Genomic DNA, 72,089 nt, shown 5'->3' on the forward strand with positions numbered 1-72,089 from the left:
TGCAAGGGCTTTGCTGCAACTGCGTGGCAGAGGAGCAGCCGCGTGTTGGGCACTGGGAACCGACGCTGGAGGGGAGGGACTGGGGTCCCTTGCAGTCAACACCAGCCATCAGCTCCAGCCTGGGGCTTTTGGGAGATTGGAGGGAACACGAGCAAAGGTGTGCTATTAGAAGAGAGAAAGTTTCATGTGTCTGGGACCCTACAGAGAGCTGGGGTGTCTTCAGCAGCTTGGCCTTAGGACCAGCTTTGCCTGATTCATGCCCAGCAGCAAAAGTATCAAGGCCAGGAGAGGACCTCTACAAGGCAGCAGGGACTTGCAGTAAGGTGGGGAGAAGAGAAGCTGGTGTTGAGGCAGAAGTTATTTGCCAGAAGCCAGTGCTAAATGGGAGCTAATGAGGGTTTACAAAATAAAATGCTTATCTCAAGTTAGTAAAATATGTATGTATGTAAGCTCTAATGCAGCCCCCTCAAACTGGGACTGGCAATCAGACACTTGCTTTGCTTTCCCCGCAAGCCCCCTCAGCTGCTGCTGCTGCAATTATCACTCGTGCGTGCTCGGGGCCAACGGCAGCGCAGCCGAGCAGAGCTGACAGCACGGGCTGCGGCGAGAGATAAAGCAGCGAGGCCCGAGATGGGGGGAGCATGTGCTGCGAATGCTGAAATCTCCCCCACCATGAAGCTGGTGCGCGCATACTCTCCAGCTCAGCCAGCGTGGGGTAATTCGTCCTTCATAACAAAAAAAGGAAGAGGAGGCTTGGAAAGGGGGGAGGTGACAGCTTCTTTCTTTTCAGGGAGTGTTTTTCCCCCACACGTGGCAGCCCGGAGCCGAACAGTTTTTGCTGTCAGGGACCTTCAGGCACATGTTGATCCTGTGCAGGGCCCTCAGCTTTGCAGAAGCTCTGGGAGATCAGAGCAGCGCCGGGAGCAAAGAAACACCCAAGGCCAGTAGGCACCCAACACAGCTCAAATTTAAGTTTTAAGAGATGTCAGGTCCTTGAACAAGGCATCTGTCTGCCAGCAGGCTGCGGGACTTGACTTCCCCCTTTCACTGCCCCAACACGTACAAGCAGATAATTACTGAAGTTGAGGCCTAGTGGCATTTTTCAAAGGTTTGGTCCACGTGCTCAACTCCAGACTCTCGGGCATCTTATTATCTGGAGGACCCTACTTTGATTTCAGTGAAAACTGGCTGCTTTCAGCCCCACAAGCCTCTCTGACGTGTTCCTGGTAGCACAAGATAGCCATCCTGGAGCGAGGACCTAAGGTGTCATTTGCCAAATTCTCGTGTCAAATCCTCACCCAGCCCAACACCGTCCTTATGCCCACACGCGGATTCCAGACGCGGCACACTGCAATTGTTAATGAGTGGATGGCGACTACGGGAAAGGGAATGGGCTTTAATTGTAACCTGAAGCATGTGGGTTGCAAAAGGCTGCTCTTGATTAGGAAACGTTGGTTTTCCTGAAGCCCTATTAAACTTGTGTTGTCCAACCCTGAATGGATGAGAAAGAAGCGAGCAAGAAGTTCTACCCGACAAGTCTGAACTAGAAACAGGCAGAGCCATGGCAAGAAACAACAACCCCCAAATCCACAGCATTACCTTTTTTTAACCACTTTATTTGTGTGTGTTTTTCTATAAACATTTTAACTACTGGACATTTCCTAAACCGTAAAAACAAACCTTCCTCCCCCCAAAATGCAATCAATCCATCTTGTTGGTCAGACAACAGTGACACTGCCAGGGCAGGTAGGTGGTATCCCTAGATAACCTCCCGCTGGGCGCGAGCCAGCAAGGACCTGACTGCGTCAGATCCTGAGCATCTGAGCGATGGAGAGGAGACAAGTTTAAAGACCTGGTTGCTCTCCTCCTCCAGCAATGCAACAGGAGAGAAAAGTGGGGCAAATAAAGAATTTCCCTTGATGGAAAGTCATAGTCCGACAGAGAGGTTGTGACATCCACTTACAGGATTGGATGCGGTGACCTCGGCAGGCTTTGGAGCGGCCTCATGGGCTATGTTGTGCTAGGGCCAGAAACCGATCAAAATGCTCATTCATGGCCCAAATGCTCCTTAACGCCTTGTTTGCCGTGTGCAGGCACGAGCAGCGGGTGCTGCTTGAAACCAGCTTGCTCACTGGTGAGGGCACAAGTCTGTGGGTGCTGATTCCTCGGGGCGGGCGAGCCCAGCTGTAAGGCACGATGGGGAGGACAGATGGGGCGTCGGGGGTGGCAGGGGAGGTCCAATCCAGCCGGGTGACCCGGCGCTCATCGCCAAGTACCCTGTTGTCCCAGAGGAAAGCACCGTGTCGCACGAGTGATGCAGAGCAGCTCATGATCTCTCAGTTCCCCAAGTTCATGTCTGTGCCGTGGACAAGCCAAACCAGGCGGAAACAGATGGCCAGGAATCCAGTGCCCAGGAGATCCCCCAGGGCAGTGAGGTAGGGGATGGAGAAATTATCCGGATCCAGCGCCTTCCTCCACATCAGGCGCACAATTAGGTCAGCCACATAGAGCAGGATTCCCACCTGGGGAGAGGCAAGACAGGCCCCGCTGTGAGGCAGAAAAAAGGTAATGCACAGCCTCCCTCAGTACCAGAGCTAACAGGGACGGCGGAGAATTAACGCCTTTCCCAGAGAACTGCCACTTCTCTCCGGGATGGAGCTGTGCTGGGATGGGTGTACTTGGCTCATATCCTTGGGCACTGCATCGCTTGGCATCGCCCTGGTGCCGCAGCCCCATGCTGCCAGCCACAAGTGTGGGGACCACGCCTGAACGGCTCACCAGCATCGCGTGCCCCAAAAGGGAGTCTGGCCACACCAAAAGCGTCTCCTAAAGGGACAGTTCCCACTTCCCATGCCATGAATGGGAGTGCTCCCATCCACTCCGCCAGAAACAGCACTGCTGCAAATATGCAGGCAGCCCCAAAGGATACAGTCGTAGTCAGATTTTTTCTCTTCATCCTTCTTTTTCCCATTAGAAATTCAGATCGCGTTCTACTTTGTTTTTCCTAAAAGTCTCAGTGGACAACTGGAGTTTGAGGCAGTTTTTACATCAAAGTTATCCCAAGCAGCACTGACATGTTAAAAAAAGAAAATAATTTCTTTTTTTCATCTCAACAGTTTTAAAATCTTTGTTGTGATTGCTTTTAATTCCTATTTCATTCCTGATTCTGATAAACAGATGGAGGAAAAAAATACTTCGGTTAAAGATTAAAGACTGCCTAGTTAATTGAATTAAGAAGGGAGAGAGAGTTTGCACCCCGCATCTGTGGTCCCTCCATGGGAGACCGCCGCACAACAGGAACCAAAGCCAGAGGCGGCATTTCTAAAGGTGAAAACTGCAAGCTGGATGGGGGGAGAGGGAGGAGGAGAGATGGGGGAAGCAAATTAAATAACAGGACCATGGAAACTCAAGAGTTTTATATAGACCACTCCTCTGCCTCAATATAAGATCAAAAATGCCCACATTTTTCCTGACGGTCGTTTGTTTAACCTATGCTAAACGACCCTCAAAGATGGAGATGCCACACACTAAGCAATCAGTCCCATGGCTTTTTTTTTTTTTTCTGTTCTTGTTTTTCCCAAGGTCTAACATAAATCTGCCTTTTTCCATCTGACACCCATGATTTCATGTTTCATTCCTAGTGACCACAGAGAAAATGTTCTTCTGTCCCTCCCTACAGAAACTTGGTAGTTTAAAGGCTGTTAGCAGATTTTTCTCAAGCCTCTCTTCTTTGGACTAGCTAACCCCAGTCCATTCAGTCGTTCCTCTGAGGTCATATTTTCTAGGCCTCTGATCTTTCTCTTTGGGCTTCCTCCAGCTGACCCAAACTTCCCCCTCTCTTTCTTTCTGACTTTCTTTATAAAGTATAATGGAGGGGAAGAGAGAACCAGGCTGAGCGTATTCTCCTCCACTGGCCTCCATGGGAATCTTTCAGGGTCAGTGGCGTTGCTGGGATTCTGGTCCTTACGCTGTCATTTATTCTGCTCATTTTCACGCTTGGCTCTGGTTGAGGAGCTACCTCGATGCATAAAGAGAAGAATAAATATTTTGCTTTACAACTATGGGTGTGCGGCTGGGCTTAGGGTTGTGCAAAGGTCAAGAAAAACTGATTGTTTACACACGCAAGGAATTAACCCACAGACACGAGGCTGCTTGTAAGGCAAAGCAAGAAGTCAGCTACCTCACCCTGCAAATTAATGAATCACTGATTTAAAAGGGCAAGTGAAGTCAGAGCCTCTGTGAGTTTAAGCAACAGCCGCGTGCATTTCTGAGTGAGATGACAAAGTTTACAGCGCAGGCAAAACAGCGAAAGTGAACAGGCAGAACACATTGGATGAACTGCCCATCGCCTACCCAGAATTTTTACTTTTAAAGACTAACTTCTCAGGCCTGGCTTTTCCCTTTGCTTTTGATCCATATGGCCCTGCTCAGAAGGATCCCTAGGTCTTCACCAGGATACGTGAAACTAGTTTCCAAAAGGAGTGGGGAAACCTGCTGGCTGGGGTTCACAGCCTCTCACTTGCCCCTCACTGGGCTGACCAGTGGCAGTCTAGAAATACTCGGGGCTTAGAGACTCAAGGAGTGAACGTGATAAAATAAGGTACCACCTACAGCAAGAGGTACCTCCTTGCTAAGCGTGTCTCTGCACACTTACTGCAGCTCAGCAGATGATGATAACTTGTTCCTCATCTCATGTCTGACCCCTCACTCAGCCTTAAGGGCAGTTGTGCTCATGTGGGAAAGCAGACCTGGCAATTTGGGTGAAGTATTACTGGATCCACATAAGATACATGACGCTCAGTAGGGAGCACACCTGAAATGATTGGAAATGTGGGCTGCTGCTGCAAGTTTTACTGTGACTCCTGTTTAGCCTGGAGACTGTTTTGTTTTCACAGTATCTGAGAGGTTCCTTTTGGATGAGAGGTTGGGGTTTACCTGCAGCAAAGCAGCAGTCAGATAGAACATCACAAAGGTGAAGGACAGAGACGTGTGGCCTCCCTGCAGCAGATGGATTGTGTACAGGAACACAAGGTGCCCTGGGATAACCAGGAGGAACAGGACTCGGGCTGACTTGGAATTCACCTCTGCAGAGGACAGAGACAAAAACAGTGATGACGGTGCTGCAGACGGTGGGGGAAGGACAGGACGCAGCGGCGTATTTAAATACTGGTACATAGACTTGGGGCTGTCTCCTCCCACCAACCACATTGCTAACGCCTTTTCTAGATCACACAGCAATCCGGAGCATCTGCAGTATCAGCCCGGCAGCTTTGTCTCGCACTGAAACTGTGTGCCAAAGATATGCTCCATGCTGATCCACTCCACTTCTTCTGAACACTCCTCTCAGCTGCTCTCTGCCTCCCACTGCTTCTGCTCTGCCTTGCTGCATCCACTTTCCCAGTTTTTAGTTTGCTTTAGCAGTAACTCCCAACCTAGCAGGGAAAATTAAGAAGAACCTGCAATCTAAAAAGGCAACAGACCCAAATCGAGTTTTGCTGATGCTTAGGTTTATCCATTGCTGAAGATGGAGGAATTGCTGATTTTCAGCAAGGTTATGCTCTATTCACCCCTCTGTCCACAGGTGATGGCTCTAGGCTGGCTATGGTTAAAATGACTTTCCATTAGATCAAATCTGAGATTCTTTTTCAATTACTTTCTTTAGTGCTCCCTGAAGGCCAGTTTCTTTGCATGCCAGTGAGCAAGTATACAAGCTTGTTTTCAAGCTGCCCACCGCAAAGATGCTTCCTCTGCAATCTGAGTATCTTCCCTGTAAGGGAGAAAGGGGTTTCTGCCTTTGAAACCCACCTAGTCCTTCGCCAACCAGGCTTGATAAACAAGCTATCTGTGATCACAGGCCTTGAGACATGGACACCTAGGGTTCAAGGTCTACCTGATGAGAAGAATGTGGTACATGGGTTGGGCCAATTCTGCCTCATCTTGTATGGCAAAACTCCAGGCATGCTCCAGAAGTGCAGGAATGTGGAAATACGGCTGGCCTGGATGGCAACCAGATTCCCTCCGACACCTACAAGGACAAAACACAATAAACCTGTAAACCACCCTCACTGCAGCAGGAAACATCAGTCTAAAACCCGGCCCAAGGTGAGTAGATCCACATTCACTTACAAGCCCACTGAGAGCAAAAGAAAACCTGATCCCACATGTCATGTCGATGCTGGTTTTCACTTGGCAGGAACGGCTCTTAAAAATCAGGAAGGTTCCAGTGATCATCTCCTTCTGACTGCTTTATGGGAAACATTTTCCCTTGCTTCCCAGCACCGGCTGTAAATGCCATGTGGCCTCTGAAGATGATGTAATTGCACCTGGTTTGACGCAGGTTTGCTGGGGAAAGCAGCGCAGGCAACGGCAGATGCTGCTCACGGACACTTCTTGGATTTACTCATCCACAGAGCCATTATCGTTTAAAAAACAACAAACATCACAGAGAGTGATTATATGTCTGTCTGAAGGCATCTAACACACTTGTTAAATGAGAAAGAATCTTACGAGAATGAATCAGAGCCCAAATATGTTAGGTAATTAAAAGGCAATTAATTCCTTCCAGACTGATTAATTCTAGCAAACATGAGAAAGCAGCCAGCAGAAAACAGAGGGATGATGATCTATGGAGCAAACCTCCACCACCCTGAGTATCTGCAGGGTAGAAATGCCACAGAAAAGATAACGGTGAGCCAGATCCTATAGGCTTCTCATGTTTTCCCTTCCTTGAAGAAGGAAACGCTCCATCATTAAATATGAGATTTGCCAGAGCAAAATCAAAGTGAAAATACTAAGACTAGCTCAACACAGCTCAAGATGGGAGCTTTCTGAATCGTGCGCTGCTACACTTTACAGGACTCCCCCGCACACGCCATAAAGAGCTACCTGCATAAAGACAGGGAGCACTGCGTAACTCTGCCACCAGCTCTGCCAAACAGGTTGCCCGCCCCCACGGAGCAACGTCTGGGTCAATCATTGTTCAACTAAATTGCTGTTGACGTACTTTCCTAATCAGGCTCTTCGGCTAACCATGCTGGAAAGAGTTTGTCAGCAAGGTGGCTGCCTTTACGCAGATCCATTAAGATGACAGCTGGGTGACACCCTCTGACACTGCAAGAGGAAACCATCTTTGAGGGTGGCATGAGGCCAAGCCTGCCCTAGGAACGTGGGTTTCCCCTGGAATGGGTCTGGTCTGCAAGAACATCACAATAGCAGAAAAATAACCCAGCAGATCCTCAGCGATGCCAGGATCCCCAGAAGTTTGTACTGGTCTCTGTGTGTATGAAAGTACTGTGAGGCTTCGAACAAATATAACTATATGCACAAAAGATGTTTGGGGAGATATATAAAAATCCCTACATATAATCCATATATATAATCTTTTTATACATATACGCACACATATGTAATCTTAATATATTAATCTTTAGCAACAATCTGTATAGAGGATGATTGCACAGCTCAAATTGCTGAGTGGAGAAAGACAGGGAAAATGGATTTATTGTGACATCCTCAGTAGGATGTTATCAAAGTAAAGGTGTCAACGTAGCTCTCGTAGACAACTATCACATGCTGTTAACCTTTCCCACAGCTCTGCCAGTATTTTTCAGCCCTGCCTGCTATTTTGCTCCAGAGGTGCTTCAAGATATGAGTAAGCAGGGATGTAACGGGGACCAGTAGTTTCACTTCCACTCATGAGAGGGGCAGGGACTTGAACACAGACCTCTGTGTAAACAGTGGATATCATAATCCTTGGGGAGGAGGGGGAGGTATAAAGAAAAGCATGCATATAACCCCCCCTGACCAACCTACCATTAATCACAGGTGTGAAAACTGCCATGCCTTCAAAGTTTGGGTCAGTTACAGTTTTGTCCAAGATGAGCCCACCAATGCTGTTAAAAAAGGACAGGCAGTGAGGGTGGAACAATCTCTCTTCCCAGGGCAATTCCTATGCTGTGAAAATAGCACACTGAGATGAGTTACTGCTTCTTCCCCATTGCCAGGGCTGGACTATTCCCTATTTACTCCCTTTACAGCTCAGTTTTCATGAACAGACAGCCTGACAGTTTTTGTTAACAGCATAATGAGATCAGGAAGACCTCCCTACCCCCTGTAGAGCAAAACTCATAGTAGCCAGGAAAGCTTTTGCTTTCCAGAAGTTTTGCTACACTTCTATACTCGTCTTACCAGTTTTTTTAAGTTCTGTCCCAGGTGAAGTCTGACTATTTGTGATGGTCATCATCTCACTTTTCGGTTTCCTGGCTTGCACCCACCTGGTGCATGGATGCACGAGTGAGACTTCAAATGATGACTTGCTTTTTCGAGTAATTTGGGGGCTCCTTACCTGCTATCTCACAGCCTGTTGGAGGGCCACCAATGGTGAAGCCCTGGAAAAATACCTTTCTCCTGTCCCTTCCAGTTTCACTTCTGATGGCTTTCTAAATGAGCATGGGGTCTCTCTGCAGCGTGCATATGTGTGTGTGTGGGCTTGGAGCAGTTCCTCAGTTTACCTGCTGATGCTCATTGCAACAATGACCGGCTGCCATCCAGACTTCAGGACTTCGGCAAGGGAAGGACTTTGCTTGGCAATAGCAACCCAAAGAGGAATCATAACAATGAAGACAGCACAAATCAGAGGAGAAAGGTACTTCATATCTGGCAAGGAAAAGAAATCTTGAATTAAATGCCCCTGGCTTCACAGGCTTCCAAAATGATATTGCACAAAGTCTGGAAGAAAGGCAGCAGGCCTCTCAGTCAGACTCAGTTATGTTAGCCGAAAAATCACATGAACCATGATATTCCCCACACAACCACCTCACTCTACCATAGAAATCCTTAATTAACCCCTGAAACTCACTGCTAGAGGATGTTATTTGAAAATCAGCAGGATTCAAAGCAAGTTATATTTGAAGATGAGCAAGTCTCCAATTCCATCTCCAACTAAGCAAGACAAAAAGTTACAAAATTTCTGGCTTCAGGGTACAAATCAAACAGCAGGGCAAGGGGGAAACTCCTGTGTGCAAGCTGTATGACAGACACTTCACGCCTTCACCTAAAACAAGAGGTAATAGGTACTTTAGTGACAAGCCAGCAGAACTGCTGAGCAGCTGGTCTGCTCTACAGGAAGAAATGCTCTCCTGCATGTATAAGCCAGTTAAGATCCAGGGTTTCTTTTTTGCAAGCTTACATGTGTTTCCATTAGGTGCTTTTTCCATTCGGTAGGGGTATAACCTTGAAGTGACCTTTAGAAGCAAAGGAATTAAAAAATAAGTAGATGTGCAGCACTAAAAGAAAATAAACATGACTCAGAAGCATGAGAAACACCTTCAAGCAATGGGGACGATGCCAATCCTTTTGATATAAAAATGCTTCTTCAACAAAGCCCTCCATCTGGTCTCTGTGTTGGGGCCAAAGCCAGCGGGTTATAATGCAGATTTTGCAGGTAATCTGGGAGACAAAGCAGGCTCAAAGTGTGCATTTTTCAAAATGACATTGCCAGGGCCTTGGGCTACCTGGATGAGACAGCACTGATGTGATGATATCTTCCATGAATCAAGGGCTCTTGCACAAAGAGGTGCACCCTTTATGTGGGGCTTTAGTCGGCACTGAAATGCAATCGCTTCTGGGGTGTAAAGAGCTGCAGTTTTGTCAGTCCACTTTACCACCTGGAGTCACTTAGGACAGATGGGTTGTACGGCAGACTTAGCTGCTCTCCTGGATCTCCTACCTCCGAGTCCTCATGGTTTCAGGCAATTAGTTCCTTCTTAAATAATGCAGACATAGAGCACTGGAGTCTATCAAACTTTATCAAAGCCCACAGAAAGAATCCTGGTAGGATGAATGGACTTCAGCCTCCACGTTCCAGTTCTGCAACATTCTCTCACATACAGACCATAAGGAAGCTGCAATCCTTTGGCATAAAGTACCTCCATAACGAAGGACTGGGAAAGACCAGAGTTGATTTCTAAAAAATTGAAAATCTTAATTGTCAAAACAGTGTTCTGCAGAAGGGGATGGTGCTGCATCAAATGGCACATAGTACTCCAAACTTTACAGACTCACTGGTATTTTTGAAGGATACATTTTGGTAGGACGCAGTTGTCATCACAGCACGACCTGTCCCTTACTACACACTGGGGAGGGAAATGAATTTATTCAACCACCATCAACAGTGCCTTCCTCCTCCCTGCTTCACTTCATGCTCCCAATAACTAGGTGTCTGCGTGCTGAGTATTTTCCATCTCAAGAGGCTATTTAAACAACTCTGAAAACATCACAAATGCGCTCTGGTCATAGGGGTTATCATTTTGTTCTGCCATCTGCTCCCTGGGAGATATTATCAGAGGTGTGGCAACTGAAAGACAAACTAGCTTTACAGCAGCAGGTGTGATGGCGTCACGGAAAAAGCCTATTCAAAAAAAATGCACCTCTGAAGCTCAAGGAGGACTGGATGGAAGCAATTCATGGGCCTCTCCCTGCAACGTGTGTTCCTTCGCTCCTCACTTGCTGGCATATGGAACGAGTTATGCAAACTGAGAACAGCTGCCTTGCTGCTTTTGCTCGCAGTCTGAAGCAACAGTTTGGGTTTCAAATGGTATTGAGTTTACTGGATCTTTTTATTTTCCTGTTTCTGTTCTAGGTTAGGCTCACGGTAAATAGGCTAGCATTTTACTAGCAACAGTCAGGCATGTATCACCAAGTCACAACATGTTTTGAGCTTTTCAGTGTCAACAGGTGCCCGTCTTTGCCAACCAGCAGCACAGCTAACCCCACAGCCACAACTCCTACTCAGAGTCCCATGAGCATGAAACAATGCTGCGCTGCCTCCCTCCCTCCCAGATGATAATATCTTGTTCATCCACGACTCTCCACATGAGAAGACACAAGAATATTTTACAAATGCCAAAACCCTGAAATAGCTTTGTGAGGAAGAACCTGCTGTTACCCACGCACAGAAAGTAGTTTTGCTTGGCTAACGACAGATGCAGGAACAGAGTCAGTGTCACATATGTTAACCTTCTGTTCCAAGACTATGCAATATACGTTGGTCATTTCTTTGACAAATCCCAGTTGTTTCTTAGGCTCTGCCTTCCAGTTTGCTACTAAAAGAGAAGCTGGAAAACACCTCTTTGGTCATTTTTCTACCACAGTGGCACGACAGCCTCCATTCTGAAATCCCAGAAATGGGTAAGCGCCCTGCAATAATTTCGCAAGGATTTATCCCTCCCTTGCTGAGCTGCAAATCCCTGCTAAACACTGTACCTATATATTTGAAGAGTGTACTGCTGATTCCCGCCAGCAGGGAAAGGGTTATCAAGTCTCCAAGGCTTGCTGCTATGGGTGTGGCGACATTGTCTGGATTGATCCCAACTTTCCTTGCTCCGATGATCACACCAATCATCACCAGACCTAGAGAAGACACAGAGCAGGCATCAGAGAACGTATCCTGCTGCGTTTCACCCCAGAGCTGCTGTTCTGGTTCCCAGAGGGACGCGGGGTCTAGGAAAAGCAAGAAGCAGATTGCCTGTAGCGGTACCGCACAGCTGGAGATTGGACATCCCCAGGAATTTGTCCTCTTGCTTTCACCAACCCAAAGGGCATGACTCTGCCCAAAGGCCCACAGGCACACAAGCGAATTCCAGGGATCAAAGGAGATACCAGCAGGCAGCCCAAATGCAGAAGCTTCCCTCCTGAGCAGCTTAATCTTTGCTGCCTTGAAGCAGGACCATGCACGAAGCACACTGATAGATAAGCACACAGCAGGCATGCGGCAGCCTCCTGGTGCCGTCCCCTGCTCTGGATTCCACAGCACAAAGATATTTTCCATATTAGACCAAAATTTCTCTGAGTTTGAACCACCAAGGAGCGAAGAGCTTCCTTACAGTAGCCTGAATGAGCCTTTCAGCCCACTCATCAGATTGACCCCTTGTGTCCCAGAATCTTTGGGGCTCCTTTAATTTGAACTGGGTGGATGCTGATGCTGTGAGCAGCTCCCAAGTCAAGAGGCCCACATCACTTCTCTTCCCCTGTCCTCTCAGCTGCACCTGGAAAATTCAGCTGCTTTTCAGCATTGTTGGAGAGGACGGAAGTTTTGCTTGCCCGGGTAAATTAATGAGCACAAACCACAAACCCTGATGAACTTGTGGGAATCCCTCAGCCATCAGATCTCTCACAGGCCTGTGGGAAAGCCACCTGGAATAAACCCGGCCTGGCCAGCCTCCACTGCTGTATGACTAGCAAGAGCAGCCTTGAGACAAGACACATTTCATCTCTGCAAAGTCCTTCTGTGGCTGACAGGACACGCCAAAGGAAGCCTGAGAAATGGTGGTTCCCTCCAGCTCACAGCCTCTCTGTGCGTGTTTGCACAAGCCCACCAAAGCTGAATGTATACAGGAGCATCGGCTCTCCCTTAGGAAATGCCACATGTCCACCTTCTCTGATACAACATGCCTTATACAGAAAACACATCCTCACACAACATGGCATTCTCCACAAAAGCCCTCCCAGACACCCACACTCCCCTCCCCACAGCACAGTTCATGCTGCTTGCCTCCCTGGTCACAAAAATAGCAGCTTCCCGTCGTGCGCAGCCACGCGCAGGCCGCCTGTGACCATGTCCAGGGAAGAAACTAATGCTAGCTGAAAGCCTGCGATGGTACAGCAGCAAAGCCTCTCTGTATCACACCAAGCAGGGAGATTGAGGGGAAGAGTTTAATGAAAGCTGGGCTGCTGTTTTTCTCTTTTAACAACTGCCTCATCCCAAGTTTTTCATCAAAGGCATCTACAATCACCCTTTGACTCCAGCTTCAGGATATGCACTTGCTCTAACTTGTCCCTTTCATTTAGAAAACTTGCTGTATCCAACTCTGCCAGCTCCTGCTATTCAGGGTATCATGCTGCCCTCGTATGGCAGACCTACAAACTGATCATCTTCAGGCGACACAGAGCAGCTCCTGCCTGTCCACCCCGTCACGTTTCCCTTGCAAGGGGAATAGCCAGGAGAGTGGACTGTCTGGCTTGGAGCTCAAAGCGGGAAAGCCACAGGGCTGGCCACAATCCCCTGCACGGTATTGGGTGACTCAAGTCCATCTTGAGTGTCGTCTGGAGTTGACTGCTAACAGACTCTCAGTACCCTGCTTTGTGCAAAGCATAAGTTCCTTCTCCCCTAGGAAAGGGCCAGTGTAGATGGCTAACACGTCACCCCAGACATATGGAGAAAGTGTGTGCACCTGTGTGTCCACCCACACATAGCATGTGGCATTTTTTGTGTGTCAGGTGAAGTGGGACATTTTTACTGCTGCTCTGGGCACCAAGAGCCGAGCAAACAACAGATCCTGGGAGAAGAGAAGCAAAGGCAGGATGCAGAGGGGGTGAAAGCAGCAGACATAGGACTAATGCTCCCTGCATCCTCCCCCCTGTGCCAGACCAAAGGGATGTCAGCTGGGCCTCCCTGGCAGAAGGGACAGTTTTTTCCCCCACACCTGAGTGCTGCATATTTGATCCAAGGAACCAAAACAACTCACCGAGAGAAAGTGCAGCTATGAAGGCCGTGGTCACGCTGCTGGCACACAGCACGGCAGCCTGGCTCAGCTCCACAGAGCCCTTGGAGATGGCTCCCAGGATCACAGCAGCAACAGCAGCCAGAAGTCCCACCACGGTGGCCTGGACCTGGAGGCCAGAAGACAGCTGGTGACAAATCATCCGCATCTGCTCCCGGGCAGTCCTGGCTCCACACGACCACAGCATTTCCATGCAGCTAAGCCTTGCAGAGATGCTGATTGCTTATGTATTTACGCAGCATCCCCGTAAGGCTCCACTACATTAAAAAAAAAATCCTGACAAAGTTTGGAGAAAAACTCTGGATGCCTGCAAAGGGCAGATAACATTTCAGCAAAGGGCAATGAGTCCATCAGCAAAGGAATAGCCTTGGTCAACACAAAAATGGGCTCCCCATCAACACAGCTCTCCTAGCAAGCTGAAAAGCTGTGGAAGGAGATAAGGGAAAGCACACAGACACATGTTGCAAGCCCTGTGGCCTTGCCATGTGCAACCTCTAGGCTGGTTGCTGGATTTTAGCAAGCAGAAAGAGCTACAAGAGTCACATTTCTCCCATCCCTCCCCTACTGCCCAAGGCTGATTCCCAAACACTGCCAGTAAATGACAGGCTTTATCTAGGGCCTGTTGTGAAACAGGGATTGTGCCGCAGCTCCCCCTGCAAAAGGAGGGGTTTTTTTTCATTATTTCCGTTTGTCCACAAAGGCAATGAATGTCTGGATGTGTTTTGCAGCTAAACTACAAGCTCTGGGGCCACACAGAGCTTTACTGGAGGTCAAGTCCTGGGCGCTGCTTAGCTCTGTTGAGAATACCTGCCCCAAATCAACAGCACCAGACCCAGCACTGCTGGGAACAGATGCTGCTGGGCTGCAGCACACCAAGAGAAAAGGGCCTTTTTCCTCTCCCAGCTGAAGTGACTCACCTGGATAAGGGCTAAATTGCAGGTGGCCATTTTCCATTGCTTCTGGGCATCATCCATCTGTCCAGTGTTAGCCTAGGAGCCAAGAGAGACATCCTGAAAACCTGTTTCTGTGGCACAGGTGGCTGCTGAAGGCAGTTTCACCTGGTTCCTGTTGGAAAGGGGCTGCTAAAGCCAGAGAGAGGCACGCGCAGGTCGGCATCTCCTAGCCTTCCCTGCACTTCTTGACACATCTCCATCATGCTCCAGCCCAGTGTCCCAGGGGTATGAGAAGCTCACACGGAGATACAGAGGCATTACAGAACACCCAGCTAAAGGTGGAGTGGGCACATCCACCACATTCCACACACATCAAAAGCTGAACAAACTAGACCATTTTTCCTCTTTTGTTCCCCCTAAACTGCTCTGTTAAGCACCAATTTCTCTCAAGACATACAATACAAACAGACCAAAGTATACAGAACTGCTTAACGAGATAGGAGAGATCAAATCCAGAGTAGGAAAAGCTACTGCAGGTCCCAAAAGGCCTCAGCCTGCTCCCCACAAGGCAGGATTTCTGGGAAGCCCTGGGTCTCTCAAGGGTCAATACCCACAGAAATGCAATCCAATACTGAAGCTGACAGCTGTGGAGCCCTGGCTTTGTCTCCTTCATGTATCATAGGGCCCCAAATATCAGCAACTGGCCACCCAGGGATTAATTCACCTTCAAAGTACAGATGGAAATTCTCTGTTCCAGTTACAAAATGAGGGCAAACACACTATTTTAACACTCACACACCACTAGTTTCTACTTAGCAGAAAAGGGCACGTCTCATACACACACAACGCGGTTATATAAAAGCAGAATCTCCTGCTGTCTCCTGCTATTTCCATCCCCCCATCCCCACACACACACCACCACCACCACCTTGTTAACACTCACAGCAGTAGAGAGCCTGGACGCCAGCGTCATCTCAAGATTACCCTTCAGGCCAACCAAGGCAGGAACCAGGATAAAAACTTCCGTGATTGTCCGAAACACATCCCAGTGCTGGAAGAAAACAAAGGCAACAACCTTAGTTTGTGATGCTGACTAGTCCAACGCTGTTGCTTCAAAGGGGAGTGGGTTCCCATCTCGCCACCTGCTCTACAGGTATCTGCTATGCACATGGAGGCAGATGGTGCCCTGGGCTGGTTGCCTTTTGGGAGCAAAGAAAGGAATTTTTAGCTTGCAATATTCTTTCTGATCTCATGGACAGCAAAGCACAGGGAAGGAACTTTCTTCCTGAGGGCAGCAGAAGATTTTGGAAAGCCACAAATTAAAATGTGCCTGTAGCATTAGCCAAGAACAACATGAAAAATAATTAGGGTTCACAAGCCAAATGAAATCCAGTGTGCTCTCCATCCTTTGTACTGACACTAGATACAGGAATGCCTATTGCTATCCAGAGTCATAAGAACAAACACAAAGATCTGGAAACGATCTAACAACAAAAAGTTTTGTCTGTCTTTTTTTACCGAACTTCTAACTAGGCATCTAAGACTGGTGGTGGGCGGGAAGGAGATTTTTGTCGCTCTTCTCCACAGGCGGTTCCTAAATCTTCCTGTTACCAAGCACAGTCCCAGCAGAGCTGGAAAAAGGATTTTGAATTAAGATATCTAATAAGCCCGAACTGCTGGGCCAATATCTTGATTATCGTTGCTCCTCTGAAGCTGAGCTGTACAAAGCTACTGAATCAGCTGCAACACTAGAAATGATCCGAAACCTTAAGAAATGTTGTCGATCAACATGTCTTCTCTAATTTATCTACCATACAGTGCCTTGGAACATAATTCATTCACCCCCTGTGCATTCAAGGATGTTGGCAAAGTCCCACAGTAGCCAGGGAGGCTCCCATCGGGATGAAATCACAGAACGGAGCAGCTCCCCCTGAAGTAAAACCAACTAGTCTGACATCTAAGAGCAGAATACATGAAAAAAACAGCAGCTTCAATGAGTCAGACCAAAGGTCCATCTAACCTATCCTTATCTCCACCAGCAGTCAAATTCAGATCTATAAAACAAGAACCTACAAATATGACAAGTAGACAGAGTAATTCTCCGGTGTATTTTCCAGCCTACGAGTACCTGCTACAGGGTAGTGAACTGGGGTAGGGAGGGGTTTCTGCACACTTACCAGTGTTCAAAGGATTTCTCTTTCAGGTACTCATCCAATCTCCCCCCTCCAACCCACGTACCATCCTGTGGCAAAATTTTCCATAGTTTAGCTACACATCATGTAAAGGATCAATCTGTTCATTAATTCTAATTTGTCACTGGCTAGTATCATATAATTGTCCCCAATTCTGCCACTAGAGGACAAAACGAGTAACAGATCCTCGCCCACCTTCTTCACATCCATTGGGACTCTATAAACCTGTAAATCCAGGAGGTTGGACAGACTCGGTAAACGTCAACATGTTCAGCTGTCAGCCTGTTGGGAAATATGTACAGGGTGTAACAGCTCGGTGTTTTGCTCTGGTTGTGCCATGGGAAGCTGTGGGAAGTCAGTGGTGTGGCTGTCTGGTGGGGAGAGCCCACAGCTTCCTCCTGAGTCAGGATGAATGAAAGTGGGGCTGAGCCAGCCCTGAGCACATGGTACAAGACACTCCTTAGAGGAGCAGATAACAGGCAAAACATTATTATCAAAATAAAAAGGCACATTTCCTGGCAGTGGTGACCTGGAAACGGGCACGTTTCAAAATGTTAGAAGTAAGTTACTCTTAAGTAAATAATAGACAACACGAGAATAGTCACCTTATTTGACACACTATAATTTTGTTTGAATTTGTTAACATGGAACTTAAAAATCTGAGAAAAGCTAGGGGCGGACATCTCTCTTAAAGATTCAAATCCTCCTCTCTCTTTAATTAAGAATAAAGATCCAAACACATCTTTGACACCTTCAAAAGAAAGAGGAGAAAAAACAGACTTCATAGTCACAATGTAAAAAACCCCAGTCATTTAAAACACACAGGCGTGCAGACATTCATATTTAAGACCTTGCATATTTTGCACATAAAAAGACATATAAATAAAAAGCAACAGAAAAACTTAACTATGTGTATTTTTCTGTTCAGTCACCTTTGGCAAAGATGACTTGGTCACATCAACGTAAGCTCCAATCTTTGTATTTATGATGAATTTTTCAGGTCTCAAGCCATCATAACAGAAGTTTCAGGATGCAAAGTATGATTTTTTGGGACTCTGCCTTACACATAATTACACTGAAAGGCTTTGAGCAATTAATAAAGAATCACACAACTGTACTAATAAAAAAACGACTTAATTGCCTCCATTTGAGTCTCATTAGTGACTCACCAAGAGCCTGAGGACATAATGATTTATACTACAGTAGCCAGGACTCCATTGTGTTAGAGACTGCAGAAATACAGAATAAACAGATGATCCCTGTGCATCGCCTTGCAGGACTGTCAGCTGGAGGAGCAGGTGAATGTGGCAGGTTAGGGCTGTGCAGGCAAAGGAGCTGCCTGAATGAAGACAGATGGATTAAGTCTAGGAAGCATCTCTGTCCAAGATGAAAACTGGCCTAGAAGGAACAGAAACATTCCCTGCAGCACTGCAGGGACACTGAGCCAGGACCCACACAGGGACACTGAGCCAGAAAGAGACTCTTTCCCATCCCCATAACTGAGTTACAGCCCTAAAGCTCAGCTCTGAAGAAACTTGGTTACCCCATGATCCACTGCAGCCGGTCCCCACGCCAGCGGGATCTGCTCATGGGGTCCCATAGAGGAAGAGAGGCTATGATGTACTGAGACAGTCTCCCCAGCTGCAGTCTAGCCCTCCTGTCCCTCCTTATACTGTCTTCACAGTCCCAACCACGTCCTGTTACCTCTCCAGGGCACGCATCCTCCCATGGCAGCAGCTAAGAAACCTCAGAGGTTTTCTACTGCCCTGAGCAAGTCAACAGAAAGATCAAAAGCTCCCACACTATAAAATGCCAGCCAATTCAAAATCCTTTTCAATGCTAATCATCTCATGGGCTTTTATCAACAAAGGACAAGGATATCTTATGTCTGTGACTTTCATTTGGACTGTGTCCCACTGTGGTGGTGTGGAAAGGGAGAATGAAAGGGAAGTTTTCCTACTGAATTCTCTAGTTTGAAATGTGATTGTCCAGCTTCAATCTGATTCTTCACCTTCCTGTAAAAGAGTTGGCCAAACACTGGCAGGGCCCTGCAAGGTCTCCAGCAATGCCAGCCAGCCTGGCATCTGGATCGACCAGCTGGCCAAGGATCACTGGAGCAGAGGCGGAAGCGTCCAGCAAGAAAAGACCCATACCATGCTACTGACCCGGCACAGAGACTGCATCATCTGCACAACCAAGAAGAGAGATGGCTATTTCTTCGGGCATCTTTGTATTACAGTATGAGAGTGCCAGGTTTGAGCCTTGGAGTCAACTGGGCTTAACAAATTTCTCTTGTTGATTTTTTTTTTTTTTTACCAGTAACGTGAACAGTTCTTGGTTTCATCCCAGGACAGATCAGAAACTGCTAAAATCCTGAAAAGTTTGATATGAGACAAACAAGCAATTTCCACTTTGTTCTCCTCTTTACAAAAAAATCAGCCCTACAAACAAGAGAGCCAGCTGGACCTGCAGCACAGAACCACATTATTTCAAGAAACTTCTTATGTAAAAAACCAGGGGCAGCGCCATTAAACTCATACGTATGCTCTAGATACCATCCATGAGCTTGCCCATATATCTGCCTGTCAAAGGCAGACATGGAGTTTCCTAAGAATGTTTTGCAAATAGGGCAAAGCATTCCTCAGCCAGACCATCCCCTGAAAAATGGTCAAATCACAGACTCCTGGACGAGCAAAACCTGTACTTTCAGTAGTGTGAGCCCTCATTATTACCAATTTGAGTCTTATGGTACCTGGCCTCAAGCAAACAAACTTAGTCTCAGGTTTTAGCTGGACAGCACAGCGAGTTTCTCTCTCTCACACTTGCAGGAAGAAAAGCTGAAAATAAGCAGCTCAAAGACAAAAAAGGCACCGAAGAATAATCCAAACCTTTAAAGGCTAAGATCTCTGGATTTTCCCAGCTACTGGTTTTGTTTTTAAATATGGGGTTGTTGATACCATGGCAGCTTACCTCACTGACATCTCTCCTATGCCAGTCGTGACTCTCAATGCACTAGCTCCCTCCTCTGGGAGCCAAACCCACTGACTGAAGGCTTCCATTTCAACACAGTTGGAAACACCTTCACCAAAAAAATACGCTTCCTATTATTGTGCTTCATGCATGACCCCACTTCTAAGAGTCTAGTGAGCAAATACACAAAGTAGACTGCACTCTGGTGTTTAAAGGACATGCGCAATGTAGGTATACATGGTTTATATTTTCTATTAATTTGGATACAGTTACATTTTTGAACAGAACCCAATTCTTAGCAAGTGTGTTTGATTTCTTTTAGACAAAGACCTATTCACCTGCCAAGGGTATGAAGTGGGTATGTACTATGTCTTTATCCTTCTATGAGATAACTGCTAACTGTTAACATAACATCTTGGGTAGTTTGAGAACTTCTGTAATGCTGCAAGACAGGTCTGTGCCTAAGCACAGCACAAGGTGGAGACGACAAACACAGCATAGCAACAGTGTGTGCCACTCCAGTTAACCCTTCTTTGATATTCCTCACATTCCCTTTAGTTCAACTTCTCTGACTTCTTTGTTTCTTCCAACGCAAGAAAAAACAGCAACGTATTGTCTTCCCAAACACTCAAGTATCCATATTTAGCTCCTGCTGTGGTACTAATGCCAGAGAATCCAATGTACTCCAGTGTGCTCAGAGTGTAGGATATATCCTTGGGAAACTCTGCCAGCCTTTTGATTTGTAAATCCACTGGCATGCGATGCCCAAACTAGATCAAATTTTGCATTTCTATTTGTGCCACTGGTACAAAGGAAAGACAGATGGGATAAATTCTGGTTATGGGCACAACAGTGTAAATCCAGCAGCACTCCTTGGAAGTCAATGTAAGTTACCCTAAATTTACACCCACCTCAGAATCTGGCCAAGAAGCGCTCCATTTGTAGGCGATGCTAATCTTTTTGTGCTGGCATGCCTCTCATCACAGTATCTAAATGCCTTCTAGACCAAAGATTACATTAGGTTGTTTGCAAAGAACTGAAAGCATAAACTTGCCTCTAAGTGAGTGAGACAGGTAGCTAGTAACAACCCCGACCTAGATCTCCTTATCAGCAATTTTTGAAGGAAAGAAATAATACCATGCAATAGGGAAATATGCCGCAGTTTTATCCCAGTTGCTTCATAGCAGTCTTCACTGAAGTGTTTAGCTAGATCCAGTAAAGGGAGCACCCAGTCTAACGCACTGAGGGCAGCGTCAGGCAGCCTGTCTGCAAGCCTCTACCCGACTTTGCAAGGAGCCCATGTACTGATCTAAAGAAGATGGATAGCGTCTCTCTAGCACAGGAAAAGCCTACAGCCATCCTGCTGACTGGCTGCCAGGACTACACACATTAAATACAAAAACGCACAAATACTCAAGGTCAGCGAATTAGCCCACCCTCTCACTACACAGTTGCCTGACCACATGTACCTACTTGAACAACATCCATCAAGAGGCCAGCAGCTACCATGCCCAAGCCAGCCAGAAGGAACGGCACGAAAATCTGGGAGGCAATGGAGAATGAAGTCTCTGGGAGAAATCCACTGGCTGACCTGGTCAACTTGCAGGTGAAACCTCTCAGCTTCTTGCCATGGAAGCACAGTTCCAGTTGTAACTGGGTGACCACCATGGTCAAACACCGTTACCCCATGCTCAGCAAGGCAAATGGGGGGAGATCAGGACATCACAGAGATCCTCCTGGTAGCTCTTTCTGAAGTCGAAAGAAATGTTTTTCCTCAAACAACAGCAACGATGCCAAATTGCTTTAGCTTCTTCTTCTCCTCGTAGGAGCACGTCCAGAGGGTTGCAGCAAGGGAATCCTCCAAAATCGATTCAGCCGGGTTGAGCCCAGGTGGCAGCCAACTTGACAGACACTATTTCTCCAATTTATATCCAGAGGGGAATTAAAAAAGAGAAAAGAAGATTGCGGAGATGTCTGTGGACGAATAGAAATGAGCCCACACCCCATTCAGCTCCCACCACCTCGGTAAAAACCAGTAAGACCTGCTCAGGCTACAGCACTGAAAGAGTGACAGGTCATGCAAGAATCCCTTAGCGTGCTCAAACGCACTAGTGTCCTTTCTGCTCAGGTTACATTTCTTGTCAGACTGCAGCTCGCCTTTGATACGATGGTTTAATATGTAAGCCTGCTGTGAACCGGCCCCAGTTCCCTCACTCCCACCATAAGCAACGTTGAACTTTTCTCACTGTCCCAAAGCTGAGGAGGTGGGGAGTTAACAACCGGGATCCGTTTTGCTCTTCTTCAAGGTGAAGAAAGGTCAAGGAAAACATGAGTCCGCATTTGTCACAGCTGATGATATTACGCAGGTCTCATCCCCAGGCAAGCCACACAGCTAAGCCGGCTGGTGAGAGAAGATCTGCCCTTCTAGACCCCAGCCCCTCTTGTCCCCTCCATGGTCTCCGCGGGATGTAACGATCGGTCTATGCCAGCTATACCTCTGAATGACTGGCTTTCAGGGGAAAAAAAAAATACAGAGAACCAGCCAATAAGCTTCAAAAGCGAACAACCTTATCTGCTGTCATCACTTCAACTTTCTGCTAGTTTGCAAAGGCCAAGATAAGAGGCATAGCCAGGGCTTATTTAAGGTAGCTCCGTAATCTCACTACACCGCAGGCAAGGGAGAGAAAGGCTGAAACGTTTCCATGGCATGCTGTGAGCTCGTCTCCCTTCCTGTCCTAAAGTGAAACACACTGCTGCCGCACGCTCCCAGGAAGATACTGTCTTTGAGAGAGGGGGATCCTACCCCCAGAGTCTCCATGGTCAAACAGCTGACACAAGGTCAAGAACCAGAGCTGCATTATGGCCACAAACGACCAAAGACTTTCTATCCTGCTCAGTAAAGACTTCAGCTCAAAGTCATGCATGCGGAAAAGGGAGTCAGGGTTATTTTGATGGGGCTTCTTTCTAACAATTAATTTAGGCAAGCCAATTGGATCAGAGGGTCCAAAAGCTTTAAAAGCACGATTTAGGATGGAAGGCTATAGGATTGATTTAGTACATGGGCAAGGGAGCTTTTTCAATATTCAACCACAGGTTCAAATCCAGCCATGCCCCTGTGAAGGCAAACAAGTGAAAGCAAGTATTCAAGTAGGCACGAAAGACAGAAGTTTCTGAGTGCAGTTCAAATTAAATGTTTAAATTGCATTGCCTTACTTTTTGTACTAATCAGCCCTTTCTCTGACACTCTGCAGAGAGACGTAAAGATTAATGGCTTGTGGACTCTGTCCTTGTGACAGGGTCCCCAGCTTGGAGCTACATGCATTGGCAGGGTTGGACAGAACAAGACATGCTTTTGCCTTGCAGATAAATAGGGAAGAGAGGAAGCTCTCAGCCATTTGGACGGTGTGTTTCTTTTGGTCTGAACTCACGCAAACCAAAGCACAGAGCCTAATGGGCTGGGCTGAGATGGCACGGCAGATCTCTCCGCAAGCATGGCAGGGTAGGAAACAAGCCCTAGCTACAGATGGGAGATTCTGGCCTTCGCTGCTTTCTAGGTTGGTATTTTGGTATAGCCCCCGAAACCTTCTCCACTCCCAGCTGGCTCAGTGTGTACGTGTGTCTCTTCCACCTAACAATGGCCTGGTTAGCTGAAAGCTAACAAGGGAGTACGTTTCAGCTAATCTAACTGGAAAAAAGGCCCACAATAGCTGGAAGAAGGAGGTTAATAAAAATCCTGTAATAACCATACACGACCCAATCTCTTTATACCAGCCAGGAACCGAGAAGCGACAGCATGAAGGCCCAGTTCTGGTTAGAAACTCACAGCAGCTTAGAGGAAATAAAGGACAATTTCTGGACAACTACCACAGGTTTTCAAAGGTCTGATAATGTGCATATCTAGTCCCATAAGCCACTGTATCTGCCAACTGGATTGCTGACAGGCAGAAACATTAATGTAAAGGAAATATTAATGAGCCCGAATGACTCAAATGCCATTAAAAAACACAGCAGCAACACATCCTGTACTGAAGCGTCAGCCTGGCAGGGTTTCTGAGTTTATCACGCTTCGGCTCGCTCTGTTTCTAAGCAAGCACCATAAAAAGCCTTCAACCGATGAATCAGTATGTAGAGAAGGTAATTGGTTCAGGTGACCTGCATGTGTACACTGGGTCATTTTATTAAGCACTTAAGGAGCCTCTGATAAAGATGCGCACCAGAGATTTGTCAGCAAAGAGATGTATCGTATTTTCCTGGCAGAGAGATATACCATATTTGTCTACAAAGAGATGCATCAGGTTTGAGAAGAGAGAGCGAGCTCCTGAACAAGAGGAAAGAGATTATAACTAGTTGAGGAAAAAAACCGAACATCTCATGGCTGCCATCACTCATCATGGCAAAAGTCAGGGAGGGACACTGCTACACAAATACGCTGTATCCCTACACTTGCAAACTAGCCAACAGGTAGCATTGCCCTGGAGGAGCCAAAGCAGAAACAGCCTCTTTGGTGGACTCTGATCTAGGGCCTCCATCCACTGCCACGGTACAAAAAAAGAACAGAAAAATGACAAGTGCCAAAGAGCACAGTTTCAGACGTACCTTATCATCCCTGCAAAGAAGGGAGAGGGATACCAGTGAGTGCGCGTACAACATGGCAGTGTTAGCAACAGACAGTGCTATTCTGACACCTCAGACTCACAGGGGGACAATGCTTTCCAGGGACCATACATCCCAGTTGTTGGAGTACTATCACTCCTGCCTCTGCCACACTTTGTGTCAGATCAGGCTGTGTATTTTTGTTTCTTACCTTGCTCCTCTCTTCCCCGCTTTAGGAAAGGGCAGAGAAGAGAGCTTATGTGGAGAGACTGAGAGCAAGCAGATGGAGAGTGCCTGGGGCCCAGAGCCTCGCAGCATCTCCTGCTGCCCCACAGAAACAGCAGCAGCAGAGGGCAGGACTGCCTTAGAAAGGGCAGGCAGTTCCTAGCAGCAGTGAGTCCACGATGAGAGTCCACAAGTAGTCTGTGATCATGCACGAAAAGTCACTGCGCTAACTGCCAAAGGCCTGCTTGTCCTATGAGATGTTGCATGGGTTGATTTCCCAGGCTCTAAGCACTAACATGAAAGCTCTTTCTGAAAGCTTTTTCTGCATAAAACAGAAACCAGACTTTTGCGGTTTCAGAGGACTATGAGACTTCACATTCTGTTCCTAAAAGGAAAAAAAAAAAAAAAAAAAAAAGTACTCTAAGGGAAGAACATTGAAAGAAAAACACTTCTTCACCATCATAAAGCCATCTGCAACCTATTTCATGCTTTAATACCTCACAACAGGAGGTAATGTGCATTTAATGTCAGAGATCCAGAGGAAGGGGCAGATCTGAACAGTCTGAAAAATAAAAATGAAAGTGGCTGCTCAAGGCTCAAGACTCTCAGAATGATGTCTTAGGAGACAAAAAGTAGCTTGCCACTGGGTTCTGGACTTGCCTTGGTATTTTCTAATCTGACTAGATATTCTGCTGGGTATTGAGTACCTGCTAAGGTCAATTAAGGATACTGTGTCACTCTTACGCCTTTATAGCTCTTATAGCTTAGGGAGATCAGCCCAGGACTAATAGCAAAAGAACACAGCTCCAGATTTGTGAAAGCTGTCAATGCAGACACAGTAGTTTCAGTGTCACTGTATCAGATAGGTCAGGGCAGTCTGACACAACAGCTAGCTAGTTAAATAACAAGGGTTAACAAAAAGGCACGCAGCAGTGAGAGTCACCTAGAATGCAAAGGCATAGCAATCTATAATCTGGAAATTCACTGCAGTTTTAAACTGACTAAAATTAGGAGCTCACCCCTACCTTAAAGCTCTGTATTGCTACACCATAGGAGGAAAGGTCTGGTTTGTCTCAGAATCAGAAATCGGACTGGAAGAAGACTCAAGGGTTTGAGTCATCTGCTACAAGGCCTTAGAAAAGGACGAGGCGCACGGGCTGGGCTGGGCTGCTGCATGAAGCATTAACAGTGCTGGGCTGGCTGGCTCCTTGCACAGTGAAGTGGGGGATGCAGGACTACCCAGAGCTACATCCAGGAGTGATACAGCTGTACCTAGTGCAGGAAAGTGCCAGCCCACCACAGCTCAGCCACCCTCTTTCCAGGACCAAGCTGAGATCTTTGCGCAGGACTGAATCTTCCTACAGAGATGCCTCAGATTCTTCACATGCTCTCTAGTACCCTCTTGTCTTTTACCTCCAAAGGAGAAAAAGGGGCAGAAAAACACCACATACTGTCTCCTGAGAGCTATACGTAATAGCCGACTTTGAAGGACATGTTGGCATGTGAAACTGCTGCAAATCCTCCTTTACGTTGCCATCTGCAGAGCAAATCCCCTGCCCCTGAAGAAAAGTTCCCCACCTATCCCATGCCAGGTACATCGTATCAGTTTCTTTCCCTTACCTGAACATAATCCAAAACCATGCCTGCCAAGACCATGCCAAGCCCAGCTAGGAGGTACGGCAAGAGCACTTGCAGGCAAATTGCGATGGCTGACTCTTCCTGCGACTTTGCCATGGCCACTTTCTCCTCAGACAACAGCTTCTGCTGTGCATGCAGAGAGACATCCTCTGCCTCCTGGCTGCCAAGTCGGCTCTCTCTGTGTTTACCCTTGCTCTTTGCTTTGTGCCTGGATCGCTCTCCATTCCTAGTCCTGCCCTCTTTTCTCCTCTGACGAACTTCCTCACCTTTCATGGTGGCTTTCTTGAATCGCAGAGTTTTTCTGAAAAACAAAGTCAGAAACAATGAGATAAGAAAAAAAGGCATCAGATGGGTCAGAGACAGCAAACCCTTTGGTATTTTGTCCACTCCACTAACCTGAAGGCAAACTGGCACCTACTCCCAAAACCCTAGATGCTCTGCTAACCCAAATACTAGCATTTAGTTTACTTTCAACTTTGTATAGTCTAAAATCAATCTCCCTTTCTGTAATTCCATCTCTTTCTAGGTCTGTGTTCGTGCTGGAGTGCTTGCTATGTATCCTGGCTCTCACCCTGAGAACATCTAGAAGGATGCAGAAGATGCTGCACACAGCCTGAATTCTGGACCCTCCAGCTCTCATTCTGGGAGTCATGAGAACTGAGGAGCCCAGCAGAATCCAACCCTTTCTGTGGTCTAACCCTTAGCCGTTAAATGGGAGCAGTTCACATCCTAGCATCCTACAGTCCAGCAAAGGACTGGCATAGCACAGGTATGTACTATGTATAATACCTGGCACCAGGCATGGTACAGCTAACTGTCCGCCGCTCCTCGTTAACAAGATAACTCTTTAATCTTCTTTCTAATCTCAGTACTTTTTCTTCCCTTTACGCCTTAGTTGACACGCATGCACTATATGACTCATCTGTCTACAGAGAAGCTGCCATGACCCCACAGCATCTTATAAGAAAAAACAAACATGCAAAATTGTTACTAGTCACTGTTTTCCTGCCATCGCGTCTCATTTCTCTATATAACTGTCATTCATCCTGCCTGCCCCACTGCTGGCCCAGGCAGTGCCCCAGATCTTTACCCATCGCCTCCTGCCTGCACTCATCCGGCGTAACCGCTGGCAGATGTTCTCTGATGCTCTCATTTTCAGGATGGGCCCCTAACGCCCTAAACCCCTGCACTACCCCCGGCAGCATCAATCCTCTTCTTGACCAACATCTGGGGAGCAGAGGAAACAGCTAGGAGGCCCCAGTCACAGCTTGGAGGGGGAGGGAGGAGGGATAGACAAAACAAAGTGCCCCTCTGCGGGGAAAGGAAACCCGGCCCCCGATCCTCCCCAGCGCTTACCGGCTCCTTGCCCTGCCCGTGGCTCTGCCCTGCGCGGGGCTCTGCCCGCAGGGCCTCGGGCGCGGCCGGGACGATGCGAAGGCGGGAAGGCGCCCGCCACATCTGGGGCGCGGCGGCGCGGCTGGGAGCCCGCCCTGCGCGGCGGCCGCGGGTTCGAGCCCGGCCCCCGGCCGCAGCGCGGCGGCGGAGGCGGCGCGGCGCCGTGAGTGGCAGCCGCCGGGCCGGCCCCGGCGCCGTGCAGGCAGCGGGGAGCACGGCCCGGCCGCTCTCTGCAGTCCGGCAGCTGCTGCAGCCCCGCTATCATCATCATCATTATTATTATGTCCCTTCCTAACCCAGAGCAGCCAGAGGAGATCTCTCGGAAGGTGGGGGGGAGGGCTGTCACTAAGGACGGCTCCTGCTCGGGCAGTAGCCCCCCTGGAAGGATGCGCTCGGGGTAGCCGGGTGCCAGGAGCGCCATCCTGTTGCCCCCCAGGACGTGCCCAATCCTCTGTGGCTCCTGCCACCCCGAGAGCCCGTGGGGGATGCTGTCGGAAACGGTGACAACTTTCAGCGCAGGCAGAGAGAACAGGAGGCTGCAATTAAGAGCTGAGGAAAGACGTTTCCTCCACGTCGGGGTTGGGTGGTTTGTTTTTTTTCTTACTTTGGCATTTGCAAGAGCTCTTGTTGCACGCTTCCTGTGCAAAAGCCTGCCTCCACCACAATCACTGCAAAACTCTTGATCTGGTTTTTTTCCCCCTCCCATATTGAATCACCACGTTAGAAATGCGATTACAACATCCACCACATCTAAGCACATAAACCCCACTAAGCATCGAAGTAACCGTAGTCATGCAAGTCTCCTGAATCATGCAGCTCAAATTTCCAGAACAATTGAGGATATTAAATCGTACCTCAGTACCAGAGCACTCTTATATCCTGCTGAAGTCTCTCAGATGTCATGCTACGCTAAAGGGCTCTTACTGATAAAATGGTGTCTCTGGGCCTGCGGGCTCTGGCTCAAAGCAGGGCACACCAAAGGGAGTTGAAGGTTTTTGTAAGTGACAGTAACGAAACCCTGCAGCTGCTGCGTGTCGAGGGTGCGCGTTAACTGTTGAATGTCACTGCTGTAACGGCAAGGCTTAAATTTCAGCTCACTTGGCGTAATTTTACGTCTTCGCTCTGCAACTGATGCTTCCCTCAGAGCGGTCAGAAGACAGGTTTTCCTGTGAGAAATAAGAGGGGAAGGGATGTGGATTAAAAAAATAGCAACCCTGCCAAGACATTTTTAGACCTGTTAAATGTATTCTAGTATCACTTTACCACTGAGCTTCAAAGAAAAACATCTACAGAGCAAGCGGAAAGTCTCCTGGGGAACTTGACTGACAAGGGCATTCTGATAATGGTTCCAGACCAGGAACTGTTTTACAAGGGATCTCCCACCTGGGTCCAACCATCAGCTACAACAGGAGCTCCAGCACCCTGCCAGATCTCATTCTGCGTGCAGGAGGAGACATAACTGTCTGGTTTGTGTACCGTGATCTCATGTCCCAGTCTAAAACCCCTGGTGTGTCACCAGTGGGTACATATTTGAGAAGGCTGACTTTCAGCAGCACACAAAGCTGCACTTTCTCGGAAGTGCAGGAGCAGTGTTTCGATAGATTCTGGCTTTGACGTAAAGGAAGGGTGGCTGGACCTTGATTGCAAACAGAGCTCCTGTGACTCTTTCGATAGGACAGCTCAGCTGCTCGCTGCAGCCTGGGAAGTGCTTGTCGGCACGAAGCTGAGCAACTTCATGCTAAAATGTTTTATTCCCGCACCGAGCCAGAATGCACGTGTGCTGCTTTTCTCTGCTCTCCCACAGATGTGCAGGTAGTACCTGCAGTTACAAGGGCATTTGAGGGCTCGTTGCACTCGTTCCTGCTTCTCTCCACAGTGCTTTTAAAGATTGTTTCCTCCAGTAGGAAAATAAGAATAAGTCTGTTATTTCCTTCCTCTCCTCCATGTTACTTTGCTCCTGGACTTTCTCTCCAACAACTATTCCTTCAGCCAAGCAGAGAGGAATGTTACAGCTTTTTCCAGTATTCTGTCCAGAGATACAACTTTTTTTTCTTCCCACAGTTTCCTGTTAAATGGCATTTCTTTGATGAATAGGGAGTACTGAAGATATTTCTCAAATATAAAGCTCGATTTATGACTTCATAATCAAGTGAGAGACTTATTTTGACTGCTGGGCCATGCGAGCTCCCATGTCACCACTGGGGCTGTATTAAGGCTGCTGGGGGCTGCTCCCTGGCTCACTGGGCTGCAATCCTACCACAGGACACGTCTCTCAACACTCAACGGCTGCAACGCAGGGGTGCATAAAGAAATATGCCATCTCTAACTTTTCTCCTCTGTGAGACAGCGTTAGCTAGTGTGGCTTAGAAGTATTATTTGGAGGTCTCTGTGTAGACGGAAACAGGCAGTGCAAGACTGACACATGATGAATACTTACTGCCTTATAAATCTGGGGTTTTAGAGACAGAAAATACAGCAAGAACTTCCTAGAGCTGGGCAAGGGGGAGAAGATGACATCTCTCCTTCTCCTTTGCTTTTTTCCTTTATGTATTATTTGAAGGAAATTTAGTTTTACTGCCTGTTAGCCTTCGGACCCAATAATTTCCATATAGTTAATTTTGTGCTAGTCTGCACCTCCTTCTCTTTCTGTACCAAAGTTCTTCGAAGTACAGATGTTTGTGTGCACCAGTGGTACTCCGAGAAATTAAAAGTGCCATCTCCTGCCTGCTTTCTCTCGTCACCTCCTCTTGCCACAGGCACTCACCACTCAAGCTACTGTTTCCCTTGGGACAGTTGTTAAGCCAGGTTACAATCGTAGACTTTCACTCAGGTTTCATATATGGAAATAACCCAGCACAGAACAGCAAAGGCAGATTTTTGTACTGGGACACATCTTATTTGACTTGCAGCACAACAGGCCTTTGTCAAGCTGCTCTGTTGAGGAATAAAGCCAGCCTAAATCACCATGTATCCCCGGCACTCTTATGCCATTTGCACAGGTTATCTCACACACTAGACTCCCAAAGACAAGGTTATTTAATTGCATGAGGCCTTTCCACTCCCCATCTGCCATTAGATGGCAGCAACTAAACATGGAATGAGGGCATGCAGCTCTGTAAATCCTATTTATCCTGTGGCTTGTGCAGGGATTTCAAGCTTTTCACTTCTAGGTCAATGGTTCAAATCTGGCGCAGGTCAGGAGGGGCCAGAGATCCTTATAATCCGACAACTGCGTGGTGTCCTGTGCGAAAGCAGTTTGCAGGTTTCCGTTTCTGATCTTGTGGACGAGTTCCACCTCATCACTGGCACTAATTGGGACCCCTGCTTGACACACCAACAAAGAGGCGGAAGATGCTCCAAAAAGACTGATTTCTCCTCCCTGCACTCCAGATGATTTGACAAAGGGGAGCACTCATCTCTGTGCACAAGCCTGCCCTCAGTCATGAAGCCAGAAGAATGTGTTGGCTCCGTTCCTCCTGTAAGCAAAAAACTGCCCAAAATGATCTCATTCCGGACAGGAGGGTGACAGTTGGGGTCTTTCAGCAGATAAAATTAATTTGGGATATGATATTCAGTTAGACTAGTGATGGCGCAATGAAATCCTGTCAAACATGTTGTAACACATATGTTATTTACAGCCTCTTATAATTGCAGGGACGAACTCCATCCAGAACTGCCTTACAAGGTGACCTAATTTGGAAAAGAAAATAGATGCTAAATTTTCTCACATTAGAAGATACCTCACTGTGACTCCTTCCCTTACAAATTTAAAGCCCTATGAGGGACTGGAGCAACTGAAACTCTCCAGAGAAACCCATGAGATAAGAAATGAGCCTAGCGAGCATGTGACTGTGATATAGTTCAAGCCTGTGTGTGTATCACTCAGCTTGATCTGCTAAGATCTGAGGAGCATGTCACTACGTAAATCCCTTTGGGCAGCTGGGCACCCCTCCAACGCACAGATTTCCCTTGCTGCTAATGAATCAGCCTCTTTTGCTAACTTACCTCCAAAGCTCGTTTACTTGGAAACCAAGGGAGCTTAGGGAACAGGGTTCTCTCCATGCATAACAATGACCTATTTTAGCTACTTCTCCTCACGAGGTCATGGAGAAGGGGCAGCGAGAGAGAGTGCTTCTATCCAAGAGGCATTTCCTGGAATCGGTCCTAAACAATGCCGGGCCATTTCCATTTTGAGACCTGACATTTCACGGTGCCAATGCCTCTACACAACAGAAAATGCCAGTGTGAGCCAGGGATGGGATCCAGCTGCTTCATTCCAAGGACGCGTACCCAGGCGCTCTGCATACGTGGTTATTATTCTCACAAACAGCCCCCTTTCCCTGGAAACTGATAACACAGAATGGGAACGCTTCACAACACCAGCAGAGCAGGATGGCAAATGAGACCAAAAGCATGTTTTCCACCTCTGGGCAGGTTTATATCGCTGGGTTTTCTCAGGTATCATGAGCAATGTAGTAAGGGAAACTCAGACACGCATTAAGGAATCTGTCCTTCCTCACCAAGCCCTGTGCTGCTAGACTGCTACCTGCACTGAACTAGTGGTGTAGCTCTACACGACACCACAGGAAAGACGTATCTGGTAACCCAACAGCGAATGCTTGAAAGCAGGAAATTTTTCATGTGCTGTCTCGTCTCTGAGACGTGGGCTACTGCCTGAGCCCAGGAAGAAGCCAAACACTTTGTGGTTTTCCCACAGTTAGTGTCCTGAGGCAAAAAGAGAGGAACAAACACATGATAATGCAATCATTTTGTATTATATTTAACCCAAACTCCAAACCTCACCCGCCTGAGTACAAGGCTCAGATCCCAGACTGGAACCCTGTGGTTTTAGCCCATCTGTGGTTGATACCTTGCAAGGCCAGAAAGGACCATCGTCCTGTGTGACTCAAAGGACACAGTATGCCTTTCGATTAACTCCTGGTTAAACTGCAGTATTTCTGTTAGAAAAGTACCTGACCTGCAAAAAAGCAGTCAGTGATGGAGCAGAATCAGCCACAAGGGTTAAGAACGCATCCAGTCTGCACTTCTTTTATGAGAATGAATTTGACCTGTTTCAGCTTCCAGTCCCTGAATGCAGTTACATCTTTATGACTATATAAGCTCATTTCCAAACTGCCCTTTCCTTACTTGTGGTTCTCCTCAAGTCCGTCACCTTTAGGCAAGCAGATAAGCTTCCACTTACTCATGTGGCTCTCCTCAAAAGTCACCCCAATTAACTAACATCTTTCCAAACAGTGTGCTACTGAATGGGGCCCAGTATTGGGCAGTAGCGCAGAATCCGAAGAGAAATGAACCTATCTACACTGGCAGAAGGCTTTGTTTGTCAATCCAGTGACCATTTTTAGCCCTTCTAGACCTCTAAAGGGTTTTCTAACTAAAATGCTAGGTGACTGCATGTACAACAGGAGATCGTCAGTGTATTACAGTGTCACTGTCCGTCAGTCAAGTCTGTAAACTGTCAACCCAGCTAGATACTAAGTTAATTTGAAGGGACCTCTTTTTCTTAAATAAATGTTCACCGCTGCTAATTACCCAGGTATTTTCATTCATGAGTCACCTCTAAGCTCTTCCTTTATTTTGACGAATAACACTTTAGCAGCTCTCTTAAATGGAGACATGTAGTGTGGCCTTTTTCCCTTCTGCTTGAACACCCCTGTTCTCTGCTGCCCCTGCAGGGTCCGTTTCTTACCATCACCGACACTAAGGCTGATGAGTAAGAGGAATAGGAAAAAAAATAATAAAAAAATCAGAGTTTTCCTAGCTACCAAGAAGTAGCTACCCAGTCTGCTTCATCTCCCAAATTTACTAATGGCAACACCAGATATGCTCTATTCAGATAATGTAATTTTTAGTATTAAAAAGGGAGTCATCTTCTTGACCCCTGAAAATTCAGTAAGATGTCATGATTCTTAGTCATCTCAGCATGTTTTATTTAGCATAATTGCACCTATGCCAAGAAACAAGATGGCTGTATTTATGCTAAGTATTGAAATTAGTTCCTTGTAGTGCACATCAGAACATGAGGTAAAAGCTGGCAGCACTCAGTCTTTCTCTGGTTCCCAGTTTGTAGCGACCACTTCAAGCTAACTTGCAGAGCCATTCGTGAATATCTTACACCTGAAGTGTCTTGATACAGGACACAGCCTTATGACTGGTAACTCTCATCTCTGTTTTTTTAGGTGCTTTGAGTATGATGGAGATGGCAGCAGGAAATATTTCTGCCGGGATGAAGCAGCTCCAAAAGTAGGGAACAGGAGCATCATTTCTGCCATTCAGTTCTGCCTGGGAATGATATCTTAAAGTAAGGCAGCGAACCTTTTACTGCCTGTTTTTTGTAGCTGTTAAAATCTTTGAAAAACACTCAGTTTCGCAGAATTTTGGGCACCACTGAATATATCTGAAGCCGCATCATCGCCCCCAAGGAAGAGGAACAAAGCTATCATCCAGCATCCTGTCCCCACAGATAAATGCCTCTTACTTAAGGGGAATTAAATTTAGATGGTTATTCCTTAGGGCACAGCTGTGCTGAAGTGATTTTATTAAGTGACTCATAAATGATAATTTTGAAATATCTTTCTGGTTTGTTACAATATTTCCTCAGGCAACCATTTCATTCTTGCCTTTTGCCCATCTGTATTAGGAATTTTTGCATTTGATTCCTTAGCTGCTGGCTGCTGCAAATAGCAGCAAACATTCCTGTCTGAACTCTTTCCAGAAAAGCTGAATCTTTCTGGAGAAAGGATTTGGGAAGTCCAAGCAATATTGTTTAGCAAAACAAGGTACGCAAAGTGATTTGGGCAGATCTAAATAGCAGAGGGAATTCATCTAAGGGAAGAAGAAATCCCTTCACTCCCAAGTTACCGATTATAGATGTATCCAGAGCAGTAATGGCTAGGAGTCTTTAGAAGCTAAGGATTGCCTGCTGGCATCTGGAATGAGTTGTTGGTCTCAGTCCAGCTCCGGCTTGACAGGTGTCCCAGACATCACCATAAGAAATGGCCTCAAGCTTGGCCCAAGCCTGCAAGTCTTAGCAGAAAACACAGGGCTTAAAGAGGTCTATGAAGACTGAGCACGGACACACTCATGAGCAAAAAGAGGCTTTTAAAAAGGTTAGTTACAGCCATAGACTTTCAGGGGCACCTCTTCAAAGTCACTGTCTAAGAAGACAGGTGTAGTTTGTGTACCCTGTCTCAAGACTTGCCAATTTTGTATGCGAACTGCACATAGTTATTCTGCAAATGCATGTTAATCCCCAAACATCCCAACGCAAAACTCCCATAAGATAGCATTTAGACTTCTTGGAAACCTTGTGAGGCACCAAGCCCAACCCAAGTCCATGGATTTTTAAGTTAACTTAATAGCATGATTTGTACTTCTGAGATAGAGGTGATCAAAGAAAAACCTCAAGCAGAAGCCTTCTTCAAGAAAGTAGTTATCGCCTCCCTAACCAGAGGATGCCTCCTGCTGTGGCTAGCATGAGGGCCACTTGTCCCCAGTACGCCTCTATGCCAGGAGGCACGCTCTCCTTGCTAGTGTATTGCAAGAACGCCGCAACGAGGGAAACGGAGCGAGGAGGATTTTGCCATTTGCCTACGTCCACACAACTGGTGCCACAAGCCACTGTCCCGTTTCTACTCTTGTGCCTGTGGCCTTTCTCCTCTCCACTCCCATGCCTGAACCAGATCAAGGCACACACCAGCACATCTCTGACAACACCCTCAAATATTACCTACTTCACTCAGCCAACCCTCGGTCACCTGGGGGAGCACCATATTCCCATTGCTGCAGAACAGACAACAGAATTGTTATAGATTACCTTTTAAGAGCCAAATCTGTTTGAGAGTTGTGTAGCAGAGAAGACGTATTAGTAGCATAAGAATAATAGAGACATATTTTCTCCCTCAGTAATGCCTTCTATCCAAGAATCCTCGAGCAATTTACAGGCTTCCTCAAGCAGATTATTTGTTAAGTAGCATTATGAAAAGAAGATAAATGTTACATAAATGTCCTAATTCTGCTGTTATTAGGCCCAAAAAGGCAGGTTATGAATCCCGACTCAAGTCTCCTTCAAAATGCAGGACAGTTCAAATACCGAGTTTTTATTTCTCCCCATCAATTACCATCTCTCACATGCTCCTTCCTTGGGTTGCACAGCCAGCTGCAGGCCTGCACACCTGCAAACTCTTGCTCACAGTATCATTTATGCAAGCCCAAATCTGACAAACTCTCCTCACTGAAAACCACCAGCAACAACTTTTTCCAGCACTTTTAGTTCTGTTTCAGTCATGACTTTTCTCCTTTTTCTCCCAGACACCAAGCAAAGCACCAAGTTCCCTCTAGTTTCTTTTCTCCACCAGCGTATTCTCCCCCACAGGCAGGAGGTGGGGACAAACACTGAAGTCCTGGCCAGAGCTCACCCTTAGCCTCTGCAGCCCTGCTCGGAGCACCTCACCTACAGGAAGAGAGAAAGGAGGGGAAAAACTTGTGTCCCTGCTCTGCAGCTGAGGTGCAGCTTTGTTGGTCTTTTGACGTGTTAAGTAGGTTTGCAGCTGCCTGTTACAGCTCTGCAACTGAGGCTGATCAGGTTCACTTGGGGCCATGCCAGGCCCGCCTGAAAAAAAAAAAAAAAAAAAAGGTATTTATTTATAACCAGCTTGTGAGATGGAAAACTGGTTTCTATATTTAATAGGAAGTGCACCCAGCAGATTAACCCTGGCAGTATTGAGCCTGGGGACTCGCTGGATTCTTTTTTGAGTATTAGCTACTACATTTATCATATTTCTAGGTCTAATCCTCCACAGATCTAGGGTCTGATAGCGCAACTATTTACTTTTTAGAGAGGGGCTAATTTATTCTCAACCCCTCAGAAGATCCAGACTTAGAATTGTACAGTCTGGAGGAAAGGACAGAAGAACTTCCAAGGTTTTGATAAGCATTACTTTAATTTTTGAAAACTAGTGTTTGAACGCACCCCTGATGCTGTATGCTGCAGCCATAGGTACCACACGAACCCCTGTCCTATGATACTATAGCAAGACCAGTTCTGCCTTTTGAGGCCAAATTCAAGGGCATGTTCCCATCTAAACAGCAGGCTTAGAAACACGGCATCAGATCTTTTGAGGGATGCACACTTCAAAATACGTTTGCCCAAGTATTTCCCATGGCTGGAGAGTCACTAGATGCATCCAGCCAGGCGATACAGAAGCTGCAATGCCCCATGTGCAGAAAACAGCTGGATGCAGGCAGACACTTCACTCACAGCTGCTTCTGGAGCTGCCTTGCCAATGCAATGCAGCGTCTCTGGAATCAGTCTTCCACCACCATAGCACAAAGGCACAAAACCGTGTGAGAGGAGGGCTGTCAAACACGGGTGTAGACTGAAGGAACAAAGCTCGTTATGCAGATGATGTCCCAGCTCCAGCCTGGGTAAGTTACATTCATCGTATTTGGATTTCCATTGCTTCTTCAAAGGTATGCAGTGCCTGATCTCTCTGCCCTGTTGTGAAGTGCTGTGCCAGGCTGTCAAAAAGCGCTGCTGTAACATTCAGTCCCAGACACGGGTACATTCCAGGAGCCAGGGACACTATTTCTGTGTATTTCCTTCTACCCAGACCAGCTGAGCTTGTTTTGAACTTGACTTTCTATTTGTGAAAGACTTTGGGGATACTTGACTAAAAAATATATACAGATCTCCCTGTACAACTTGGGTTGCATTCCCCTTGGGGTACATTTAAGGAAACTGGGACACAAGGAGTTCTATCTAACTTAAGCAAAGCTACAGATATATCAGCAGCAGCCTACTAGCAGAAAAAACATTTACCTTGTTTAAATTCTGTAACCCCTAGATTGTATCACCTTCCATTATTCCCTGATCTCTTCTTGTCCAGTCCCTTCTCCCTAATAATGAGGAACATCTTTCCAGGCTCAGACTCTAACTTGGAAGGTTCATATACACCGCCATGCAAGGAGATCTCATCCTGACATAACAAGCCCAGATACGCCATCAAACTAGCTCAGAAATCTGACTACATGCAAGTATATACGTAGCATTACAACGCCAGAGACAAGTATCATTCTAGGAAATCCTGTTTCTTCATTTGCAGCCTGGAAAAGGGGAAAAGACAGTATGTTCTTGCTTGCATGCCACCACTCATTTTGTGCATGGAAATGCTCGGTTCCCGAACGCAAGAAGCGCATGTGCCAGTTTTGCGAGTGTGGGTCAAGAGCCTGCCCATGGGTACGCAGCCCACGCGCTGCCTCTAAGTCTCATACCATCGTACTGAGAGCAGCCACCACGTGCCCTGGCTTTTCAGGAATCCGTACCCTCAGTATTACCCAAACCTCTCTGTGCCTCTGGCCATAATCAGAACCGTTGCTTCCCTCTATTAGCACTGAACAGTTTGTATTAGATTCAAAGCCTTTCTGATTCAGAAACAATGAGAAGCATAGCACATGATATATGCTAAAGAGCTATTTAAACTGTTTACCAAAAGCTTTGATTGACCCTGAAGGATATTGGCCCTGCTGCACACTCCAGAGGCAGCATGGTCCAGCTGTTGAAAAAGAAAGCTTGGAGGAGGCAAAGCAAAGCTAACATTTACATGTGCTGCTAGTTTGAGCTGCATTTTAGTCTCCTGTGTCTCAGTCTTCTCATTTATGCTACCAGGATAATTACAATTAACAACTGAGCATGTTCTGTGGTAAAGCTTTCTTAAACACTTGGGTAAAAAAAGCTGCAGACACGTGCAATCGCATTTATGGATTTTTATTCCATTAGTAGCTAGCTTCTGCCACAAATAGGACGCAAACCAGCTTTGGTATCTTAAGGCAAGATCTATTTATGTATCTGTGTGCTAAGCAAAAAACCAACAAGAGTCCTTGAAACGACAGACAAAGAGGTTTCTCTGTTTGGAGATCCTGGCTAATAACGAGAACCAATCATCTGAGCATCGTGTGTTTAATACTCCCCTGTGCCACAAGAGAGAGACACTGGTGAATGGACCCTGCCCTGCACTGCCTGGAAACTGAGCTGGCAGCAAAGCAGCTCAGAGTAATGAGAACCATAATAGGTATGCGGGCCCTGAGCTTTCCATATTTGTGCCAGTCTGTTTGGAGCCTGCGGCAGCAACGTTAGTAGTGCATTACATCTTGTGATCTGCTCTGTAACAGACGGCGACATTAAGACCACGAGGGAACGTTTTGCAGCGTGCAGTTGGGGAGGAAGGTAATAACCTAATGAGCTTTTGGAGAATTTGCACCCTTCCAGAAAACTCTGGCTGTGAATGAGCATTAAAACAACTTCCTTCCCATCTATAACACTAGACTATCTCTCTAACTGAACAAATAACAGGTCACAAAGCTAAAATAAAGTACCAGAGAGAGTCTTGTACAGGTACAAAAAAGATCTTGATGAAGTTTAGTTTTCAAATCACTATATAATCAAATATTTTTCATTAACTTGAGCTGGGAGGGCCCCTCAAAAGTCCTTTGCAGTTTTTTTTCAAGCAAACTAGCTTAAAAAAAAAAGTAAATGTTTCAACCTTACTTCCACAAGCAGAACACCTCCTAAAACATTTTTTTTAATACTGCAGACAATCCCTATCACATCACTGCCAAAATCTAGCTATGGCTGCAGATGATATGCTGTATCAATAGTATTACAGTAAGAAAGTCAACTCCATCCCAGCCAACGCTACAACAACTATAAGCCTGTCTTCTCCTTTCTTGCCCACTTAAACATCTTTTGGGAATTTTTGTTTTATTTTGTTGTCGATTAATACACTAGTTTAATTATGCCAAAAAGCTAACCAGCATCCAGAAAGACATGGAAAATTGCACTTCAGCGTAGGAAAACCTTCCCAACTACAGGCATAATGAAGCATTAGGCCAGCATGCCTCCAATAATGGGGATCTTTAAGCAGCGGATGGATGAGATGGTTTTCAGAGTTCCCTTCCCACTCCACAATTTGCTAACTAGCTATGATAAGTATCGACTAGTTACCTCCTGAAAATAACAAACTATCAACACTTGGAAATACATCTTTGGATATTTTATAAACCACCGTTAAATGCATTTCTCATTCTCAGTCACAAAAGCGAGTTGCTCTGATTTACTGAGCTACTGCAAGTCAGCCGAACTACATAAATCTCTGCCTTTCACAGATAAGAGGGAAAACGTGGGCTGTGAGTGCTGCTAACCCAGTGTAACTTGACTAATGTCTAAAGCCCCTGACTGTGTATGTCAAAACTGCAACAGGCTGAATCAAACCCACTAAACATTAGGCAGGTAAGAGAGTCAGGGGACAATTAATCCAATCCATCTTAAACACTTCTCTTCAGATGGGACCCGGTTAAAGTGCTGAACTTTCTCTGCTGACCACAGAAGGAATCTGCCTCAAACGCTGCATTGTAAAGGGCAGTAAGCAGACAATATGAATCTCAGAAAAAATCTTCAGCACTAAACAAAGCCTCGCATCGCTGCATACCTCTCTGCTCGTACATGAGGAAGGCTTTTACCGCAGACTACACTGACCACACCAGCCAAGTGGCTTCTGGATTCAGCAGGGCTTATGTTTGTGGACTGAGATGGGTTTCTTCTCATCTGGTTAACTACTTTGGCATAACTACTTATCTCAGCACTGCAGCTATGCAGGGAAGTTTGCATTTCACAGCAACACTGGGAGAGCCGCTCAAGGGAAATCCGTCCAGCATTTGCCCACATTAAAACCTTAATCCCGGAAGTTCACACGCTAAGTGCCTCGGCTCACTGTGTCTATCACACATGCCAATGGATTCCGTGCAAGGAGACATCGAAATCTGAGTGTTAAGCATTCGTTTCACAATGTTAAATTCAAAGATCCTATTAAAGCAAGGAAAAAGTAAAGCACACAATGAGATAGAACAATACAGCTTGGTAGAGTTTGCCAAAGTAAAATATAGATCACTTACTCTTCCTTGTCCCCTAGCTGTTTTGCTTGCCAGTATCTGCCCAACATCCTGCCCTGTCCCAGGCAGAAGTTCTCTGTCTACCTCTGCATACTAGCAGTCCATTCTCTCCAGAAGTAGTACAGACACTTTCTTAAGACACTCGTTTTTCAGTGTATTACTTCTTCTTTACCTACGCCCAGAGAAACCAATTCTCAAGCTCAAAATTAATCAGAAGTTAAAAAACATTGGAAATGCTGTAAAAAGTTGGAACGGAGCAGATTAATGTGGTTCAGTGCTGCGGAGAGCAAGCTGGATGTCGGAACCCAGAGCTGCGGTCACAGCGAGCGTCGCCACACCACAATGGGATGTGGTCCTCGGCAGCCAGAGCGCAAAGTGCCTCTGGGCAGCAGCTGCTCTGCAGCTGGGGCAGGGCTGGCGCTCAGCCCCCTGCGTTCCCAAGCACACAGCTGCTGAGTGTGTTTTGGCAGTGTGCGTGGCTACACAGGCACACGAAGTTTGGCCACAGTGCAGGTGCAAAAGAAATAGGGGGTGGTTGCAAGAAGCAGCCCTTTCTCTTTCCACCTCCAACCTCTGTGTATCGACGTGAAGAACAAAAGCATCACCTTAATACAAGACTCTTCTTCAGGCAGAGAAACCTCACTTGTCCTTAGGCAGGAGAATGCTGTTAGATGCAGCTGACGACAGCCAGCACAAGAAGAGACTGGTTCTGGCTGAGGTCCTCAAAGTAAGACAGCCCCATGAAGGACTCCCACGCTCATCTGATCTCACGCATTTCTGAAAAGAGTGAAACTCTGCTGTCTGAGGGACATTTTTTGGATACAGGGACAAATGTCCTTCAGAGAATAAAATTCATTACAAGTTTCAGGAAATGCTGAGCTAACACGCTAAACCACTTGCAGTGAGAACATCCAATAAAGGGGATGTGTACACCACAGGGGTAGAAGATGGGGCAGGAGATCATGAAGTTTTCCCCATTGCCTGAGAACAAGACACAGGCTAAGACATTCTGAAGACAACATTTTTAATTATCTGCTTCTACTTAGGTCCTTAGGAAAGGGTACAAACCGAGGAACACTTTCTCCTTCCCTCCAAGCTTAAGTAAGGAGGTAAGCTCAAGTTGTAAATACAATCCTATGTTGAACCTCACAAGTCTGCACTCCTGGCTCCAACTCTAGTCACTGGAAAAAGTCCCACTGATTCCAGTGAGGGCAGAGATTGACCCCAAGATGGTCACACCTGGGGTTTTATTCATTCCATGATAAAGATTTGCTAAACTTGGAACCCGATCATGGATCAGCTTCCAAACACCACCCATGTTTGGGGTGGCTGGAGCTGAAGTTTCAGTGCTGGCCCTCCTCCATGGAACTGAAAGCCAGAATTGCGATGATGACAATAAATATTCAGCACTTCATCTTCAAAGGGCTGGGTAGATGGTTCAGTCAGCGGCTAGCTAATCAATGGCACAATATCAACCATGCCATCAATTATTCATGCAATATCTTTGCAAGCTACATATGAAGATAGTCAACAGGGTTGACAGGTATATTTATATTTATTTTGCCCTAAAGACTCCATTATTGCTAGATCCCCAAACCACAATAGTGGTGGTAATAAAAAGTTTTTTAAAAGGGGTGTTGTTATGACCTAAAGGCAAGCTGGAGGGGAGGTGTGAATGGATACTCCTAAAGAGATCACTGCTTTCTTTGCATGTGGTTTTCTGAGCAACTCCTGTGTCTCTCTTTTCCTCTCCTGCTAAGGGATTTGGCTGGAGACATCCTCATCAGCTGCGCTGCCTTCTTAGCTGTTTGAGATATTTGCTTGGTGACCAGAAAGTGGCACAGAGGGGTAATTGAACATGAACCCATTAAAGGTCAGGCACACTCCCAGTAAATGAGCTATCAGAAAAGCCACGCTTCTGAGCAGCCCGAGAGAGGAATGAGCTCTTTGCAAACCAACCGGGCTGTGAAAGAGGCACTGTGGGAGCTTATGCTCTAGTTCTTTTAAGTCTGAGGCTTCTTGTCCAGAGGATCAAACCAGCTGCACAGAGAAATACAGAATGAATGTCTCAGAGTACAAGAAATGCCTAGAGAAGATGCCTGCTCTCCTTCTTGGCTCAGGAAGGGGAAGTTTGCCTGACACACACCACTACTCTTATTAAGGAGATGATCTTGCTATGTGCTGAAGAGCTTTGGCTTTCCTACACATCAGTGACTTGAGGACATTCAGTATTTTGCAGGAACAGATCCCCTGGCAGGGTCGGCCTCTGAAGCATTTGATGTCCTGTCCACCCTTTGCTTTTAAACATGTCACGCATCTGTCTGAAAAAGGACCGAGCTCTCTCCAGGGCAAAACACCCTCAGGCCTTTTTCTGCTATGCTCTGCATTTACTCTTCAGTGCACGCCTGTGGATCACCTACTAGACTGTGGGCTGGACTGGAGCAATCTCAAAGCGCCCCTTGCACTGTCTGCAGCTTAAGACCAACAGGAGGCTATTCTACTTACACCACAGCCTGGTTTAGGAGACTTGAAATAGCCTCCTGAATCTCAATAAAATCTAGCTTAATCCATCTCCTTTCCTTCCTTTCAACAGGCAGTTTGCGTTGATTTCTTGAGCTACAGTCAATTCATAGCCATCTCCTCTCTGAAACTGCTGTTATTTTCTGCTTTAAACTCCTCCTCCTAAAGGGTGTGCAGTGTAAAATGATCATGTTATAGTTGAACCCTGAGCACTTTTTGGCCTGGGGGCAGAGGGACGTCACGGCTTCATGGCAATTACTATAATCAGAGAGACTTCCCATCACTCATGGCAATTTAAATTAAGACCTTTCTTCTAAAAGATATCCTCATAGCGCCTATACAAATACAAGACTTGCTCCAGGAATTTTTGGATGTGATTCTCTGGCCTATATTATGCAGGTCAGAGGACTTGATCGTAACGGTCCCTTCTGGCCTTAACTAGATTTTATTTAGTCTTGTGATCTGGTCTCCATTATGTCACTAGCTCTTTTCAAAACAACGCAAGGGGCCCATCTCTTGCAGAATGGAAGGAACAGAAAATCAAGACAAGACGACCATGAAACAGGCAGTCACAAGCCTATTATCAAGTACAACTCATTATCCAAAGACAACTGGTGATTTTTTTTCCAGTACTGGATGAAGTGAATTTATTCAGCTCAAGTGCTAGTTTGTAGTTAATATAGCTTCCTGAATAGTGGTGACCCTGCAGCAGCGTTGGGTTGATCTGCCTAAATGATAGACTTGGAGGAAGCCTGCTGTATACATCGAGGCCTGCAGCTGTGTTTTATAAAAAGGCATGTCAAATGTATCATAATTAACTCTCTGTGGACACAGTCATGAGTTCTGTTGACAAATCACAAGGAACAGGAGCTCAGAGGCACTCAGACTTGCTGGATACTGAAGCTCTATGGGGCTTCTTATACCTGCACACGTGAAGTACATCACGGATGTATGCATATATATTGAGTCTCTTACCATAGCCCCAGTCAGTAAGATTCTCCCTGGCAGTCTATCAGCAAACCCTTTTAATGGGGTAATTTAAAAAACCAAAGTCATTCCTTGGAGGTGATTAATCTGGTCATCGCCCCACAATGCAAAGCACGTCTTCTCTTATGTTTCCTCAGGGACATGAAAATCTGGATTTGAAGCTGGAGTCACACACAGGTGTTCCTGTCTAACACCCTCCTTTTGGGATCTTGCCCCAACCAGCAAATATTAAGGAATGAAGCTTCATGATACTACTGTAAGGTAGGTCATAATGATCCAGAATGGACAGAGATAAGTCTGTGGACAGAGATAAGTGCATTCTCTCTTTGCCCGTCCTTGTGCCACGGGCCAGGGAGTATTAGTCCTGGCACTGCACTCTGCTGCTGTACCTACATGGCACCTGGACCAGGACCAGCTTGCGTCTGGCCAGCTGGGAGATCAGGAAGCAGAGCTTAGCTCTCTCTGTTCCCATCTGCACAGATAGGCCCTGGAAAGATAAGGGAGGAGGTCAAGGATTACAACTGAGACCCTGTGCTGTGCTCATCATCCCATGTGAAATGCTTTAGCTGTCTGCCATATGGAGTGCCTATCTTCCCCTTCCTGAACTAGGGAGCAGAAACATGTACCACTGAAAGCCCCTAGAGCTTCTCAGCAACATATAAAGTCATGCTGACCATCCCCATATCAGGAAAACCACCTGGCTGGGGAGTTCATTAAATCCTGGGAGCCTTCTGGAGGCCTACTAATCATTTTCAAATGTTGCGAAATACGAAAAATCCTAAATAGTGATTGTTGAGATTGGGTCACGACTACAGCCCAGCTCTAGGAAAATCATGCTTTGCCGCTCTACAGAAATACTTCAGAGATGCTCCTCTGGAGGCTCAGGCACTAAGAAGCATGAAATAAGGCACTTATAAGTGGTAACTCAATTCCACCTTCATCAGTAACAGGGAATTAATGGCTAATGGTATTTTACCTAACCGTAATTACATATTAAGTACAGTAATGAATGAAGCTGAGAAACATGAGAGGTTTCGTATCCAAAATTAACCAAATTACTCAGTCCTCTTGGTTTGCTAAATAATCAACCAGCAAGCTCATAAAAAAGGCTTGTAATACAAGGGATTTCTGCATTTTACTGATTCTGCAGATATCTCAAGAAAGGCAGCATGTGTTGCCCAGAAGTTCAGGGGTGCATTTGAAGCACAGGTCATCTTTTGCAGCTGCGTTAGCTGTCTGGGCCAAGAGTTGGCGTAACTTATCATATCAGAGGGTAAGAAACCTGAAGTCCGACCTTAAATCTCACTGACAAAGAGGAAATTTCTTGTTCTATTCACATCATCAATGCAAGCCAGGGTTTAAACAGGGTGTGTATTTTAAGCTTATATTAAACTTGGTTAGAATCAAAATAAACAGCAGTTGACACTATATATTTCTTGGGGTAAACTGTCTGGCTAGATAATGAGCACTATATAAAACTCATTGAAAACGTATTAAGTTTGCAGAATATTAAGTTTGTGCTGATTAATGTTCATCAGGAGCATCTCTCAGTATAGCAGTCCTTCTTCTGCTATCCCTGTAGAGCTCCATATACCACTAAGAACCACCAACCTGTTTGCCTCCTAACCTATTCACCATCTCCTCTCAAAGGTTGTACTGGCAGGATGTCACCTCTCTGTACCCATGATGAACGGGTCTGGGAGCATAATGTGGATACATCCCCTTTCTGGAGAGATTCAGAGGCAGCAAATGGGACTGTGGGTTCCATTGAGTGTCCCAGTGCAATCTGGGAATCCCTTCTCTGCAGAGAGAGACCAATAAGCCCTTGGCAACTCTCCCACCACTGCTTTCTTAATAGCAAAACACAGTATTAATCAGAACACAGTTTATTTTCCAGGACCAGCACTGTGGCCCAGAAAATGGTCTCACCCACACTCTCCAGGAATAGCTAGAAAATGGCCAAATTAATTAAAACACATGCTGGATCATAGGGAAGGAAGTAGGAAGGGACTTGGGTGGGTTGGTCCCAAGTTCCCAAACTCCAAACTAGTTTGAGTGGTAGCACCAGGAAAGCAGAGCTCAGGAAGAGGAAAGACGAGAACAAAGCCTTTGAGTAAGTAGCTGCAGCTTGACAACTCTCATTAGTGCCACTGAAGGAAACAGAAAGTCCCTGTGCACTCACGCAAGTTTCTTCTTGTTGACACGATTTTCACGTACCGCAAGCTCCCCTGCTCACTTTAGGGGCTGTTTTACATCATTCCTCCCAGACTTGCTTGAGCCTGTATCAGACCTACTCCCTCTCTCTGTCCTCGCTTCACACCCACCCCTCCATCTCCTTTCATGACTCCTCTCCGCCACCTCTTTTTGCAGCACCATCTGTCCAGGATGGACTTTGTGTTTTCCCTCAAACCAAATCCTTCCTGAGAAGCAAGCGCATGATTTTAGCGAGACTAAAATAAAAAAACAAGCTACTGATAAAAGGAAATGTATCTTCCTTTTTGACTGCCCCCGGTTCTGAGTTCCCACCTGGCAGACATTTTCAACACACTGCCAGAGGATTGTTTCATCTATTGGATACGTGTTTCACCCCACAAGCCACTTCTTCCCCAGGTGTCTTTCATGCAGGTCCTTCCATGCCAAATGACAACCTGCCGCCTTTGTGCAAGATAGCGGCAGCAGTTCAGAGAGAACAAGCTTGGAAGCAGCAGGTTAGAAAGAAAAAAGCAGGGAGAGCTTCGAGATTAGAGGGAACTCATTTGAATCCATGCCAAGAAACTCCAAATGCTTCCAGTGATGAGGGGGGAAAATAAAAAAAGATTAACATTCTGCATGCCAAATCTACAGCCAGTGCAAGTCAGCACCGCGCCGCTGCCATTTGGCTGGTGTCACCCACAGAGCCCTGTCCCTTCCATGGGGAAAGTCCTACAAAGTACAGACCCACAGAACACCTATCCAAAATGAAGAGGAAAAAAAAAAATCCCAGCCACGTAAAATCAATGTTCATCTTCACAGGGCAATGTAAATTTGCACGAGCTTTAAACTTTCAGTAGTAAGTATATATTATATAAAGAAAAATCTCAAAAAAGGGTATTTAAGAAAAAAAAAATCAAGCTGAATTACAGCCAGCTTCTCAATTCCCTTAGCACCCTTTACTTAGGCAGTTTTCCAATTAGTGTCAATGAAAGTTTTGCCTGAGTAGCAACCGAGTAAAAATAGACTCAGAATATCAGGATTCGACCCAGAACTTTTAATATACAGAAACAGAAAGACCCACACACAAACATGCACAGAGAGGGTAAAACTCGGGAGTGATAATGAGTTTTGATTTTTCATCAGCCACAAAAATGTCAACTATGTTTCCAGTACATTCCACAATAGAGCAATATTTATATTTGATCTCTGCAGTGGTTTCACGCTGCACATTACATAAGCCAGTCATTCCCCATACAGTAATGGAAACAGACGGCACTTGCCACGGTTTATTTTTTGCATCAGGCATTCTTTGGCAGACATTCATGGGAAACAATATGGCAGGGGAATGGCATTACACTTCCCCTGTTGCAAACACCAGGCCGTGAACAAGAAGTACAGGACTTGCACTCTTTTTTTGGAACTGTTGCAAGAGCATTAATGGCTCATCTTGCCCCCTTTGCATACCTAGAAGGTCTCATGTTATGAGAGCAGATTCACTAACAACAAATTTGGCTCTGGTGCCCAGAAAATAGCGGTCTCTGCAGTGAGTTCTCCTCCTTTTCCAAAGTGGGAGGCCACCAAAGCTTTTTCTTTGCTCCTTCTACCTGTAAGAGTGAGATTCAAACAATCCTCACAGTGAGATCACCCTTCCCACAAGTGCCATTATTTCCCTGGAATCTCCACTAGAAAAACCCCATCCTGTACAGAATGAGTCCAAAGAGGGCTTGACTCCTTCACCAAGCCCTAGAACCTGAAATAAATTACTAGGCAGAGAAAAATGAGAGTTCAATGTTATTAAGAGGACTGACCAGTTAATACTGACACCAGCATTAACTATCCAAAATAGCTACTCAGTAAGATATTGCTGCATGGCCTGTCTGAGTTCATCCCTCAGCATACTCAGGTTATATAAACATGAGAGTCTAAAAGAAAACTTGGACCCAGAGTGGAAATGCCACCACAAACTTGGCTTCAGCCTTAGTTTTTGACCCATTACAGATGTGGAATCATCCAGCACCTTTGCTTGGGCTCTGCTTTTTTTTTTGAATCTGTGCTTCAGGTTGAGGCTTGGACAGGTTATTTCCACTGTTAGACATCCTTAAAGGGAGAAGGCCGAAATATCGAGAACTTCATGGAGTTGGCAGTATTGTCCTTGGAGCTTTTGGAAACAGGCTGAACGAAAAGATGCTTAAGCCTTCCCTCTCACAGTAAAGTAGGATCACCCAAGCCTGGAGTAAAAGCCTCTCCTCAGATCTGAGCAAGCCACTCTGTGCAGTGGGTCCTGAATACCCTGAATCCCACTGTCGCCCTGAGGAGGTAGGAGCACTGTGCATTTGACAGGCTGGGCCCTAAGCTCATGATTACACAGAACAACATCTCTCCGTGTGTCTCACCCCCACTTGCACAGCGCAGAGGGCCTTGCAGAGGGCTTGGTGTCCAGGGGACACCGTGCTCCACGAGTTGCAAGTGCTCCCAACGCTTCTGGGCAGACTGTTAACATCTGATTCTGCAACAACAGTGGCAGTGGAAAAATTGTGATGGAAGAACTTGGAATGTGCCCCTCAGTGAGCTAGCAAGAGCTGGAAGCAGTCTTTGCTGGTTTTATTGGCAGGGATCAGAAGATAGCCTCTTCCCTATAACCCCTGGTAAGCTATTTTTTCTTGGTGCATAATTGCTTACAAGCTCTGAAGGAACATAGCAGCTGGAGTATTAGCATGTCTTTTGCTTCTAGCAAACATGCGCAATTATTTTTTGCATCCTTGCTGGAAAGAACAGAGCAGACTGTACTCCAGGACTTCGTCACCTTAGGACATATGATCAACATTCGCGTGTGTCACACAAGACTTACACCAGCCTGTTAGCAGAGCAAGAATAGTAAAGGCAATGAGAGATGAGCTGCATTTCCACAACTCTCCAGCTGTCAAGTGCAGCAGAGACTGACAGAAATAAGCTGCACGGAGGAGACAGGCCAAACCAGAAATAATCCATCATGTGCCATGGTTCCCAGATTCCTCGGGATCTTTTCTGAGGAATCTGACGTCAGGCGTTGAGCATGTCAGTACGACTTGCACTTTGCTGATTTTCCATCTGTAGCTGCTGTTTCTGATATTACACACAGGGTTACCACTGACAAGTATCACTTTATGAACAGCTGGAGGAGCAGTGGCCAACCTTCCTTTGCATACCGAAAGTTTTGCGCAGCCAAATCCCACAAGACACACCATATCATTCTGCAAGCCTGGCAATACGTCACACAGGCAAGGACAGCAGCTCCACTGGGGTCTTACTGCTCTAGTGTGTGTTGGCACCAGGCTGTGCTTGCAGCGAGAGCAGGCTTACGCCCCTCCTGGTTTACTTCCAGATAAATCTGAAGTCACAGAGAAGTCTCCAGAGTCCCACAGGCCCCCAGCTGCTGATTATGTGACATCGTCAGTGTGTGAAGACTTCTATTTATGAGGCAACTCTGGCTCCAGAGCCACACAACCACCTTGAGAAATACCAAGGCATTACTGAGGGCAGCCAAGAAAGCCAGAGAGGCAGATTTCTAGTTCCTTAGTCCAAGTGCAACATCTGGGACGTTTTTGAGGGGAAAGTAGCTTGGGGTTTTCAATATCTGGTTTTACAAGCAGAATGGCCCTTGGAGAAAGCACTAGCACAAGAGGACAAGGATGCTACACAAACTTCCTCCACACTTCGTCTGCTACAGCTGTCCAGAGAGTCACACAAGATGGGGCACCCGCTATTGCTACCTTCCCCCCTCCATCATATCAGCATTGCATTTAGCCCTCAATGTAGCCAGCTACTTGCAAAACTCCCAGCTTTGCAGGAATGTCCAAATACCTCTCAAAGAGTTTAAGACTATCGTAAGGGTGTCCAAAGGACAGGGATATCCATCACACTAACCATGTTCAATGGTACAGAGACCAGTCTTGCATGGACGGACCCAGGTCCTCCTCTCCAACCTACCTCTGCCATCAGCTCCCCTGCATAGGAACAAATTCTCCTAGAAGATCCCTTTGTTAAAAGTTTTTGGAAGCAACATAAGCCCCAAACCCACAGAGGTTCCTCCATCAGTAAACAGTAGAGACAACACTTCTTTTCTGCCCCAAACCTGTCCATCAGTCTTGTCCAGCTCATTCACTCTAAGGCAGATGCCAAATTCCTGCAGATCTTCCATGGCACTACCCTCTGCTGCCAGATAGTCTTGGCCAGATATAGAAATGGAGAAGGAACCCAGAGCACATCCCTGCCCTGGAGACAGTAGTCAACAAAACAATTCCCCAGAAACTGAAGCCTGGATCACCCTCCCTGCACGCACGCACATTTCACCATCACTCTTCCACTCACTCTTTTCTATCTATTCACAACCACGTTTGACATTTAAACTACTCATGAGAAAAGGATACATGCAAAAGAAACAGTGAAGAATTAAATAAATTGGTACAATTAAGATTATTTTGGAAAGCATAATGCCCTCAGGAAATAATAGTATTAACGACTAGCCAGTTTCATCTCATTTCTTTTTGCTGTGTAGTTGGAGCTACAGCGCCACAAGCATTAGAAGGTGTGGAAAGATTCCACTCTCACATGTTCAGAAGTAAAACACTCAAGGTCAGCTGAATAGCCACTGAACAATATGCTGAACAAGAAATTAAAAGGTATCCAAGAAATGCCAGCCGACTGAAGAAAACACAGTCACATTTCTTAGCCACATGTCCCAGCTGAACTTTCTGTTCCCTTCTGTCATTTAATCCCAGCTTTTCCCAAGTGATCAGAGTGCTTCAAAGGAGACTGCTCACCAGAGTGCCCAGAAGCTGCACAGCCCTCCTGTTCCAAATTCAACACCTCCTGAGCTACTGCCTTTCATACCACTGAAAGTGTCTTACGGGCATATTTTAGGTGCTAAGCAATCCTTTGCAGCACTCACTGCAATAAGTTGACTGCTTCTCCAGTTCCCGCCTTCATCCAGGGAACTTTGGATTTTATTTTAAAAACCTTCTTCTCTGATGCCAGGTGGTTTTCCTTCTCCTGCCCACTCCCTCATTGATGTTTAATGTCCCACAAAGTCCCCTGCTACCCTCCTCTGTTGCTCATTTCCTTTTCCAAGTGAAGTTACCCTCCAGCCTTATATGCTTCTTTTGTCTCTTCTTAGTCAGGTGTTGCAATCGAGTTCCTCCAGCCAACGAGACTCAGTGGAGAGATTCCCACACGGGGCTCTCCTCAAATCTCAGCCCTCTCCCTGCCCAAGTGCGCTCCCTGTTCACACAAAGAGAATTAGGTCATCTGATTGCAAGTGTACACAACAAATGCTACAGCAACAGATGTTACAGCAACACAGAACTGCAGGTTGTTCAGTGATCCAGTTTACCATGACCCGGTTGAGTCGCTATGTGTATCACTGGTGGTGTAAAAAGTAGGGGCTTGATTTAAAAAAAGAAAAAGACCACATGTATACAAAGCTCTGTGCATAATTACATGGCTGAAGTGCTCATACAGCTAAAGAATAGAGCAAAAAAGACGTTTGTGCAAAATAATATGCAGAGTTGCAACTGCCAGCATTGATTTCAAGACATCATGCTAACGTGTGCCACCTGAGGATTAGGCAGAGGTTCAGCACACATTGTAGTATGATGACAAAAACATACTCTAGATTGGGGTAGCCAAGCCATGGTAATGGGGATCATCACTGGTTTGTAGAGCTCACTTCTGCCACTGCCAACCACCTGCTGCAGTCACTGCTGACAAATGAAAAGTTTTCGGTGAAGCCTGAACTAAACCAGTACAAATTGGTGTGGACTAACCAGGGTGCACACTGCCCAGTCAACAAAAGCAGGCTTCTGCAAGGTAAAACAGCAGCCCATATTGGAAAGAGAACTCTTCCATCAGGGCATCATCCGCTAGTAAGGATGAAGGTGACAGTAGGACCAGGACTACTGCAGGACCACCATTAGAGTGCTTATTTGGCTTTTTTTTTTTTTTCCCGCGATGCAATTTCCCACATTAAGAAGCACAGGAACTGCAGTTTTCACTGGGACCCACAGCAAGAGAAAGCTGCATCTCTCCCTGCCTCATCCCCTGCTCCCCAGCACTGCCATGTGATCCAAGAGTTGGACAGTTCAGCCATCCATATCTTCATCTGTTTATTGTCTCATGTACCACAAGCCAGCAGAGATGGTCACAGAAACATAACCTTGTAGTAAAAGTAAATAATAACATGCTCTTCTACCTGGTGGCGTTTTTGGAAACAATCCCTTCACTTCTTAATTAGGAAACTCAACACCCTCTGAAGTCAACAGCACAACCTATTGCCACGAATTCCCAGCTCTGGCAAAGGAGCGAAGGTTCATATTTCTGATCAAGTCCACCAACAACGTCTGGTTCTTTCAGTGGTTCACTTGAAAATCCAGCCATGGAGATCCCATAGCATCAGCATCCTTTTTTTTAAAGTAACTTCATCTAGCTTGCTCCCACTCAAACCCTATCTCCTTTAAATAAAACTTTTCAGCAGTCTAATTCCAGCTCCAACTCCTTTCTCCATTTCTTACGGGGCCCTCTTGAAAGTCTTGGACTCGCCAGCATTAGGGATTAGACCGTACATGGCTGTCCTAGCACAGAACAGAGAGAACATCATGTAATTTCCATTTTTCTCCCGGTTGTGCTCTTTCAAAGCCTCACACTACTTATGGTTTCCACGCCACATATTCTTCTGTCCGTTGCCATGGTGCAGCCACTGGTTTGTCATTAATATTGTGGGTAACTTCAGATCCTTGACCTCGGGGCTTTCAGAGCTTTTCATGGTCTATTTTCCTCTTGATTGAATTGCTCTGCATTCCCAAGCACAGCTAAAACAAAAATAAAACACTGCTGCTTTTGAATGGGGAAAATGCATTTCACAAAGACAGGCTAGCAAAGGCTGGAAACCCATTGAAGAACAGCAGATTAAAAGGAAAACAGCCATTCTCTACAGACATAGCGACTGTGGCATGGGTTTAAATTTACCTACAGCATCTGAGTCAAGCTATGGTCCCCAGGGTCCATGCATGAACTCAATAACTGGCCCCGTTCTGACTCTAATAATATGCTGCCCCACTGCCAGAGGACCTCAAATGATTCTATAAATTCTCATCCATGAAGTTTTACAACAGTTTTGAGAAGTGAAGAGCTACTTGTTCCCAGATTGCAGATGGGAAGACTGAGGCACAGAAACAGTAAGCTAAATGATGGATGTAGCTCATGGTTTCCCATGTATTTGCCCCTGCCTTGTTCTGTATTCTTGCCCTAGGAGGCTACAGGGGTATTTGCACTCCTAGGGATACCTTACTCCCACAGCAGGCCTGTGCAAATGCTTTTGTGCCTATGATTTTTGCCCAGTGGGATTATTACCTAGACAGCAATTGGTAAATCAAACGCTGTCATTCTCTATATTCAAACCTTGAACTTACCGAGAGCAGAATTTCATCTTAAGTATTTTTTAATGCTAGTGATAATTCTCACTTCAGAAAGCAGTCCATTTCTAAAGTTGGCTAGAAATCAATAAGTTCATGTATACTAGATGAGTCTGTGGTATTCCTGCTTAACAGAAGTATGATTTATTTTTTTTCAGTCTGTAGAAAATAGCCATTACCATGGAAAATGTGATAATTGTCATACCAACAGCCAATTGCCAAAGCTAAACTACCCTTCAAGTTAACAGATTCTAAAAATTGCATGCACTTAAAGATCTTGCTTTCACATGAGCTCTTTCTGTTAAATGAGCTCCCAGAAACACAGATTTGCATTAAAAAGGCCTAAGCCATGGCATTTCTGAAGATACAACCCTCCCGACCAGCCTGATAGTAGTTTATTTGGTGAGGGGCCCTTCAGGATATAAAACCAGAAGGGAACGGCAGCATTAGGAATTTCCTTTTTTCTAAGGTATTAGTTGTTTAAAGGGAAAAACACATCTATTAGCTACTTGGGGAGGATGCTTCAGAAGCTGCAAACAAAATGCATGAATCTACATACGATGCAATAATGCACGCATCAGGCAGGCACTTCTATGCACTTAAAAATGCGTAATAGCAGGTCTGAGGATTACAATAACCACTTGATTCTATCAAAATCAATACAAACACCTGCCTGGAAAAATAAAGAGCAGCAGATAGACAGTAATATGCAAAGCCTGAGGGCTTTTCTGCAAATGCTGGGAGAACAAAGAACAAGCAAAGAACAGAAGGAAAAGTAGTACAAAATACTACACGTATGTATATGTACTACATATACAAGCAGTGTAAAGTAGCACATCCATCCTTCTCAGATTTGGGGCCTGGTCGAGGTTGAGCTCCTGTTGTCACTGAAGCAATTTTAGGAGTGTTCTCACTTCAACTCTGTCTCCCCTAGTCCCCTTGCAGGGCCAAGAAAGCCCTGTCCTGAGGACAGAGTACAGCCATATCACATGGTGTTTAGGGACAAAACCCTCTCCCTGCCACAGACACCTCCCTCTTGCCAGAGGCTGGGAGTAAAGCCAATCCCACAACTTCTTCCCAACAGAATAAGGACTCTCTTTATGATCTGCTCAGTCAAGAGGACACTCCAGCTGGCTTCGCTCCCTTGAGAGGCCTTCGCTCCTGCATATCTGCCCTGCCCGGCCAGCTATATCAGAGCCACACTTTTACTATTGCTGTGAGGATGAGTTTGCTGTAAGATCCCCCCGGCAGCCCGTTTGAAAGCCTTTCATTGGGAAGGCCAGTCACATTCCACTTCAGACAAAAATGCTGCCTGACAAACAGCCTTGTTCCTCAGATCCCCAGTTGGATAAGGCGAAATGGGGAGGTGGGGGGCAAGGGCTGTGAAATCCTGTAACTCCTCAGGGAAAAGTGTGTGTGTGTGCGTGTCATTTATAAGAATAAATATCAGGTGAGGCACAAAGCCACCAAAACATGCCTTTATAAAAGAAGAATTGGGGAGGATTAAGGGGAAATGCCAGATATCCCTTCCTGGGTTAAATCCTATAAGATGCTGAACATTGCCACCTCCTTAGGAGTAAGGCAGTTAAGACCTCAAGGTCATAATTTAGTTTTCCTCATTTTATAAGCCCCACACTTGCATGCAAGATGCTCTCTTTGGATCAAGGTACCAGCCTACCGCTTCCCAATATTGAGGTGAGAGGTTTTTACCCATTTATGAACAAAACAATGCTGCAAGTGGGATCTCTGTCTATATACTGCAAAAAGCCACATCTGTACCCACGCAGTGAATCATGCAGGATTAGCCTAATAAGCTCTGCTGTAAATCAGACTCAAAGCATCTGTACTATGCTTAGGAAGAGTGAAATGCAGGATACCTGCAGAAACCAAGCTGTCTGGCCTTTTCCAGGCCCAAATCCATCCATCCATCCATCCCAGAGCAGAACCAGTGCTATGAATGAAGCATGTGGGGCCTTTCCATCTACAGTACTAGGGTTGTGTCAGTGTCCAGAACAGGGGCCTGATGTGACTCTTTGAGTCCAACAGAGAACTGACCTTTGTTAACTGGGCTCATGCATCTCAGTAGCCTCATCTTTCTGCTTTTTCCGCACGCTGATCCAATTTTAAGAGATGAATGCAACTGATAGCATTACGTGGAAAAGTCATTGCAGATGCCTGTTAACACCCTCAAGGAGCTGTTCTTCTATCCGAGGTTATGTATGGCTCTTAAACATAAGCAAATGAGAACTTAACACATAGTTAATTTCCACATTGTATACGTTTTTGCTACCATGTCTGCTCCAGAGGGGTCAGGATCCAGTGTGGGCATAGAACTGCACTTCCTTACCACAGAGGAAAGAGATTAATGAGCTTCAGATCAGAATTTTTCACTTGGAAGCATTTAATTAGGCAGGCTTTCTCCCACGTGGAGAACATAATGCTGGAATAGAAATAGCTTAACCCATTCTATAAACTGGCACAAATCAAGGTAAACAGCAGGCATTGAACAGATTCCAGTTGTGGTGTTGCACGCTTCGTTTACTGGATGATGATATAATTTCATGACTGTTGATTAACTAATTTTCTTAGCATCTACAGTAGTCATCTATCAGTGCCTTGAGGTCTCCAATTATTTCCTATACCAAAGTTATGACCTACTTACACATCATCGAATTACTGAACAGTGACAAAAAAAAAAGTGACACCTGGTAGTTAAACTGCAATGGTGAAAGTTAGGAAACAGGAGCTTTGTCCCAGCTCTGTTACTCACTTGCTGTTTGTGGCCAATTCATTTAGGCCACAGTTTCCTCATATTCACTAATCTGGGGAGCCCTGTTTCAGACAATCAAGATCTCCATCTGACATCAAGAGAAAATACAGATACTCAACAAGTCAATTCCTCAGTGCCTCCAAGTGAGCCCTCAAATGCAGTAGAGAGTCCTAGAATTAAACTCTGTAACGATTCTTTAGCCATTTAATCAGATATAGCAAGCAGATATATCCAGCATCCCATGTGTTAAATGCACTGTGATAGCCACCCAGGTACGTTTCTTATGTGGAGTCAAGAGGAGAGGTCCTAGCTTTGCATTGCTTGGGGTTAGGCCACTTAACAGCCCTAAAGGCCAGAGAAGCCCCAAAAAACCATACCCAGATGCATCTGTACAGTGAAGAATCCCACAACGTGCTGCCTCATGCAATGTCGGGGCAGGGGAGAGCTCTGCAAAACAGAGACAACCAATATGCATGTCCACCTCACACAGACCCAGGCAGATCTAATGAATACCAACAGATTTTAGGTCCTTTATGCAAAATGGCTGCATCACTCTCCGTTCTTATGCTGTTCTCTAATGTGGAACAGCAAGACGCAATGTTTTCACAGGTTGTTTTTAATCCTGCAGCCTGGTTAAAAGGATAGACCGGTCCACCAAAAAGTGTGTGTGCTCTGGACAGCTAAGTTAAAAGCAGAATGTCATGCTGAAGCTAGAACAAGGTGAACCCTTTATACAGTGCCACCTACTCATGGAATAATGTTCGAGCATGAAAAATGAAACCAGCCGAGTTTTGCACAAAGTCTTTGTGTGTGTCTGTGTCTGATGCACCATGTGAATCTTTTGTCACAGCTCAAAGTGCTGTCCCCAGAGAGGGAAAACTTTTTCCCCTTCCCTCAACTGTGTTTTATGGTTTTACTCTAATTTTACAACACAATCTGTGACAGCTGGTCACACGGTGTGTCTGGGTTGAATAAAGCCCAGGGACCCTTTGCCAAGCCTCTACGCAATGTGCTGAGCGTAATGAAATGTGTCAGCTCCACTGTGAATCGTGCATTCATAGAACTGAATGAGTCTGAGTTTTCAAGGAAAACTTAAGGGATACATAACTGCACACAGCAAACCCCAGGGGGCAGAGAGAGGCGAGGAATCCCAGAGAAACACTCACCAGCTCCACTAATAGCAAAATAGATCCTTATAGCTGGAATTTAATCAACCTGTTTGAGCCATGATTTAAAACTATCAGTCACTAGTGAGGCCTCAGAGAACAAGTACCAAGTACGGTTCGGTGGCTGAGTTAAAATGCCAGGTCCCAGTGGTCTGGGTTATAGTGCAGCTCTGCCTCATACATCCAGCACAATCCCAAGCAAGTCACATCATTTTGGGGCCTCTCTCTCCCATTTATATAACAGGAATAAAAGTGCTTCCTTCTGGCTCAGTTTGCTTCTCTTACCTATTGAAGTTGCCAGCCCAGGAGGATACTGACCACATCTGAGCGCACAACAGCGCCCAGCTGGTACTTGAAGCTATTATCATATAGAGGAGAGAACAGCCGTCTGTAGGAGTCCCGTAAGTGGTGAACATAACATTGTGAGGTACACAAAACAAAGTGCATAACGTAAACTGGGTTGACCTTATTTTTTCCTCCCCTCAATGCTGCAAAATGAAGAGGACCCCGATGATGAACATGAAAAATGCTGATTTTAACAGAAAAAGAAGTCTTCAAAAGGCGTATTTCCTTGCATCATGTCAATCTCTGAAAGTCATGGTGCCACTGCATTTCTCTTCCTTGTAGTTTCTCCCTAGAAGTCAGTCTATCAGGAAACAAATTAATGGCTGATGCAGCTGGAAACAAAAGGAAACACAAGTGCGCAGCGTCCCTGAAAATCACACAGCATATGCTCAGGGAATTTTTCTGACATAAGAGATTCACAGGGAAAATGGGTAAATTGTTGCCCTAATTGCTGTAAAGGTGTGTCTCTTGTTTTCCTTTTCCTCAATGTTTTCAGTTACCAGTCAGCTGAAATGCCCCAAATCCAGACCTCTCTGTGTCATCTGTGAGCACTCTGCTACAAAGCAGGGATACCCTCTAACAGGGTACCTGATGTCTATGGTTGGACCCCACTGCAGTTTGCTGTCAAACTCAGTCTGACATTTCTGCATCAGAGAAGAAGCCATCTGACCTTGTCACATGAGTTTGACCAGGAAAATAGCAAACACAACACTTGCACAAACATTGTAAAACAGAAGTACAGATGCCAAAAGGTGGATGTCCTTTGGAGTAGAGTGAAAAGTCAAAACACAGAACTCTGGGATGCGTAAACATTTCTTTCAACATTTTCTACCTCTCACCAGCAGCTTTTACCTCAAAAGTGCTTTACTAAGGAATTAAGCCTTAAAATATCCTTTTACATAAGAAAAGGCTATGATTCTGTTTTACCTTAAGGGAAATGGAAGGTTAAATGACTCCTGCAAACCTTACACCTGTGGTGGGATCAAAAATAAAACCCCAGCTATCTTTGCTCCACTCCTTGGCTTTAGCCCAAGAACCGTATTTTTCCGCTTCCTTACACAAGCCGTGCAGAAACATGCTCAAGAAGAGAATCTTCCCTAAATTAAGAGCCCTCATCTGGAAACATAGCTCTGAACTGTGCCAACCTGCCACATGTGTTAACAATGGGGAAAAAAATGCCACAGCCATTAGAGAAGCACACTTTCAAATATGGCACAGCGCTGGCCACCCTATCTCCAGTCACCTTCTTTTTGCACCTGAATCAACTGGATCATCCTCCTTGTCCCTGAACTCTCCTTCTCCTTCCACATCTGTTGCCTGCAAATCTTCCTGTCACCACCTCCTTTTTTAAATGCCAAGGGCTGGACTGCATCCCCATTCCTTCGGGCCACAATTACTGCTGGCCGTGGAGAACAGCAAACTCCCATTCTCTCATGGACCCTCCCCAGTTGCCCAAGACACCGACTCCACCAGGTGCAGCGTGTAATTTCCCACCTTCTCACCCCATGCAGAAGGGCAAGACGAGGGCTCGATCCATCCCCATCAGAGCAGAGACGTAGCCTTGTAGCTTCAACTGCATCAGGAATATGAGATCCCACACGTCATAGGATGGCAACTAATGCAGCACTAGTGGGATCCAGGGCAGGACCCACAGCCCCCTGATTTCACCAGGAAATCTTTGATTGAAGACAAGTCTTGCCTGCGATATCTTATCTACACCCCACTGTTTCTGGGATCCAGTTCAAGACAATCCTTTTGGATTTTCTACTCCTCTCTCTCTCCTTGCTCCCTCTATTCCCAGTTCCTCTCTGTCATGACGCAAATGCACTGCTGGTGCAAGACCCTTCCATTGTCTGGAAAGCCACAGGGTCTTCCTCTCATCTTCTGCTAGTAAGTTTGTGAATATTCAAATATATTCTGCATATTTTAAACCAAAGCTTTATGTAATTACCAGCATCTATTCTCTGCCATCCTGTACATCATTCTGGAAATGATTTGGGAGTGAGATTTATTATAAGCCATTGCAGTGTGCTCTTTGTTAAGCCTAACGAAAGCAGGGTTTATCCAAAAGGAGGGATTAATTTAAGTGTCCTGCACCTCAGCTGTAGCAATATTTTTAATCCATATGTTTGTAGACAAGCCAATCTGTTCAATTCTAATGACCTGTGCAAGAAATGCATTTTTCAAACAAATTCTCAGCAGGATACTTTTCTTCAGCATCTCTGGCTAGAAGAGGCTAAGTGAGGTGATGGAGTTCTGAATCTTACATCTTGCTCTGGAAGTGCCCTTAATGATAGTTGTGTTCTGAGTTTGGGGAAGTGTTTTTAATTACTAAGGGAAAAAAATGAAGTCAAAGCTGAGCCAGCTGCCAGAGCTTCCAGAGGACTGACTACATTCACAAATCTTGTAATCTTTTTATATTCATTATGAGAATGCTACAAAAAAAAAGGGGGGGGGGGGCAATCAGATCTTGGCCAACAAATTAAATGCTTATTCAAAGATTAATTCACATCATCTGTGCTCCATTAGATGTTCTCTTTTGCCAGGGAATATAATGCAATATTTTCAGGGGGAATAGTTGTCGCTGTTGCCAAGAGCTTGCAATTTACTGGCTCTTACAGCATTGACATGGGAGTCACTGGGCTATGGGCACAGCTAGAGCAGATAGTGTAGCAATATACAGTATGAAACATATGGAGCAGATCTGCTTCATTTTGGTGTTAAAAGGTAATGATTATAACTCAGATGCAGCCAAGTGACAAGGGGGAAGCAAACCCATAAACCAATAAAAGTTTATCCTTCGTTGTATCATGAAGGGAACAATTTGTTGCTGCTGGGTTTCGGTTTTTTCCCCTAAGTATAAATACATTGAGATTTCGTTTGAAAATCAGAAGATATGGCTGAGGAAAGTGTGACTTAATTTTGGTGCATCTAACCTGAAACATCGTAACAGGGCAACCTTTCCAAGAATAAACGCACAGTACTGCTAAAGGCAGATCCCCAGAACAGTAATAAAAAAAAACCAGCTTCCCTAATCAATTTGTGATTCCTGTCAGAATACACAGTGCCAGAATGCAGTTCTACTATCCTGACTATTTTTACATTTGCTAAATATGAAGATTTTACCTTTTGTTTCCCAACACCAAAGGCCAAGCACTGTAGTGCCTACCTTTGTGGACCTTATGGGTACATGTCAGATGGGTGCATGCACAAGAGTGAGATTCATGAAAGCCACAATGCCCAGTGCAGAATTGCCTACACTAGCTCATGGGAAATCATAACTACTTAATTTTTGCACCTTAGGGAGCTGTTAATACTGGATTTAAGTAGTTACAAGGACAATTACACAATGCAAAGGTGTTTGCATCTTTTACTGGATTTAGCTCCCGATCCCTTTCCTGTGTCTAGAGACACCATAGCAATAAATGTCTTCAAATTGTCATTAATTATTCAAGACCTTTTTTTTTTTTTCCCCTTTTTTTTTTTGTTTAGTTTTGCATCCAGGGTTTCTCACATAGTAAGCACAATGAACTCAGAAAGGTAAGTCTTTTTTGTAAAAACTGGCAGCATCTAAATGACAGAAGATCGCACTGCAAAAGCAAACACAAAACACATCTGGGAGAACGGGCAGATAATTCCAGCTGCCAAACTCATGTGGAGAATTCAACTGATGAGGCGTAGGCTGACTGATACGCTGCACCCCAGGTTTAGGTAGACAGGTCTTGCTAGTGGAACATATGGTCCTTTCCAGATGTTCTGCTGTATCTGTGTTGTTGAAAGACATGAATTTACAGATGTCACAGAATTCACCTGCAGTTATATTCTTTTCATTCTGCAGTACTTACAGTAAACAAGTCATCATGAAATCTAGGTGCCACACTGCCACATAATATAGCCCCCTCAGTTGCTTTGTCTGAGGCCCAAATAAAAAACAAATGGCGCCCTCGTGTCTAATTCCCTGGGTTCGAAATCCTGCTTGCATTTGGCTCCCCATGGAAGCCAGATGCTATGAAGTGGCCATTTTAAATGGCTGAAGGGCAGAACTAAGTAACAGAAAGTTGTTTTTTCCTGTAGAAGCTATACAAGATCTGGGCTACCTAGCCAGGCTTTTAGATACAGAAGTAAATATGCAGTTTGTTCCCAAAACAATTTTCCGTAAACTGTTACTTTCTGCTAGATAAGTGGAGAATTAATCTCTACTCCCCACTACAATGCGCGTTGCCTGTTTCTCCCACTAGCCTCCCAGAAATAAAGGGGGAAAACGCAACTGCTCTGTTTAATGAGCTGCTATTATTCTTATTCTTGTTATGATGCCCAATAAAAATTAAGTTTTTATTTTACTGAGCTCTTTCCTTCAGGAAATGTCAGCCAAACATAACCCAGCAAAAGCGAACACTGTTTGCCTTGGCTTCTGGGACACGCCATGTTCCCAGAATGAGAGCTGAACAAAATATTGGGGCCTAGGCACACCTCCTGGATTGAAAATTGGGCAATGTCTGAAGTAGTTTGCAGATATTGGAAGTCAAAACTGTATTCTGGGCTTTGCCAAGTCTGGAGCTTTTCCTTCACTTTCCCAAGCCCGTGGTAGCCACATCAATATATGTATTTGAGAAAAGTTTGAGCACATCCAAGGTGTTATGCAAATACCGTCTCATGTTCTATTGCCATACACGTATTGAAATAACCTCTTGTAAAGGCTTTACAGACGTCAACATTTTTGGATTAATTACCAAGCAAAAGCCAACAATTTTCCTCCTTACTATACATTATTACAACCAATTAGCAGTGTCTAGTTGTCAAGCAGCGTCAAAAACAGGGTGTCATGCCAGGTTTGTGAAAAACAGTTTGGACACCATGCTCTCTGGTTTTGGCCCATGTGTTGTAAATAGGAGGACACCCTTATTTCTTCAAATGTGCCCCTGGTGGAATAGGTCCATACTATAAATCACTCCAACTTAAATTGTGTGGTTTTATTTTCTGCATTAAAAATTCCAGAACATGGTTCATTTTCTTGTCGCCGTGTTTTGACATGAATACCGCTCCTCCACAATCAATGGAGTCACACCAAACTGGGGTGCTAAAACAGGCTTTTAGGCAACACTGTTTTTACTAAACCTGTCCTCTAAACAACTTCTACTTTCACTAAGATGACAAGACTGAACTACAAAATTATTCCATTCCATGAAGTGTATTTGGGAAACTCTCGCAATCCAAGCGTGGATTCCTTGAGGTTGTTTTACACCCACACACAAACGCAAGCAAACCACAAACAGGGCATGAATGCACACCTCCCTACCTCAAGACCCTCTGCTTTGAATGCAAGCTGAAAATGAGGATGGGTTTAAGAACTATGTCCCCAACCACCTTTCTCAAGGGACAAGACAACTTTAAGATCTGATCTTCAGATAAATAAATTGTGCTTGGTTTTCAGCCATATCTGTTGTTAAAGCAACCTATTCCTACAAATGTAGGAGCTGTTAAAATAAGGGTACACTCACTAAGCCCAAAATTTTCAGCATATACAACCATAACCTGCTAATCCCCATCTTAACCAGGATAGCAAAATAGATATGGATGTGACAGCAAGACAGAAGTGTGTGCGCATCTTGCTTTTTCCAAGGGACTTGGCAGTTTCTTGCCCCCATCAGTCACTGCTCTATGGCCTATCATTAGAGTTCCTCCTCCAAGACGCTGTCTGAAGACTGTTTCATTAATTTACACTGTCTTCACAGATACTGAGACTTAAAGTTCTCTGAAATCCATGTGAACTTGTGCGCTTCAAAAAAACCCAAAGCAGGTCAGAGTTTGAGGGTCTTCCTTGGTTCTTTCTAAATGCATGTCCCGACACCTCTGTACGTTGCCGTGCTAGACCAGAAAACTTTCAGCACCATCACTCCTTTCTAATGGGAGAAATCTCCAGTGTTGTGATATCAGACTATTACCATATGCCACTTTTAAATGCAGATATGTTTTCGTTGGCACAATACTGATCTGAAACACGCTGGGCCTTTGGAAGTAAAATCTAGGGGGAGAGAAAAACAGAGGGAGGGGAAAAAAACCAACAAAACCTTATTCCTCTAACAGATTACCTTATAAGCAACCAGCTTTCTGTAGCTGCCCAGGATCCTGGCAGACTGGGAGCTATTCTAGGAGAGAGAAGCGGATGCTGAGACCTGCATGCAAAATGCAGTCTGTCACGTGGCAATGCTGTTTATCATTCACATTCCACTCCTGTACCATTGGTAACGCGCACGGACACTAAAGTTGGACTTTACCAGCACGTTTCTGCTCCTACACGAGACCATCATCAGAGAGCTTTGGCAACAGCTGAAGCGCCGAACAAGAAAAAACTAACAATAGTTTTTTCTATGGGCTCTGTAGTTTTCTCTTAAATAGCTTTGACAGGACTTGTTGAACAGGCAAGAGAGACCTGAAACTTTCAAGACGAAAGCAGAAATACAAGCATAACTGTCAAACTTCATTTGAGTTAACACCTCTGACACTGTGACCAGAAATGCTTCTGCAGAGAAATGCAGGGAGGAGACTAAATACGTAACTGAAAGACATTGCTCCTGGACTGAAATCCCAGCTCTGCCACTGTGACTCGTTCAGTGATTTCATTTGGGGTATTTAACCCGTGGTTACACCACCTTCACCACTGGCAAAAGGATACTGAACTTCCTGGGAGAGGAAGAGATACGCTCTGCCATACGCTTCTAAGGCAAGCACTGTCCTTGTGTAAAATATTCAATATGCTACCCATATGTTCATTCCTGCCTCCATTTTGCTAGTGCTGGCAACTCTGCTATTTATTTCAAAGGAGAAGCTTCACATTCCTTTTTCCATGGATGCACAAACTATACTACACCTCATGGGAAGCTGCTTCTAATAAACATTTCCAAGTATACCTCATTCTTGATTTAAATCCTTACTTTAAACTAACTCTGCCATGAAATCGCCCTAAAACATGACAATGACGAGGAAAGCTGGAACCGTCTCGTGTTACACCAAAACTGACTACCTCTGCACTGGAACAGAAACATGGAAGGGAGATGTCTGATCTAAAGCTCCTGCACATTTACATGAGTCGGCGTGTTCCCATGTTCCCGTACACGGCAGCGTGGAGAAAGTAGCCTGGGTCCAAGTAGGCTGAGAGCAGGATTGAAACAAACCAGAGGAAAAACTTTTCCACACAACACCAACTGTGGAGCTTGTGACTGCATGATAGGAGTTCAAAACGGGATTAAACACGTTCACAGAGTCACAGTCTATTAAATCTCCAACTCAGGATATGGCAAACCTGCCGGTCGGTGCTGTATCGGGGGACAGACCACTCAACACATGGCCTGCTCCCTGATCTCTTCCTTTGCCTGCTCCCTGATCTCTTCCTTTCAGCCTTTGCCACCAGTCATTGTCAGAGAGGATATCACGCTAGATAAACCTTTGCTCTCACCCCGTAGCATATCCCTTACATTTTTAGGTAACTAGTAAGACCCGCTTTTCAGCAAGAGCTCATTACCTCTGGCGCAATATCATGCTGTATTGCTTTTAGCAGCGTGGCAGCCTCCACGGAGCTGGGCACACTGTCTTGTTATGTTCTTGCGTTTCTCATCCCCACTTACTTGCTGATGTATTTTATTTAGCACGCGCGTTATAGGGAGTGGGACATTAGTTTGTTCCTGTGTTTATCGAATGGCTGATGACTACGTATAAATATTAGGCACAGTAGATACTAAGGTAAGCTGTCAGAAAGCCCCTGTGGAGGGAACGCATGCAGGCCCGACCTCCAGCCTCCTCGATCCATCACACAAGGTTAGCTGATATGATAAACACCGTAAATAGAAACGACTTGTTCTGAGCAAAAGCTGTTAAACCAATAAACAGCCAAAACTTCAGAGAAAAATCACTATTTTTCCTCATTTATCAAACAAGACTCTGTATCTTCCCTGCCCCCCCCCCCCCCCGCTTTTTAAACAAGTTCAGTTTGTGAAGATTGAAGAAAAACAAGACGTCCTTTCAGATCCCTTCTCTGGATCAAACCTCATTAGGTTTTGATGTCAATGGTGCATAGAAGGCTGACCGCGGCCAGCACAAGTATTTGGCAGCCCGGCTGTTACATAATACAATCCTGTCTTTCACAGAAGAGAGATCTTGGTGCTACTAAATGTGCTAAAATTTAACCCGCTGCTTTGCTCCTTCCAGCCAAAACAACTCTGTACACTTTCCATAGTAGCAAATGATGGTTATTAAAAAAAAAAAAAAAAAGGATCAAGCTACTGCTTAAAAAAATGAAATACCCAGAAATACTAAAAACACATATAGGTATTTATTTAAGGAAGTACACATTTCCCTTTCCCCACCTCTGACTGAAATCTGCTCTGAGAAGGGAGACGTTTGTCCCTATAAGCAAGAGAAGTATTTTAAAGAAGTTGTACAGCTTTTAGAAAAAATATACTAATGAAAATAAAAGAAGTGTGTTAGTCTCAAACTGTGTCACCGCTTCACGGAAATTTTTTGGATTCAGAACTCTGGAAACATACAGTGTTTTCCAAGGCTGTTTACAGTAAGCTTGAGTTTTCAGCTCCCATGAGTAGGAAGAAAATGTCTAACTTCAACTTTTTTTCCAGAATGGCTTTTTAGCTGTTTCTGTGTATCCTGTGATGCTAAAAAACAACAGTAAGAGCTTTGAGTGGTGGAAATCAGGGGCACTTTTGGTCCCATTCGTAGTTTCTGCCAACAAACTGACATGGCAATTTACAGTGCCAGATGCTGACAGGTGATATTCCCACTGCACCTAAGTTTTAAAAAACAAATTATCTTCTCTGAGCCCCAGTATAAAACAGCCCATATAATTTCACCCAGCCATCCCTGGACTAGCCCCAGTATCTTGTGTTCAGCTAATGAATATCCCCCCAGCAACAGTGATATTGGCAAGTCTGGGAAGAGAAATCCCAGTTATGAGACTGACTGAAACTGGAAGAAACGCCTTCAGGATTTGCCCCGTAGGGAATCAAGTGGAAAGAGCCCAGGAGGCCCAGCTCTACCCAGTCAGTTTACAACCGCCAGTAAAGATTTCCCAGTGGGCCTCTCTCAGAGAGCTGGAGAAATACTTTGGGGTTACAAATCCGTATTCGAGCATAAAGTTAAGTGGAACTGTGGGCTAGAACAGAGCGAAGGGAAGCGCACTTGACGCCCCAGTGAAGACAACGAGCACGGTGTGACCAGCCGTCTCTCTGGCTAGTGTCAGGCAGACAAAATTTTTTCCCCAAAAAGCCCTGGCATCACCTGCTGCTGAAAGACACCATTAGAGTTATAGGCATTTTTTTTATGCAGCATGGACACAGGTAGCCACAGACATCCGATACTGCAGAACTGACTGCATCGCCTGTCCTGGGCTCCTACAATAGCAAAGGCTGATCCTGGGGGAGGGAAGATATTCACTGAGGCACCTAAGGAAACTGCTTTCCATATGCCCCTCTGGCAGGAAAGTCCAGACAGGACGGTGACTTATATAGTCTGAATTATCCACTGAAGGAGCCTCTCAATCCATTGAGAGCAGAAGGCTAGAGAGAGCAGGGAGACACGAGTCCTAGGGCTCGAGCTCACCTCTGAGAACATACCAGCCCGAACGCCCCAGCTCAGCAAACAGGACAAGCAAAACAAGCAAAACACCATCTCCTAGTGGATACTGGCCAAGTAGGCCTGTGTCATTAGAGCGTTCCCATTTAGAGATGGTGTTACCATAGTGTCCAGCAAAATTCTCCTCAACCTGGCCTGAGGATCATCTCTTGGTGCTTCTCCAAACCCCAATTGAGCCCATTATATTTTCAGTTGAGCTGCGTGTTTCATGGGTGGCCATTTTATTGCACACAGGGAGGAGTGCAAGAGGAGAGAAAGTAGGTGGAAAGAGTTATTTAGCTTCAGGAAAACTTAGTTTACTTAAGAATTTATCTTTTGTTTCCCTGAATCAGGAATTAATTAGCCCACATTGCTCTCTTTGTTTAGATGTTGTGTATTATGCTTTGCTAGGCAGATAGTGGCCTAGAGCAAACACTACATAAACAAACACTTGTTAATGGAGACTTGGAGAGTGATGGAAAAGCTGGGGATACAAACCACCTAAAATGAGAGACAGACTAGTCCCGAGCTGGTGAACGGGTATTACACACACATCCAAAAACCTCAATACTCCCCTTTCACATACCATGCTCCCCACCACCAAAGTCCCAAATGACAGATCCAACTTGGAGCACGTTCCCATGGCCGCCTCCTGCAATGGGGTGCCAAGGCAGCCCTCCACTGACGAGAGGGTTTGGGGACAGGGCGTCCCTCTCGGCTCTGGGAACGGAGCAGCCCCTGTGAGCCCCAGCCCCGGCCCTTTCTCCCGCCTGCCCAATCCCTCCAAGGGATGATACAGCAAAACCCTGGCTCCCACCAACTGTTGTTACAGCCAGAGAGCGCAGAGGTTTCTCTTGGCTCGCTGGCTGACTTGTGCAACCAGGGTGAGGTGGTGTGGGGAGCACGAAGGATGAGAGACCGCATCTGCAGTGCTAAAGGAAATGGAGGGGAGCTTAGCTGCCTTTTACTGGGTGTGAAAAACATAATTAACAGTTTGGAGTCAGCATGGCTGTGCATGGACAAGGGCTGGGTTATGCAAAAGTAGTGACTATACTGAGCGAGCCGGTGATCGCTGCTGTGGGCAAGGACGTAAGGAAATCTTGAACCAACAACCCTTGTGCAGGTTCCCTTCCTCTTCCTACTTTACTCAAAAGCAGCATAGTTCTCCCTCGTCTTCAACATTTTGTGTTGGTTTAAAGTTGAATTCCTTGCACAGGTCCTCACTGGGGCATTATGGGTATTCTGCATACTCATAATTTCAATGCCATCTGTGTGTGATTTCCTTATCACAGGCAGCAATCAAACTGCTTCGATTTTTTTAACGTGTAGGCATTTCAGTAGATTGATAGAGACAGGCAGCACTTACTCCAACAAAGGACACCAGCCTCTCATGACATGTCCATCTTCTAGAAATCACACTGCCTGCCAGAATTTGCCACATTTCTGCTGAACCCAAAAATCTTTATTGTCTTTTTACTATTACAGTATCAGTTTACATTCACTCTTTGTAATGAAAGGTACTGAATTGTAATTTTATGATAGTCCCTTGATGCAAATAATCCATCAGAAGCATACCTGCACATTATTCACGCTTGGATATTATTAATCTTCCATTATCAAATAGAGTAAGTACTTATGACTACACATCTAAAAGGGGAACAATTTCAACTCCACACAGTATTTTCTTATGCAAACACTACAGTTTACACGCGTCACTCAAGGTTAATGCATACTGAAGATCATTTGAAAGCCTTTGGTGCCGAAATCACTTAAAATCACTGGATGAACTATTTTAAATCTCACTGAAATCTAATCTCTCTCAAACCCCTTTCTTTTTCTTCCTAATATCACATTACACACTGTTGCAGCCTACAGACATGTTAGGCCTGAACTTTAAGCCATACCAAGTAAAACTCTGATCTACTTATGATCACCTATGACCACACAAGAGGGTTTTTCACATGAAAAGCATTATTTGCTGACTGAGCTTAACATCTAAAATCTTTGGGCCACCAACTTAGTCCTCGCTTAGTCATAAAACAGAAAATACAGGTCTTAAAAACCACATAACACTTTTGCTACTTACATTCCAATTTTACTTCCTTGCTCTTGCCTGCAGTCACAGAAGACGTTAAAATAAAGAGATTCATTTAAACCCTCTGACTTCCCTGTGACTTGGGGTGCACTGAACAATTCAAAATACAGATGTGTTTGTTGAGCATGAAAGCACTGTATAAGCAACCATGTTGTTACTACTGGTTGATGCATATTTGTTTTCCAGGTAAACAAGTAGATAGCAATGACTAGACAAAAACCATTTTTAAACTACTCTCCCATTATATCATCCAAATATTTCAGAAGCACTTCAACTAACCATTGATTCATTCATTGCATCCTTGAATTTGGACTCCTTTTCTAGAGATGTCCCCTTACAATTATTACATATCTTCTTTGCAGATAGAATGTTCAACTGTGTCCACATCAAATAACAATAAATTCATATCCCAGAAAGTCTACCCAGAGAGACGGCCTTAGGCTCTCGCAGTTCCCTCAGAAATAAGAAACTGGGCTTTTGGTTGGTCCGCAGGCACCATAACTTACAGGCTACTAGTTACTGACACCTCAGGGCAAGGAAACCCTTGCAAAATCATTCTCCTCCTATTTTTTCTCAAATGAGACTGACTGATTTAATCCTAGTTCTGTGGAAAAAGAAAAAAAAAATCACACCAAAGTGAAGCTTAGCATTCAGGGCTTCAGGCTGGAGGGAGATCTGAACTGCACAAAAGCAAACATTTCTATGTAAATCTTAGGTGAAAAGACTGGTAAAACATGCAGTTTGACCAACATATCAAAGATCAAAGCAAGATCTTTAGAGCTTAAGTCATTGGTCACTATAACTCAAGCCTGCAAGTCCAGTTTCTTTGAGCTGGGCCTGTAAGAGTGAGCCTCTAGAGACCGAACAGCGATCTCTATTCTGCGTGCTCAGCAGATGACACATGCTGCCCCATGCCCTGCGCAGCAGACTGAAGCAGTGCCAGGACTCTGCCCCTCTGCCCACATAGAGAATCCCCTGCTCCACCCTCAGAGAGAAAAAGGAGTCTCATCAATTCAGAAGTGCTAAAAATAAATTCCAAATTAAATAAAAAGTTTACCAGGTTGGGAAATTGTGTGCTACAATATTACCCAATTGACAATTTATTTTTTTTTTTAAGCTTCATTTGGCAAAGCACCCCATTTCCCAGCATGGACCAGGCACCCTGGGTTACTTCAGAGAGGATGTAAAGCAGCCAAGTTTTTCAGATTTGCAAATTAGCTACTGCACACGTACATGTAACATTTGCAGAACAATTTCCCAACACGTACATTTGTACGAAGAGTCTTAATGTCCCTATGGTGCAGAGTGATTTATATCTGAGGCGTGTGTGACAGATTCATGTTACCCGTCCAAAGAGGCTGTGGTATACACCATGTATCAATTCTCAGGCTTGTTTTCTTTTCATTTTCTCTATTTAAAAAATTAAAGAAAATTAATCAGGGAATTAACAAATTCAATTTGCCAGCCTCCCAGATTTTTCACAGTGGTTTAAAATAAATCAAATCAGATTATAAAGGGCCAAGACCAAGAATAACTATTGAATTAAAGAACATTGTTCTGAATCTGGAGCCACTAGCAGAATAGCCTTGTGTCTTGACTCTTTTCTTTGAACGCAAGCTATACAGGAGCGAGGTTCAAGGAACGAGCACGAACAGAGAATTGTCTTGCTGAAAATGTATTACGCACCAACTTTTTTATACAACAGCTGGATGTTTACAGCTTTGGAAAGACACTACAGTGAGCCACACTGTCCCTGGCCCTTACATGGGACAAGCATGGCTGGGGAAAGGGAAGGCATGAGATAGAACTACTATCGTTCAAAGTCCAAAGACGATCACAATCCCTCTGCAAACTTCTGCTTGGGAACTTGAACGCCAGGGCTCTCCTTACATGGCACGTTCAAAATCAACTCACGCGCATGCACATCCAAGCATTGCATGTTCTCACCGAGAGGAGGCCAGATTTAAACACTCCTGAGTTTTGGGAAGGTCTGGATGAAAAACCACATGGCCCAAGTCCACTTCTCCCTGCAGCCAAGTGCCCAGTCCTGATCTCATTGAAAACAATGGCAAAACTCCTGGAGAACAATCCTGCTCAGAACTGGCCAACTGTCTGTCATCTTTCTCACTACATAAACTCTTATTTTTACTATTATACCTGACTAGACTCTCCAAGCTGTGGGTTTTTTCCCACCCTGACCTCACTTGAATGATGTCAGATGGGGGGTAGGCAGACAAATACAGAAATGCGGTAAATGCCAAAGCTGAAACCAGCAAGTCCAAGAAATAAATATAATAAGTAGACACAGTGCCAGGGCTGGATACAGCAGCCGAGGAAAAAGGGAAATGTAAAACTTTCTTGGCTAGGGTACATGGATTCATCCAGCTGAAAGAGGCACATTCCAGCCCACACCATTGTAAGCAATAATCTATGTCTCCCTCGAGAAAATACAGATGTTTGTAATTTTTTTGATTTTTTTTTTTTAACTGCTCGTATGAAATAACCTTGTTGTCTTGAAA

At 45.4% G+C, this 72,089-nt stretch overlaps 1 protein-coding gene across 9 annotated transcripts; it reads right to left on the minus strand.

The window, feature by feature from the left end:
* Window positions 1-1,587: 1,587 nt before the first annotated feature.
* Window positions 1,588-28,468, minus strand: SLC41A3 (solute carrier family 41 member 3). Of its 9 annotated transcripts, none has more exons than XR_012589337.1 (11): window positions 28,320-28,468; window positions 26,053-26,371; window positions 15,396-15,503; window positions 14,477-14,548; window positions 13,524-13,668; window positions 11,263-11,409; window positions 8,511-8,655; window positions 6,127-7,892; window positions 5,891-6,025; window positions 4,936-5,084; window positions 1,608-2,522 (listed from the first exon to the last, which is right to left on the minus strand). XR_012589337.1 is itself a non-coding variant. In XM_074602719.1 (11 exons), the coding sequence occupies exons 2-11, from the start codon at window positions 26,341-26,343 to the stop codon at window positions 2,337-2,339; spliced, it is 1,458 nt and encodes a 485-aa protein (XP_074458820.1). In that variant the 5' UTR covers window positions 26,344-26,371; window positions 28,320-28,468; the 3' UTR covers window positions 1,608-2,336. The 9 variants fall into 9 exon arrangements, 8 of the variants coding, with proteins under 8 accessions (XP_074458821.1, XP_074458820.1, XP_074458819.1 ...); XM_074602719.1 differs by having other exon boundaries at window positions 7,813-7,892; XM_074602718.1 differs by lacking the exon at window positions 28,320-28,468 and adding an exon at window positions 27,427-27,599 and having other exon boundaries at window positions 7,813-7,892.
* Window positions 28,469-72,089: the final 43,621 nt, after the last annotated feature.

The sequence above is a fragment of the Larus michahellis genome, chromosome 10 (genome assembly GCF_964199755.1).
Source record: "Larus michahellis chromosome 10, bLarMic1.1, whole genome shotgun sequence".
Lineage (NCBI taxonomy): Eukaryota > Metazoa > Chordata > Aves > Charadriiformes > Laridae > Larus > Larus michahellis.

What these genes read in the sequence shown, in the direction of transcription:
- SLC41A3 (XM_074602719.1), bottom strand. Translation starts at nt 26,343, where the DNA reads ATGAAAGGTGAGGAAGTTCGTCAGAGGAGAAAAGAGGGCAGGACTAGG. An exon ending in TGGTTTTGGATTATGTTCAG is followed by an intron (nt 15,504 to 26,052) that starts GTAAGGGAAAGA and finishes GTTTTCTTCCAG; the next exon opens with CACTGGGATGTGTTTCGGAC. An exon ending in TACACTCTTCAAATATATAG is followed by an intron (nt 8,656 to 11,262) that starts GTACAGTGTTTA and finishes TTTCCTTGCCAG; the next exon opens with ATATGAAGTACCTTTCTCCT.